The 72,089-nt window shown below is 37.4% G+C and overlaps 1 protein-coding gene across 2 annotated transcripts; it reads left to right on the top strand.

The window, feature by feature from the left end:
* The first annotated feature begins 15,624 nt into the window (after window positions 1–15,624).
* On the top strand, window positions 15,625–54,592 carry HERPUD2 (HERPUD family member 2). Of its 2 annotated transcripts, XM_045564418.1 has the most exons (9): window positions 15,625–15,946; window positions 16,148–16,573; window positions 32,720–32,797; window positions 35,678–35,791; window positions 39,012–39,166; window positions 49,272–49,394; window positions 51,935–52,258; window positions 53,096–53,213; window positions 53,702–54,592. In XM_045564418.1, exons 2-9 carry the CDS (start codon window positions 16,427–16,429, stop codon window positions 53,861–53,863), a joined length of 1,221 nt encoding a protein of 406 aa, XP_045420374.1. In that variant the 5' UTR covers window positions 15,625–15,946; window positions 16,148–16,426; the 3' UTR covers window positions 53,864–54,592. The 2 variants fall into 2 exon arrangements, with proteins under 2 accessions (XP_045420374.1, XP_045420375.1); XM_045564419.1 differs by lacking the exons at window positions 32,720–32,797; window positions 35,678–35,791 and having other exon boundaries at window positions 15,626–15,946.
* Window positions 54,593–72,089: the final 17,497 nt, after the last annotated feature.

Raw genomic sequence — 72,089 nt, 5'->3', positions numbered from 1 at the left:
TAAAAGTGAACTTCAGGTCTGAATGAAAACAAATGAAGATTGATGGTAAATGTAGCAAAATAGATAAACCTTAAAAATACAATATTTAGTAACAAAAAAAGCAAATTATGGAAGACTATATAAAGTATGGTGCTATTTTTATAAAAGGGTAAAGCTTTTTATATATTTTGTTTAGGAATACATACATACGTTGTCAAACTATAAAAACAGGGTAGGGTGATAAATACCAGATTTATGGCAGTGGTACCTCTGAGGAAGAATGATGGAGAGTAGGGTTAGGAGGGAGGGTACGAAGGATTTCATCTGTATATGAAATATTTTAAAGGTTTAAAAAATATTCTACACAAAGAGCTCAGGCAAATATGGAAAATAGTAAGATTTGATTTGGTTGGATGGTGGGTACCTGGAGGTTCATTACATTATTCTTTATGTTTTCCACACTATGGAAACAATTTATGATTAAAATAAAAGGAAAGAAAGAATGGTGGAGTTGGGTTGCAGTAGGAGGGGAGTGCATATTTACAAAAATGCACTAGATGTTTAGAAACGTTTAAGTACATTTTTGATCTAATTTTTTATTGATACAAGTCTATCTCTGGATGAAGAATATCATTGATTTAGTCCCATTCAAGACTTATGTAACCCAAATACAAGCTGGTGTTCCATGGGATCCAGCCACTGTGTAGAATCTCATTCAAAAAAATATGTATGATCCTAGAAGACTCTGGAGATAATGAAGCCTCTGAGGTAGATGTGGCTACTGACATGTGGCTCTCACACTCTAGAAATATCCTTGTTTTTGACAGGAGAGATTGTATAATATATTGGCACATGGGATAGCCAGAAAAGGGATTTGATTGACTCTAAGGCTATATGAGATGACTAGGGCTTTTAGGGTTTTGTGCAGATTTATCTTCTCTTGGTAGCATGTTAGTTGAGATTTACCCTCTCTTCTTGATCACCTATCAGATTCCTTAATCCTCTCCCCTTCTGCAGAGAACTCCGTCAATTACATGATATGAAATTAATCTTAAACTTGGGATCAATGATCCTACATTACTTCTTCCCCCTCATCTATTTGAATATTTAAAACAATGTATTCTCTAACTCATGACTGTATCTTTTTCTGATAAGGTGAATTTGATATTTAAACTCTACTTTCTCCCTTAGAGTTCTGTCATATACACAAAGTTCTGTGTTTAGTTACTCTATTTATGGTTTGTAGAATCAAAAATATGTTCTCTCTATAATTTCACGGCTGTTTGAATTCAAAATTTTTTCATCTGATTGCACCGTTCATTCATTTCCCTAAGCAGATAAGTAAATCAGTTATACAGCTAATTTATTAAATTACAATAAATACTAGCTCAAGTGTTCAATTGTATTCATGCTCAGGATCACCTCAAATCCTGAACTATTTATATTAAATTTCTAGAATTCCTTTCCTCTGATGGAATGATTAAGGGCTAAAGTAGGATTTCTTTTAAAACAATGACTTTCATTCAAAAATTATCTACTCAAACTAGCAAATGAAAAGGGGCAGCAAAGAAAAGATAAAAATAGGGTTGGAAGATGGCAGAAGAAACCAAGAACACAGAAGAAAGTGATAGGTTTAGAGTAGAAAAATTAAACTAAGAGAAGGCAAGATGGAGATAAAAACTTATCCTAAACGCACAAATTGCAAATCAAATGGCATCTAGAAATGTAAATTCAGATTAGGTTTCTAAATTATGATCAGTCCCAAGTTACAGATTTGTGATCCCAAGGAGAGTTAGCCTTAAAGAGCTCTTATCCAGAGCCCAGTTCTGCATCTTTGTGGATGATTCCTGTCTTTTTCTTCCATTCACCAGCCCTGATTAGACTGTGACATTTCTTAGCCAGCAATGTCGTTTTCTACTTTTCCAAAAGGAGAACATACGATATTCCTGTCTAGTGGTAACTTTTTTTGTTTTTACTTGTTATTTTATTGTAGGGCTCTGAAAATGGTAACTGTGAAAATAGCCCAAGATGTTACAAATGAAGAACTTTTGTTTCTGATTTAAAAATTGGAATAGGAAATGATGAGATGTTAAGGAAAAGGTAAGCATTTCCCCTCTTCTCCTCGGCAAATCAAATGCCCAGTTATCAAAGAACACAAGAAAATATTGCCTATATGAGCAGAACTGTTGCTAAAAATGTCTGGCATATAAATGCTGCATCAGTTCCTAATTAAGCATTCTGTAAATAAAGCTTTGCTCTTCATCTCTTGTTTTCATCGGAAACTTCCATCAGAGATAGTGAATGGTGTGAAACAGTGGAGACACCCAGTGGCTAATGTGGCTAACCACACCAACAGCGCATCTCATGCTGCATTTTGTGTTTCCTGTGTTACATGTGTTTATTTCCTCTCGAAAATATGACACTAAGTACCTCTAAATAGAAATATAATAATGTAATAGTAACTATGAAATTTATGGTTTGAATATTACTCGAAAATTAGACCTTAATCTAAAATATGGAAGGATTTGTGAATAACATTTTAAAATGCAATAAAAGAAAAATATCATTCAATCCTGCCTATTTTTAAAAAAATCATAGCTTTTTTTTTTTAAAAACATGAAGGTAGATCCCTTTCTTAAGTACAAATTTTGAGTTAGGAAAGGATTCTATATGGAAATTAACACTTAAAACTTAAAATTTGAAAATGTCTCTCTGATTCTATCCAAATTTTTTTTGTCAACAAATAAAATACATTAACATTTCAAAATGTAAGGGCTGTTAAGAGAATTGGCTGTTCTTGAGAAATGTATATTTTATTGTTTTTTAAAAAGGCTCAAACTGAGAAATAATGCCAAGACTTCCTGCTGAGTGAAGCAATAAATGACCTTAAATTTTTTTTAAATAGCTTTTTCCTTATCAAACTAGTAAAACAAGTTCATATAGAAAAATTACAAAATGTAAACAAAAAGAATTAAAATTCCCACCACAATTTCCTTCTGAATACTTTGGTTTATATATTTCCAGAAATTTTTCTTTATATATAGATTATATAATTTTTTTAAGTAAAAGGGGATTTTACCGAATATAGTTTTAGCAATTTGTTTTTGCCCTATGTATGAACAACCTCTATATCAGTATATATTTATCTGTACATAATTTTTAAAAAGATGTATAGTATTCCATTTTATGGATATGCTATGATTTAACCAAACCCCCACTATTAGATTTTTTGTTTTCAAATTTTGCTATCATAATCAATGCTCTAAAATCATTGCTTACACCCTTTTTAAATGTAAGAAGAACTATTTAAAGTGAATAACAGCATGTACTTTTCAAAATAATTTTCTTTTTTGAGACAGAGTCTTGCTTTGTCGCCCAGACTAGAGTGCTGTGACATCAGCCTAGCTCACAGCAACCTCAAACTCCTGGGCTCAAGTGCTCCTCCTGCCTCAGCCTCCCCAGTAGCTGGGACTAACACCACCATGACCAACTAATTTTTTCTATTTTTAGTAGAGATAGGGTCTCACTCTTGCTCAGGCTGCTCTCCAACTCCTGACCTCAAGCAATCTTCCTGCTTTGGCTTCCCAGAGTGCTAGGATTACAAGTGTGAGCCACTGTGCCTGGCCAAAAAATAATTTTTAAATTATGAAATATAACATAACATAGAAAAGAACATAAAACTTGCATATACAATTTAATAGTTATAAAGTAAACAACAGTGTAGCCATCACCCAGGTCAAGAAATAGAACATTATTGGTCCCCCAGAATATACCCCATCCCTTCTTGATTACAGTCCTCTTTTAAGAGTTTGATATGTACTGTCAAATTGCCCTCCAGAAACATGATATTCCTTTATGCTCCTACAAGCACTACATCTGTTGTCCATCTTAGAGAATGATCATAAAGTAATTGTAATCCATGAAAACCAATAATGAAAAACCAGATCGAGTTATATTGAATGTCACATTGGCAATGCTAACATTGTACCTTTACTCCTAAACAGTATTTGGAAATATAATTTAGTTCTGAATTTCAGTTCACTGTGCCTGTGATATTTAGTACAGTATTAGGCATTTATGGCCTATACTGATCTATAAGGGAAGCTCCACTCACCCAAGTTAAGAGTCTAACACAAGTGGGTCAAGTCTAATGACAACATTTGGGTCTCATTAATAAATGAGTGGGACATAGTTCCCGAAGTGTTTTCCCAGTTGCTTGTCCTTTTCCTTGGGTTGGTCACTTCTCAGTGTCAGATTGATGCAACACTGAACTTTGATGTGGGTTTAAGAAGAGAGATGCCCAAGAGCCAAAGAGCAGAAATTTTATTGGTATGAGAAATGGATCTCCAAACTATATGTATGTCTATAGATATTAATATATGATGTATAAGTATGTACATGTATATATATGATATATATAAATATATATGTCTTATGAACTTGAATTAATTTCCCTTCATCAACTCATATATATAAATTAAAAGGGAAGTTAGTCATTGCTTATAGAAAAAAAGTTTGATTTCTCTGATTAGCTTGATAAGCAAGGATAATCAGAATGCTTAAATGAGATCTGATATATGGAAGCCATAAGTCTTAAAAGTGTAGGCTTACAGTCACCAGTGGCCATTTTTCCTACTATGGAGAAACCTGCCAAGGAATGATATCAATATATCATAGAAGAAGATGAGGAAACAGAACTCTTGGATCCAGCCATACTTCTTTGATAGCTTACTATCACTTGCAATGAAATGAACTAAATGGCATATTTTCAGCAAATTTCAAAGTTTTTTTTTTTTTTTTTTGAGACAGCTCTGTTGCCCAAGCTAGAGTGCAGTGATGTCATTATAGCTCACTGCAACCTCAAACTCCTGGGCTCAAGCTATCCTCCTGTGTTGGCCTCCCAAAGTGCTAGGGTTGCAGGTGTGAGCCACCCACTGCTGGCCTCAAAGTTTTAGAAGAGCACATATTTTATATTAACAACTGGTCTAAAGCAAGTTAAAACAAATCATGTCAAATTCTTATTTTCATTTCAAATTCATTTTCAATTGATTTAAAAATATAATGGCCAATGTATATCAAGAGTGACAAAAAGTTCAGATCCTTTGACTTACTAATCTTCTCCTGGCAATGTATTTCAATGACAAGGGCTCAACATATCAAGATGTTTATAGGAGGGATTATTTTTAATAATGGAAAACTGTGAATCTACATATCTAATGTCTCAGAAATTATTAAATATAATTATGGCATATTGATGTAATATTATATTTTGAAACTCTGGCACTAATAAATATTACTATATAGAAATATAAAAAAATTAAGTAGAAATAAAAAGAATGACCAAAAACAGTTTTAAGTGAAAAAGGAATTTCTAAAATTGTGTATGCCTACTATTATTACAACTTCATAAAACTTTATACATATATACATGAATTCATTATAGATATGTGTACAAATATAATAAAATTTGAAAGACATTATGAAGAAATAAGAATAGTTGCTGACTTAGGGTTGTGAGATTATACAAATTAGATCAAAATTTTTTATAAATTTAAAAAAGGTTTTTAAACAAAAGAAAATCCTATGAAATAGCAATCTAAAAATGGTTTCTGTTAAAACTAATAATAATATTAAGTCAAAATGAGACCACGTATCCAAAATGGAGGTTTCTAAAGGAATTTTTTTTAATTTTTAAAATTTTATTTTTATTAGTTTTCTCTCTCTCTCTCTCCCTTCTCTAAAGGAATTTAGAAAAAACCAGAGAACTAATATATAAATGGTGGGAATCCAAGAATATCATCTTTCACATGAATCTGAGAAAAAGTATCAATTTAACCTGAGATTTCTTGTCTTTCTTTGAGCTTATTTACTACCACAGATTCTTTGGTATCATCACAAATGTAGGAGGTTTATAAGGAGGATGCCCCAAATTTTCCCTTCCTGAAGTATTACACTATGAGCTGCAATTTTGGGTGAGAGTAAATAAAAGATGATTATGTAAATCAAAGAATGACTTTCATAGACACAAGAGAAAAGCTACAAACATATAGTAATTGTGGGAGATTCCAGTAATATGTGCAATAACAATTAATAGATTAAAATGCTGAGTTTGGCAGAGAAGGAGTTAGCAGGAGAATGGCCTGTGGTATAGCCAATCATTAAATGAGAGACCAAAGTGTTTAAGAGATAAGACTCGGGTACAATGCTGAAATTCCTGTGGTTGCTTTTCTCTGTTTTGCTGAGTAGATAACAAGCAAGTTTATAGTTAATGAGGGATGCTGCTTTCAGCTGCATGAGATTCCGAGCAGATGTCTGAAGAATGATGTCCCCCCATTGCTTCTGAACTTTGTCCCTATGACGCTTCTGTGGTCTTTTTGCTTAAAACTCTTTTTTGGTAAATCTCCATATGGCCCAGATTCTCTGAGACACTCTACTGTCTACTGTCACACACAAGATAGAGGACACGAAATGTTTACACAAAAATCCCACAAAACTGCAGCTAGAAATGATGTTAAAGAGAAACGCCTTGAAGAAAATTCCAGGGCTCTTGTAGCAACAGCTCTGTCAATTACTAACTGGGTGACCTCAGCCAAATTACTTCTCTACAGCTCATTTCCCTCCCTGTAAAATAAGTATTATCATTTAGTCCATAATATTTATTATAACTATGCAAAAAGGATTGTGTTGGACAGCAATGATATAAAAATGGTTAAGGCATAATATCTAGCCTCAGGGAGCTCACAGTCTAGTGAGAAAGACAGACTTAGAAATAATTATTATGTAGTAAATGCAATATTACATTTCACATGGAAGCATAGGAAGCAGCTAAGGATATGGCAGGATAAGTTTGAAAGTGGGGACTCAGGGTTTATCTTGAAGGGATTCAAAGAGATCATTATATAACAACACCTAGCACCCTCCACAGTTGTAACAGGTGCTCCACTAATGTTAAGTTTCTTCGTCTTCATTCTGGAGCGATTTTAGTTACACATTCTTGCAACAGAACTGAGCATTTTTGCAGTGGGCAATATCAAAGTTGTGAAACATAAATCCCTTCAGGGAGATAAATTTTTGCATGCTTTAAAAATGACTGTTATAAAGACTATACTCAAGAAGCTGTCCTGGTACTCTCTAAGGATTGAAATTTAGCAAGTTTTCTTAGTCAAAGCTAGCTTGCTTTTTCAAAGACTCAACCTAGTTTACAAACCCTGGGGAGTCACAAAGGGAAATACACAAAGAAACTAAGATGGGAAAAAGAATGTGAACTCAGCCAAGATTTTTCTCAAGAACTTTGCCCTTTTCTCTTGATCAGTTACATAACTATTTAAGAATTGTTATGCATGTTTTTGGGAATCTTTTCAAGACAAGATAAGAACTATAAAAATCTGTAACTTTGGAGTGCTAACTCCTTAGAATGAATGACTGAAATGAGTTTCTGGCAATGGAGCGTTTGAACTACTTGACTTAGATGTCATTCCCCCACTCCTCACACCCTTGTCAGTCAAACTAATCAGTTACTCTGCTCATCCTAGATCTGGCCTTGGAATTTTAACACAATTAATTAGGAAGCCTCCACCAATATAAATTGTTATAGATACTGACAGTGACATGGGAGGAGATGGTGGAGAGTGTGATCAAAAGGATGAAGTTGTCCTCAAGAACGGCACAGTGGGGAAGCAGGCATTAATAAAGGTGAGGTAGACATGTATGCCTAGTCGTGCGGGTCCATCTTATTTCCTGTAGCACAGCTGAGTGTCTTTCCCTAGTGGCCAAACTGAAGAATCTCAGCTAGGCCTGAGGAAAAGCAATGGATGGAATTTTAATGAAGGTATAATCTGGGGGAAATGTGAGGAAAAATTGGAAAAGACTGAGGAAAGGAAGAATCATGTCAGATTTCTGTTTGCATTTTGCAAATGGCCCTGGCCCACTTTGATATAGTAGATCACATCCTTCCCTTACTTTGTTCTTCTGCTTTTGGCTGAGACATACAGTGGTTGAGGGTACCGAAGGGCCTAGGGCACCTCCCGCACTTTGTTTTCTATAGTGACTTGTGTGCTTGCCTTATTTTCTCCTACTAGATTGCAAACTCCTTGTAGGCAAGTATATCTTACTGTTCTTTGTGTCCTCTGTAATAGTGACTGCCACAAATATTAATGGAAATGGTGGCTATTAAATATTCTTGAAGTTGAGCTTAGAATCCACATACCTCTCTGCATATAATGGTCTCCAATTCAAAGTATATACTTTATCCCATAAAACATATCCCCATTCTTCCAGGGTGCTGTCTCCCAAGTGGCACCATAAGTAGGAAGTTCTTCTCGATGGCAGAAACCCCTGCAGATACATCTGGTCTACAAAGAAGAGCCACCACAGAGCTTTACAAGGATGCAGGTGCTCCCCTCGCTAATGTACCTCTCAATGCTTTAGTGAAGAGAGTGCTTTAAGGACATTTTCATGGAACATAGAGGGGGTGGGCATGCTGGTAACACATGATACAGTTTAACATTCCTATCTCCCTAAGCCCTTGGATTGATTTTTTCATATCATACCAGAAAAGCTCTGGCATTTCAGCTGTATTAAATGTAGGCTGCCACTGAGTGCAAGTTTCAGTCAACAAACCAACAAATTTTAAGAGCTACCTTCAGCTGCATGAGCTAACATGTGAAATCTGGAATCTCTAGCAAGTATATCAATTAATTGGCCCTATATTTTACCCTCCTTGGGCTAACCCCCTTAGGATACACTCCCATACATATTCCCCAGACTTCTACTGATACGATATGTATTAGCAAAGACTTGAAATTCTTTTAATGTGTAAGCTAGTCCTTCCTGGGTCATAGCATGTTCCCCTGTCCCTTTGGAGCACACTGAGATTTAACCATAGTTATGGTCTAGTGGCAGGCAATAGGGGGTGGTTTTGATGGCTCTTGAGGAGAAGGAAGAACTCCTTTTAAGGAATCTGCCCCCGGTGAGGTTATCATAGAGTTTTCAAGCAAAGGAAGGCTAGTCTCCAGGGGGATTGCTACTTTCACCAACAGGCAAAACTTAGAGTGACTTGAAGTTTCAAGATTGTCAGCGTTATCTGGGTTCCAGCAGACGTCCCCATTGCAATTTTTAGGATCCCATTTTTCAGCAATCAATGCCCTTTCACATAAAAAATGGGATGTCACTGTGAATTCAACTATTACTATAATTCAACAACCCTTACAATGAATTTAGTGCTTGATTTTCAACAATATCATCCCTATGTCTGCAAGAATGAAAAGGTTCTTTTACAGTTGTCATAGAAGCATTCTGGTCAGAGACTGTGACTTCAGCTGAGAGTTGAAAGACATGACCTTGTCATTTCCTTTCTGTAAATGCTTAAAGACATTCAGAAGAATCTATCCCATACCACTGTCCTTATAGTCATCTTCACTGCCATAATTGGCAAATGCATCAACCACTGGGTCAGCCGCTTGCTTCAGTTGGCATGTCATCACAATTAACCACAGAAGATAGTTTGATCACTTGTTATGCCCTGGTATGCCATGGATTTCTAGCATCTCATTTCCCACTGGGGAAGAGCTCAGCCAAAGGGCATAACCAAAACCAATTTTCAAATTTTATCTTTGTGTGTCCATCTCCTGGGAGCACTCCTGCTACCAATTCTGTATCAGTCAGGGTCTAATCAAGAGACAGAAACCACACAATATTTTTAACATGGAAGGTTAAATATAAAGAATTATTACTTATAACAGGGAATTACAGTAATAACGGGATGTCTAGTAAGGTGCAAAGAGAATTCTAAAGAATATATGAATAGCAGATAGATATAGAGATTAGCCACTGCCCTTAGGGCTGAGACAGACTCTCATTGAAGACGTCCCATGACTGGTTCATTGGATGTCAGAGAAATGTGCTGAGGGTGCAAAGCTATCCAAAGGGTGTGAAGCGAAGCCATTCATGGAGGGTGTTGTACTGGTGGTACTCCACTGCAAAGCCACTTGAGGAGTTCCAGGGAAAACTCTTCATAGGAGTTGCCTGCAAAGTTACCTGAGAGGGTTCTTGGAGAAGATGCTCATGGGAGGTGCTTCACACTGCTGGCCATTAGGCACTGCTGGAACTGAGTGCTACAGAAGCCACAAACATTGTAAGAACCTGCCTAAAGGAGCACACTATATAGACAGAGAAATTTCTCCTTTCTCCAGTGTTCCTCCAATGCCCTCTACGGACAAAGCTTAATTTCATGCCAGTGGGAAAAGGAGACATATTTACAGGATTTATCTCTATTATCACAAAGCAGGCAATGAAAGGTATATTTGCAGCCCTGAGGCAATAATTGGCTCAGTAGTACATTTCCTTTAACTGGAAAAGCTTCACAGTGAGGATCGAATTTCACTGGGGCTCTGAAAGGAATTACAAAATGCCTCTTTGAGGAGCTGATAAAAGCCATGGACTCTCCCTTCAGACAAATGCCCATGTGTACAAAGGCACACAGTCCTATAGACAATTCAGGGGTATATGCATCTCAGATGTCTATCCCTGAACCTAGATTAAGAACCTCTGGGTTAGGCCAATGACTCTTCTCCAGCTTTGTTTCAATTTAGTGACATATTCTTAACTTTATCTGAATGTAGAGTAGCAAATGTAATTTCCCCCAACTCTACTAAACCATATTTGCTTTTTAGTGACAAAGACAAATATTTGCGAAATAGAGCCAATGGTGTTAGATAGTTCTGAATTTGGGCAGGGGGCGGGGGAGGAAATTGGTGAAAGACCTTTGAGAAGAGAGAGGCTGATTGCCAGCAGATGGAAAAGCAATTGTAAAACAACTGCAATACTGGTATTGGGATTTGGGCTTGGACAGTAGGATGTAGAAGGAAAGGGGTATCTATCGTGACCTGCTATGCTTTGGTAAGGTACATTATGGTGGCTGGCCTCCAATATGAGACCAGTGGTCCTTACCTTCTGGTATTCATGCCTGTATTTCCTCTCCTCTCACATTGACTCAGTGCAGCTCTACTTAACCAAGAAGCAATGATGTAGGTGACAGTATGTGATTTCTAAGATTAAGTCTGAAAAAGCACTGCAGCTTCTTGGATCTCTCATTCTGGGGAATCCAGCTGCCATGTTGTCAGGACACTCAAGCAGTTCTGTAGAGAGGCCCACATGGTGAGGTACTGAGATTTCCCACCAATAACCAGTACCAACTTGCCAGCCTTATAAGTGAGCCAGCTGGAAAGTAGATCCTCCAGTCCCAATCAAGTCTTCAGATGACTGAATGCCAGCTGAAATCTGAACTGCAATGTCATGAGAGTCTCAAACCAGAACTGCCAGCTAAGCTGCTCCCAAATTTCTGACCCACAGTTTTGAAGGTAATGTGTTTTGCAGCAATAGACAACTAATACATACATTCAAAATTCTCAAAGGGTGAGCAATATAAGGGATCCCTCCTCCCAAGCCCCCCCGACCCGCCCAGGTCACCTAGAGGAGCATCAGTGAGAGGCTATTTAGCTATAATATTTTCCAAGCATTATCCTAAATAAGTCATTAGATTGAATCTTCAGAAAAATTAGAGGTTTCTGTTTTAGCCAAATGGTCATTCTAAATACTTACTGGACATATAGCTCCTGAAAAGCAGGAAATTCAACTGCTAAACCAGTTTAGGTGGATTTCTATTAATATAGAAACTAGTAGAAATACAGATTCGTCCTTATGAAGACTATTCTAAGAAAATCACATGTCTAAACTACTGTGCTTGTGGTGTTCACCATTAATTTATGAGGGCTATTACAAACTAGCCCAAAAGTGAGCCACTATTCTGAGAGATCTAGAAACTATTCCTAAGGATGGTTGAAAAATCTACGGCTGTTTAGTCTGGAGAAAACATAGAGAGCATTTTCTAGTTGTCTATTTGAAGGCCTGGCATGTGGAATAAGAGTAAACACATCCTGGACTGATCAAAGGGGGAAGAGTAGGCCTAATGACAAATCACAGGAATGTAAATTTCACTTCGCTTATAACAACCATGGCTGTTTAAGAACAGGATATGCTGTAGTGAAAACTATGGCATTCCCTCTCCTTGGAAAGGTTTAAGCCAAGTTGGCTGATCTCACTTCAGAGATGTGATAAGAGTGATTCATTCTGGCAGTACCTGGAAGACTGATCTATAATGGATGACCTCTAAGATGTTGTTCCTGAAAGCCTTTTCCTACTGAAAGTGTCTTGTTACCAATGGTTATCTCTAAATAAGAAATATCAACATAGTGGTAAGAATGTGCATTCTAGTGAAATCAGAACTTTATTTGGAACTTACTAGCTGTGTATCTTTGGGCAAGACATTTACCCTTTCTGAGCTTCAGTATCCTCACTACCTCTCAGGGCTGTTCTGAAAATTCATTAGATGACACAATAGTCAAAACACCCATTTAATGGCACTTAATGCATGTGTGGTTTTCTTTGTTCCATTTTCTATAAGATGATTTATGACCAAACATCTGGGACCAATTAAGATTTTTAAAGTACAGTACTGAAATCAGCTAATTTTCCTAGGCTTCCAGTGTAGGTTTTCATTTTTTTAAAAACAATAAACTTGATTAAGATTTGATTGCATGCTTTGTGACACAGCATCTTTAAAAAACTGACTAGGATGGTGAAAGTGGAAATGGAAGGAATCAAAAGCCAGATGGCCAGTATCATCTTTGAAGTCTGAAACTGCAAGATCATCACTTGACTAACATCTTTCCTTCCAAGAGAGCTATCAAACAAACAAACTATACTATTCAACATGATAAAAATATTTTAGCTGCCTGGAAGATATTCCAAATTTCTGTATGAAAAACTCAGTGACAAGCACTTTATTTTCTTTGAATTTTTAAAAGAAACTGGAATCTCACTGAATGAATCAATACCTATTTTCTAGCTGACCTCCTTTTTACCTCCAAGATTAAAAGAAGTGGAAGTAAATAAACATTAAACAAATACTGGAAATCAATTTTTATTTACAAATAATTTTCTTTAAATTTCTATTTTCTTTGTTAACAAAAACAGCTACCCCACGGGCAGAAATCATCCTGAATTACTAAACTACCTTACATGTACTTAAGAGTTAATATTGTTAAAGTAGGGAAGCATTTATTATTAACAATCACAAATCTTTTATTATCTATTACCATTGCACTCTTAAGAATTCTCAGCCGGGCGCAGTGGCTCACGCCTGTAATCCTAGCACTCTGGGAGGCCTAGGCAGGTGGATCGTTTGAGCTCAGGAGTTCGAGACCAGCCTGACCAAGAGCGAGACCCCATCTCTACTAAAAATAGAGAGAAATTAGCTGGACAACTAAAAATATAAAGAAAAAATTAGCTGGGCATGGTTGTGCACGCCTGTAGTCCCAGCTACTCAGGAGGCTGAGGTACAAAGATTGCCTAAGCCCAGGAGTTTGAGGTTGCTGTGAGCTAGGCTGACGCCATGGCACTCTAGCCTGGGCAACAGAGTGAGACTCTGTCTCCAAAAAAAAAAAAAGAGTTCTCATTAGGGGCTGTCTTTAGTAACAAATGGTAAGTGAGATGTGCAATTGTTCTTTCACATTTCCAATTCTTATCTGCAACATGTACAGTGATTTAAATAGGCAGCTCAATACTCATGGCCACCTCTTACCAACTGCGGTGATCTTGTATCCCCTCAATGGTAATTATTTTTCCTACCACAAAGTCCAAGTCAAATACTATCAATATTATGGGGACCACCCTTTCATACATTGTTCTATACACATACGTGTTTATACATATTTTAAAAACAGGAAGTTTACATACTGTTGTTATTCTGACCAAGTTCAACATCATCAAAAGCATTTTTGGACACTTATTTAATTCAAGTGGCTATAAAGTTTTAAGAAAAACCACCATTTTTGTCTGGCACTGTATCATCTCTATGCCTATGTATTTTGATTTGCTGGATGTTCATTGCAATTTTAAATGTTTTTGTCCATGCCAGCGGACCTTTGATGGACTGTTTTAAATAGTGCTTATCACTGTGAAATGCATATTCTATTTTAATATTGATAATTATTAAGGTACACTTAATAATGTACCTTTCAGAGTGCCACATGAGATGGCCATGTCACCTCTAAAGGATTCCTGGAAGTCTGAGTCACAAACATAAGTGACAAGAGCTGCAGGATCATGTGGTAGTTAAGACTTCCTGGCTTAAACAGGAATTTGACAAAAAACAAGAAGTCTTAGGGCAGACAGCCTAGGGCCTCTACAGTGGCACAATGATGCCATGAAAGACCCCAGCCTCTTTCAATTTTTCTGCTCTGCCATCCTTGGTATGTAGGCCTTTGTTCTGTTGTTTCATGAGCGAACTGTGGGTGCTGTTCTCCAGGAAGGAAGACAGGTGTAGGATGAGGATGAGCTCTGGTTGGCAGAGCTGGACCATTTCTAAACGCTTTCTTAGTAGCCCTGGTAGCAACTTTCATCTCATTGGCTAGAACTGTGTCAAATGGCTGCCCCTAACTGCAAGGGAGTCTGAAACAGTATTTTTAGCTAGAATTAAGGTTCCGTTAGAGTGACTGGGTAGCACAGCCAACCTACATCATAGCAAGCTGTCGTCATTCCACGACTGGAAATAAAGGGACTTCACTCATTTCAGAATGCGCAGTTAACTGAGTACAGCTAAGCCATGGTAGGTGTTCTACCATAAAGAGCAAGGGGAGTGAGGGGAGGGTGTAAGGGATCCTACTTCATTAGCTGTTGAGGGGAAAAAGTTCCCGTTGGTTACTTATCCAGTGGTAGGTAGCTTGGAGTCCTTTCTGATGCCAAGAAGGAAAGAGACCGGCTCCCAAAGCCCCCTATATTATCTGTAGGTGGAAGTCTGGAGCTGTGAAAACGAACTTCTAACAACATGTACCTTAACTATATTGACTGCTAAACCAGTGCAGAAAATCAAGACTAAGGCAACTTTGCGCAGTAGACTTAACCTTACGTTCCAACGTCTAAGCTGTAAAACAGAAAAATAATACTGCTATCCCACTCCATCACACGCAGCAGGTGCTCAGTGAACTCTTGTCAACTTCTGCGAAGATTAAGAGGAACAAGACGTAATCATTTACTCATCAGCGGGCAGTCACGTAGGCATTACCATCCCCATTTAAAGAAGTAAACGCAGGCCCAGAAAGGTTAGCCAGGGTCCCACAAGAAGTAGAGGTGGACTTCAGGTTAACTTAAAACCTGTAATCCTTACGCAGTGCACCCTACGACCTCTTCTCCGCCAAAGCTCCTGGCACCATGCTTTGCAGAGAGACGACTTAAAATTGTGATAAAAAAGTGTGATTCAGCCTCAGGCAGGACGCTAACTTTTGCAGACAACTCTTGGGACGGTGAAACGCTTCCTAAATCTTCAGGGTGTGGTCAAGACAGGGTAAGCTAGCGCCAGCTAAGCTAGCGGCTAGGCCTCCGTGTGGCTGGGGGCCGAGGCCGAGCGAACCAGCCGGCCCGGCAAGCTCCAAAAAGCCCGACCAGCTTCCGGCTAACGCGGAACTCGGCAGCCGCTGACCCGGGCACAGAGGCCGGCGGGCCACGCGCAGGGGCGGGGCGTGCGTGACGCACTTCCGCCCTGCGCCTTTCGGCTTAAAGGGGACGCAGACCTTCCTTACAACAACAACAAAACCACCGCGCTTGCGGCCGGCGCCGCTGCTCCTGTCCCCGCCCTTCTGCCACCTGCCGACGCCTCGGCCGCGCCCGGCTGGTGCCTGCTGTGCGCTACCCAGCCTGTGGGGTCAGGCGGAGAGCCCGGCCGCGCCCTTCGGCCAACTTCTCTCCCTGCCACCCGCGCCGCCTCGCGAGACCCGGGGCTGGGCCGTGCTCGTGGCCGCCGCGCAGCAGGAAGGGAGCGGCTGTCGGGGAGAACGCCCGGCCGGACTGTGCGGCCAGCGGCCCTGCCTGGGCGCGGAAGGCGGCGGTGGCGGGCCCAACTGCCTTCTTTCAGGTACCCGCCCCGGCTGTCAGTCCTGAGCCACCCACCTCTTTCCGTGGCCCGCGCCGCGGGGCGGTCGCCTAGGGGCCTTGTTGCGTTTCAGCTTGGGGGTCGTGGCGGGGGCGGGGCGGTGACCGCGGCGGTCGTGTCCCAACCCTTCGCACTTTCCTTTCTTATCGCTTACTCTCTCCCGCCCCCCATCTCCTTCTACAGTCCGGAGCCCGGCGGAGCCCGGACCTGGCGGGGAGAGCTGCATCCACGGCCCCGCGCCCAGACCCCGCCGCCACCGCCGCCGCCGTCGCTGCCACCGCCTCCGTCCATCCTTGGTAATGGCAATGGCCTTCATATCGCCCAATGCACTTGTGACTGATTTGGACACGGAATACTAAGAACTCACTGCCGTCCTCATCCCATTCGCGCCGGCGGTAACCACCTCGATTCATTTGGGCTTAACTGCTGCTCCTCTTGACTCCGTCCGACTTTGGGGGCACCATGGACCAAAGTGGGATGGAGATTCCTGTGACCCTCATCATTAAAGCACCGAATCAGAAATACAGTGACCAGACTATTAGCTGCTTCTTGAACTGGACCGTGGGGAAACTAAAAATGCATCTATCTAACGTATACCCTAGCAAACCCGTAAGTGTGTAAAAAAGCTGGGTGCAACTGCTCTGACCAGCTTTTCGTGCCATATACCTTACTTCTCCCTGTTTCTCCCCTCCCTTCTTGAATCAAATAGGTCTCTCTTGGTAGATTATGAAGTATTTTGAGTTCTGAGGTTGTGGGTGTCTCCTGAGTGTCCAAACCATCATTAATATCTTCTTGATGAGGTTAAGTTAATTAGGAAGAGTATGCAGAAATATCAAGAGACATAAGAATTGGCAGGCACGGAAAGGACACCATTTCCTTGGACTTAAAGTCATCAACTTAATATGGGAATGACAGATGCCTCCATTTAAAAAAAAAAAGATAAGCACTACAACCCATATTAGAGCTTTTATTGCGTAATAGACTAAAATCCCATTTTACTTTCGACAGTTGGTTCAGAAGTTTGAATGGAAATTGAAAATAAATTGTTTTCTTGGAAATTTAAGTACGCGACCCCTATAAAAATTATACTTTCAAGACTACTGTATAGGCCGTGCGCGGTGGCTCACGCCTGTAATCCTAGCACTCAGGGAGGCCGAGGCGGGAGGATCGCTTGAGGTCAAAAGTTCGAGACCAGCCTGAGCAAGAGCGAGACCCTGTCTCTACTAAAAATAGAAAGAATTTTAAAATTTATATATATGTATATATATGTATATATACACACACACCCCCAAACTACTGTATATGTTTCCAGAAGCAAAGAGTTAAAGATGTGGGTTCACTTTCTTCTGACACTACTCCTTTCACATTTTTCACCTGTAGAGGATACATGGACATTTCTTTAGAAGAGAACAGTCCTTCCATCCCCCACCATTTGGTACATCTTTTTATTCCTTTTATATGGCCATATGTAGATCATTGTGTCAGTGTTTCCCATTCTGAATCATATCTGGATATTGCAAAGATAATAAATAAAATACAGACGGATAGTGCACCTCCATTTGTCCCCAAAGTCAGATTTGAAAGGACATAGTTGGTAACTAAGAAGTCTTGGAATAGTTTAGAAGAGAAGAGTAATGTCTTATAAAGTACTGTGTACAAAAGTGAGGCTTTTACATTCTCCATTGCATACATTTTTTATTCTTTTTTTTCTTTTTTGAGACAGGATCTCTCTCTCTTGCCCAGGCTGGAGTGCAGTGGCATCATTATAACTCACTGCAACCTCAAACTCCTAGGCTCAAGCAATCCTTCTGCTTCAGCCTCCCAAGTATTACAGTTGGGGCTACAGGTGCATGCCACCACACCTGGCTAATTTTTCTATTTTTTATGGAGCAGTAGGGTCTCGCTATGTTGCTCAGGCTGGTCTTGAACTGTTGGCCTCAAGCCTCCTAAAATGCTAGCCACCACACCTGGCTAAATTTTTCTTCTTGAATAAGTAGTGTTCAATTACTAAACCTTTTGTTTAAATAATGAAGAGACTTGGATTTTAGGGTGATAAATATTTTTGGCATCAGGCAAACTTAACCATGGATCCTTTGGAAGGCAACTGTGCTTCTTAGGCTTAACACTTGTTTTATGCACCTAAGTAAGGAAGACATTTGATCTGTATCAAGATATTTGTGAATTAGGACTGTTTTAGTGTTGCAATATTAAGTTTAGATAGGCTTTTAGTCTTCTAGAATAACTACAGAAATAGGGCAGTTATTGCAAAAATGGGAGGTTTAGAAAAACAACTTAGGTGACATTAGCTGTGTTTGTCTGTACTTTGTGATAAATATTTTTAGTAGGGGGAAAAAAGCCCTGAGTATTTAAGTACTTGGAACAAACTAGTTGGAGCTCTCATTTATTCAAACATTTTGTTTGAAAGTTAAAATTTATAGAGAGAGTAACAATTTGAAAATTTCTCCTTTACAAAGGATTTCCTGTTGCATATGATTAGTTTTACACATTTTTGAAGTAGAAAATAGCTTTCAAAGTGGTCAAAATTGAAAGTCATAAATTTCCATAATATCACCCAAATACCATTTGTAACTACTTTCTTGAGCATATATACTTATATGAGATCTTTGTTTATATTATTAAACTAAAAAGGACCCCGTCTGCAGTATGTAGACCAAGAGTCACCACTTTTCTAAAACTTTTTTTTTTTTAAGTTGCCTTATCTGCCCCAGGAGAAGCCTGCTTTTGGCAGGAGTTCTGCCTATGCAGTGCTAATCACTAGTGGAGGACCGTCAGTGCCCTTGTATATTAGTGAGCTACTTGAGGACAAGATCAGTTGCAGAACTTCTCTCCTCCTTGCCAGCCACCTACCTCTTGTAGACACACTGCAGACACTTTTGGAGACTATACCAAATACTATACAGTCTATTAATCACCCAACCTTGTGGCAAACTTTTTCTCTCCTCTGGCAAGTTTTCTGCAAGTGAATTGTCTGAAGTTCTTTTCTAGGTTAATGAGAGTGGGTGGAGCCTAGGCCTGGGAGTTCATGTATTTATTGTCATAGAATTTTGCCAAAAACTTTGTATAGTTATGAGATTTTTTATGTTTACGTTCTGATTTATTTATCCTGTAAGAATTGATTTGAAGCATCACAGTTGCTGAGCAGCTGTTTAACGGTACCCCACGGCCATAGGTAGTCCGCAACATAGGAATTTGAGTCCTAAAAGTTTACTTTGTGAGGTTGTTATTTAGAATTCAGGACAGTTTGCTTTTAGCAACATTACAAAGGAAGAAGTTTAGGTTCTTAGGAGCACCCGTATTGATTACTTAACATCGATACTGTGTGCGTGTTTCAAGTGCTATTTGGTGTTCAGTGGAGATCATTTCTTGTGCCCCTTTCTTGCACATCTGCCTGATGAAGGTGGGTGGGCTTGGAAGCAGAGTAGGGCTCCAGTGCCTTGTAGGAGCAGGAGTCCCTCAGTAAGAAGTAGAAAAGCTGATGGCTCTGGTCAACACTGCTCTAATTGGATCTGACAGGTCATGGGTAGGTGGAGGGCCTTGGTCCCTGTGGGCAGTGGCTCCTAGGAAAATAAATGGGAGCTGCTGGAGGAGGGAAAATGGAGATTTGAGGTTGTCCTTTTAGGATCCCTGCAAGGGTAGGTCACATGTCTACATGCTGTTAATGGAGTTTTAGCTAATCTCTGCAAAGTCTTAAAATCTTAAGATCCTAGCTTTATGGTCAGATATTGATTTGACTTAATCACAGATAGTTACCCTGTGGATATTTAAAATTCAACTTTCCCTCCTCCAATAAACTCACAACAGATGTACCCCTCCCCACCTAAGGCACACTTTCTTGGGCTTCATTTATTTATTTAACTAAGATTTTATTGACCTGACATTTGAATATCACTGGTGAGCATGAGGATGATGTTAAGAGTCCTTTGCTCTTATGAAGCTCAGGTCTAGTGGGGGATGCAGACATGTAAGTAAGTAGCTATAATACTATGTTACTAGTGTTATACAGGAGGGATGTACTGTGTGCTGTAGGAGCACAGGGAATAGTTAACTCTGGACTAGGGGTTAGGGGAATGTGTAGCTGTTTCAAGAAAAGGTTCATAGGGACATTTACATTTTTGTAAAGAGTTGGTAACGATTTTAAGCAGACAAGATGAGCCGGAATCATCATCAGATAGCTTTTTTTTTTTCTTTAGTATTCTTTTAGAGTTAATGTTTGCACTGAGTAAAATAGTACTAAGTAAAAAGATTATAGATCCTTAGTGAGTTATGAAGGGAAAAGTATTTTCTAGTTAGGAGTTTAGACAGTTGCCATATTTATGAAACTGTTCACAAAATGGTCATTAAAAACCTAAGGTATGAAGTTGAGCACTTTTGGAGTATAGTTAACTTTGAATAGTATTGATAATTGGTCTAGGACTTGATTTAGAGACTGAGAAGTGCTCTAGTTCATGCTGATAACTGCATAGTTATGAATCTTATTCTAAGGTGACATTTGTCATCACTTCATGACTTTAGTTTTTCAGATCGTGATATTGGCCTGTAGTGTGAAATAATTCTGAAATTTTGGTAATTGTTATTAGGTGGTAAAGATACCTGACAAGAAGACCACTTTTACTTGCTTTTCAGATGTTGATCTGAGTTTAGACTTAGTTATCAGAGATGTAAATATCAAAATGGTTGAACTTGTTATCTAGTAGAATGGATTATCCTAGGGAAAACTTCAAAAGTATGTATCTAACTCCAAGTAGGGACCTTTTCTCATTATCTCTTCTTACTGTCTGTTCTCACATACAAACAGTAACTGAAATGGATCTGACTCACCCTGAATTCAATTTTGAAGGCAAATCTTTCTGGCCCTTGGCTCCTCATTTTTCAGTCTTGGGGTCAAAATTCCTCTTGCTTGTGTCCCTCAGTTCTGGGTAGATTTCCTCTGTCCCTAAAGTAGTCACTTTCATTACTTTGGTCTTCCTGATCAGCTAGGCAGGTTTGTGCTGCTTTTTCAAATTATTCCTTTATTCTGAGATTCTGTTAGAATTAAAGAAGCAAGAATAGAACCAGTTATATAGGTTCTATTCTGAGAATATAACATTCCTTATCCAAATTGCTAGAAGGAAGTCTTACTTTCATAATCAGTGGAAATAGCTTGTAATAAATCATTTGAAATTTATCTCTCTTTCATTTTTGTAATTCTCTCTTACCTTACTTAGGCATGTCATTTTTAAAACCCGATAGTTTAACAAACTTGGAATTGTTGATTTAAAGGGGCTACAATCCATACAGATAAATTTAAATTTTTGTTTTATAAGACTATTATCTTATAAAATTTTAATAAATTTAAGAGGATTTCATATCACCTAGCAATATAGTTCAAATTTTTAAAACCCTTTTTGAGCAAAGGATACTCTTAAATTAAATGTGAAGGTTGATAAAAAACAGACTAAGTTAAAAGTTTGAGTGACTGACTAAAATTTGTTTTATTAATGTTCTTTGTAGTCTTCTAATGTCTTTATGGAAAATAGTGCTATGAAGGTAATGCTTTGTTTAATTATGCATCAATGCTTTTTAAAATAGGATTTTTTTTTAGAACTTTGTTTCTCTTCTTAATATAAATATTGATTTGATTGTCTAGAATGCTTTTATTCAACTGCTGATTTTATACTAACATTTACTAAGTGGTAGCCTTGTGTACCAGGCAGTTTACTAATCACTTGATAAACTTTATCACATTTGTTACTTGTATACACCTTATGATGTGAGGTTTATTATTAGCTCTTTTTTACAGATGAGGAAACTGAGGCTTGATGACTTTTTTTGCCTAAGGTCATAGAACTCTTAAGTAGTTGAATTGGAATTTGAACCCAGGTTGGTCTGACTTGGAAGCTTAGCCATCATATACAACGTGCATAGTAATGGTTATGTATAATGTGATAAAGAAAGGCATTTAAGGACATGGCCATTTTAGTTATATACTTGTAAACTAAAAAGGAACCAATTGAACTATAAAAAGAGGTGTATATGTTTAGATGGTTTGTTGTCTAAAAGCTAACAATAAATGGATGAATGGATAACATAGCCTTATTACTGTGCTAACACCTATCAGCTTAGTGTGTGGTTATTTCTGCTTATTATGATAAATTATAGGGAAGATATGGGAACATAACATCCTAAGACTGCAAAGCACATTGCTTTGCTCCATCTTTTCACAGTCTACTAGTTTTTATGAAATGTAGCAGTTGTATACTTTGGCATTCTCTATTGCGTATCAGGTGTGTATCTGGCATGTGAACGACCTGTGGACACAGCTAAGTGGGGAATGCCTCTTTGGAATTCCAGAGACTGTTACTCTTTAAGCTTCCATAAGCCAGTTTTGCTTATTGTTGGCTGCAAGGAGATAAAGGGTAGAGGCAGTTTGGATATCTGCTTCCATTTACAGTGTTTCTCAGTTTTGTGGGGGTTTAGATTGGCTGAATTTAATGGGAGATGGGAAGGAGATGTGTACCAGCACAAATCCACAGAATTCATTCCCACAGAAACAATATTTCGTGTACCTCCTGCGATTCAGATCAACTATTTAATACTTGTTGAACACTGGATAAGTACTGAAATGTTAATAGCTACTACTTTCAGAGGGCTTGGGTTACAGTTCTTTGAACTAACCTGTAAGATGAAGATTGTTTTACTGAGCTATTAATATGCTAGATATTTTAAACTTAAAAATCAGTATTTTAAAGTTAGCATATGGAATTTGATTATGCTGAATTTGGATACACTGGGAACATAATTTTTTAAGCCATAATTATGAGAGACCCATTTAGTTCTTGACATAAAAAAATTAACCTTTTGATACTAACGAGGTGACTTTCTTAAAATATAAAAGTGCTGTTGGCTTTGTAAACTCATCTGTCAGATTCTTGTGAATACTTTAAATGTATTAGTGATGTATAGTATTTTGTCTGTTTTTCATATCTGGTTAAACATTAAAGGGTCAAACACTTCAGGTAATGGTATTTAAGTAAACCTTTTAGAAAGAAAAAAAATCGCTTCAGATTTGGGTTTATTTTTGCATATTATACTAGTCAGTGAGCTTTCTTCATCTTGGTTTTTAGCAATGTCTGTTAAGTGAGTAGCAGAGCTTTTCTTGGCCAGCTGGTTAAGCAGTTGTTTATTTGGATAGTTCTGTCTTTGGGCTACTCACAGTACTATCAGGATGTTTCCAAATCGTCCTTCATTTTCATATTTAGCTGACTGTGTTCTGCCATATATGACCAGGCTTTGTCTAGGATGGCACAGTGGAGGTGGTGGAAGGAGTGTACATGCTAGGATTCACTGGCTGTTGGATGTAGGAGTGAGCACCAGGAAGAACAGTGGAGGTGGTAACAGAGACGGTCAATTATATCTTACCAGTAAACCTTTTAATTGATAATTTAATTAGTACTTTTAGATTTGCCAATCCTGAATCTTCTGAATTCTTACATTTAAAGGGTATCATGTAATTTTTTAAAATTGAGAGACAAATCAATTTTTATTGTGTTAAGCTACTGAGATCTTGGAGTTTGTTATAGTGGCTATTGTTACTTACTGTAACTAATAAAGAAATAGATTTTTCAATCAAGGTAAAAGATAGTGTTATTAGCAGGTCTGGATAAATGAGAGTATATCAGTTTTACAAGTTAAATTTAATTTGAATTACGATCTCAAAATCTGTACTTTTCTTAATGCTGTAGCTTACAATACCAAAATAACCACTTGAAAATTCTGGATAAATGAAAGCATATCAATTTTATAAGTTAAATTGAATTTGAATTGTGATTTCAAAATCTGTACTTAATGCTGTATGTTGCTTACAATACCAAAATAACTAGTTGAAAATTCAGTTTATTATTATCATTTGTTATCATGTCTAACATATAGTTTGCCTAATATTTAAATTCACTAATATTTGAAGAGGCAAGTTTTTTTAGAAACATAAAAATTTTCCAAGTCTCACTTGTTACCTAATTTAGGCACCTGAGAAATTTATTTTTCTCTGTTTTTAATCACAGTATAATTAAATAATTCCCTTTCCTTTTAAAACTTCAGATTATCTGAAGGCATTTGAATATTCAATTGAAAATAACGTTATTTTTCTTACTGAGATATAATTCACATACTATAGAATTTGCTCTTTTAAAGTGTACAACTCATTGGTTTGTAGTATTTCAGAGTTGTGCAGTCCATTATCGCTATCTAATAATTCTCGAACATTTTCGTCACCCCAAAAAGAAACCTTGTACCTATTAGCAGTCACTTCTCATTCTTTGTTGCCCCAACTCATGGTAATCACTAATCTACTGTCTGTCTCTAACGACTTGCCTATTCTGGACATTCATATAAATGGAATCATAGTTATATGGCCTTTTGTGTCTGATGTCTTTCACTTAGCTTAATGTTTACAAGGTTCACCTATGTTATAGCATGTGTCAGTACTTCATTCCTTTTTAAAGGCCAAATTATATTCCATTGCATTTATGTATCATATTTTGTTTTTTCATTTATCAGTTGCTAGACATTTGTGTTATTTCCACTTTTTGACTATTATGAATAATGGTATGAACATTCTTGTGTAAGTTTTTGTATGACATATATTTTCAGTTCTCTTTGGTTTATATCTAGGAATGGAATTGAATATATACTGTGTCACAGGGTAACTCTATGTTTAACTCTCTGAGGAACTGCGAAATTGTTTTCCACAGTGGCTGCACCATTTTACATTCCTACCAGCATTGTATGAGGGTTCCAATTTTTATGCATCTTTGTCTACACTTGTTTTTGCGTTATGTATTTTGGGAGATATCATATAATTGTGTTTTATTTTTGTGTTCTGCTTTTCTGAGGATTGATATTTCCTTGCTGTGAAAAGATAAAACAATTTGTTTGAAGTTGACCACTAATTTTGAAGAAAATACTAAAATACTAACACATGATTGCTCCTTCATCATAACCTTATAAGTACCACTCGTAGAAATGAATCAGATGAATTTAACACTAGCAAGTGTTTTAAATTAGTGTTGTGATTCATAGACTGGATATTTTATATTAATTCTTAATGATTACATGTAAAATAACTGATAAACTTTAGATGAGTTGGCGCTTCCAAATCTGTGTAAACCGTTTTGGACTTATTAACACTTTACTTAACAAATTTGCATTTAGCATCTACTTTGTCAGACACAGTGCTGGGCTCTGGGAACACAGTAATGAACGAGATGGACGGGGACTCTGTTCTTGGCACTTACATTCTACTTAGGGGGAAAAAGACTTGTGAACATAATTACAGATTGTGGTTTGTGTTATGAAGTAAGTAAACAGGGTGTGTGAAAGGGAATACTGTACTGTAATTTTGTTAGTCGGGGAAGACCTGGCTGAGGAGGTCATTTTAAAGCTAAGATCTAAAAGATAATTAAGAGCCAGCTATGCAAGAGCTGGGAGAGAATACTGCAGGCAGGGAGTGTCTGAGTTGGGAAAGAGCTTTGGGATCTAAGTGAATGCTAGCTTGGCTAGTGAGTGAGCAGGAAAGAGTATTATCAGAGGAGATTGGAGTGAGACAGAAACCTGGTCTGGCCATGGTAAGGAATTAGAATTAAATCAATGTAGTGTGAATCTATCAGAGAGTGGATTTAAGTTTTTAAAAGATCACTCTAGCTGCTTACTGTAGAACAAAAGCAAGAAAACCAGGTAAGGGACTCTTGTAGAAGCCCAGGCTGGAAATGATGGTTTAGATTAGGGTAATGGCAGTGCAGATAGAAAGAAGTAGACGGATCTGAGAGGGATTTTTGGAAATAGAGTATCTAGGATTTGCTGATGGTTAGATATAGGAGGCAAGATGAGAGAAAGAAAATCGAGGATAATGCCCAGTTTTTTTGGTTTAAATAACTGGTGACAGGTTCTTAGGGGATAAGGAAGAAGTAAGAAGAAAGATTTAGGGAATTGGGAACTGAGATCCATTGTAGATATTTTAACTTTTGAGTTGCCCGATAAGACATCTGAAGGTGTCAGATGTCATAGCATTTGGATACATGGATCTGGGTCTAAGAGGGAGAGAGAGGCCTTGGATAGAGAGACAAATTTGCAACTCATCTGAAGAACCCCAGATTTTAGAATTGGGTAGAAACTTTAGCAAAGGACCTGGAGGGGCAAAGACCAGTGATATGAATGAAATGTGTACATGCCTCCTAATAGTTTTTCTAAGCCTTCAGCCCTCTTTCAGAGGTGCCAATGGTGAAGGCTGTGGTGTCTTTCTTTTTTGCAAATGTCGGAACGTTTTGCTGGGTGCTATTCGATATTTTCCTCATCCTGCTGAGGGACTTGCTTAGCCCAGCCTTTCTGTTCAGTAGGTATGGGCTTTAAAAAGGACTTGAGGTTAAGAGATTACCAGTCTCTCTCTGGGCTACCAGTAATACTACTTTAGTCAGCTATATTTTGGGTTAAATACAGTATGTGTTAACTTTTAAATTTAATAATTGTATGTTTTTCTTAAACTGGGACCCCTAGTTTTAGGACTAAGAGTTCTTAAAATCTTTTATTTTGAGTTTTTGTCTTAAGAATTACCATTATTGATAATCTGAATGATCACTTTCTAGCTGACTGTCATGAAATTTCAGTACCTGTGTTTTTAACTAAATGATCTTCCTAAATATGTTTAACTTGTGTTACAAAGTTTTTCAAGCTTGGGCTTCTGGAGACTGTGGAGTCTCTATTTGACTGACAATGATTATTGTTTCTGTGAAAAATTTGTTTTAAAGCTGCCTATTAACGAATTATGGGAGTAAACTTTTTAAGTTGGATTGCCAGTGAACTCAGTTTATGTATGTTAGTCCCAAATACTGAGTTTTCTAGCTTATTTTTTTTCTATCTGATTAATTCCATTACTATTACAGCTTAATAGGAAAATGGGGATTACCTATGTAGACAGCAGATAATTTATATAGATATATTTAGAAGTAGTTGGCAAACACTACATCCTTTCACTAAAACTCTGAAGTTAAATAACTTATGTTTTGGACATGGATTTCTTTTTACCAACATCAAAATCTTTTTCTCTCTGTAGAGAAGGTAAAATAGTTAAAAGATTTCCTTGTATTATTTCTAAATGTTATTTTAAACCGAGACTTGAAAGTTGTTCTCGTGTGGATGGGGACTTTCTTTTTTAATCATTAAAAGTGATACCCATTGCACCTTTAACCAAATCTATTTTAGCAGCCTCCTAATCATGGTCTTGTACATCATAAACACACAGAATCTGCTGTTAGTCATATAACTTTTCAATATTTGCACATAATCTCATTAGATCTTCATGAAACTACATGATGGTAGGAGTAGTAGTTACTAGAAATTAGCACCTAATATTCATTGAATTCTCATTGGACACTGTGGTCTGTTCTAAGAGGTTTATGTGCATTTCCATTATTATGAAAATTGAACCCTTCGAGATAGACAGTATTATTGCCCTCATTTTACAGGTGAGAAAATTGAGGCACAGAGTGGTGGGATCTTGTGCAAGTTTCTTAACATCTCTTCACCTACCTATATGTGCCATATTCTTGTTTAAGTCCAACTCTTCCACACACAACCCCATCCTTATTAGCTACTCAAGGACATTGCTCTTGAAATTCTGGTTTTTTCTCCTGCACCATCACTTTTTCCTTTCCACTGGATTATTCCTATTGGCATACAAATGTTATTTCTCTCTTCTTAAAAAAAAAAAAAAACTACACACAAAATAAAAAACCAAACCTTTTCTTGACCTCACTTTCCATCTAGCTGTTGTCCTATTTCTTTCCTTCCCTTTAGTGCAAAACTCCTCATCAGTTGTATATATTAACTTTGTCTAACTGTATTCTTCCTTTTCTCTTGAATCCATTCCAGTTTAGTTTTTACCCTGCCACTCCACCAAGATTGCTTTTATCAACATCACTAGTGATCTCCTTATTGTAGGATGTTGTGGGGAATACAGAGATAAATAGAATAATATGAAGGAAGGACACTATGCTTCATAACAAAAGCCTGGAAACATTCAAATATCCATTAATAAACTGTAGTACTTCCATATAATGGAACATTATGCATTTCTCAAAAAGAATGGAGAAGATATCTTTATACTGCTAGGGTATATTAAGTGTGCAAACAAGGTGCAGGAGATATAGTGTACTGCCTTTTATGTAAGAAAAGAAGGAAAATAGGAGTGTGTTATATTGTTAAAAAGAAATGAAAGGGTAATCCAACATTATAGGGAAAGGGAACAGAGACAGAAACTAAATTTCATTGAATTTACCTTGTTCTGTAGTTTTTAGTTTATTGCCATATGTTATATATAATTAAAAAAAACCCCAAAATTAAATAGAGAAAAAAAATCTCCAAATGGAAACACAACAATTTAACAATGTCAGGTTGGTGACGTAGCTGCAGGAATTATTTCAAGTAACTGAAACACAGTATTTTGACTGTGTATCCCTAATGGCATATATGCTAAGGACAGAAAAAAGCCACAAGAAATCTTAAACTTCATTCAATATTGTTAGTAACAATCTTGTTTTTTTGAGATTACATGTAGTAGAATAAAACAAGTAAGTCCGTTTGCTAATGGCATATGTTTATTAATGTCACCAGCAAGCAAGATTTTCAGGGTGAGATAAGATACAAATAAAATGAGTGAAAACTATACAATTTAATGGGAAATGTCAATATGAATTTAGGGTATAAGTTTCTCTTTCTAAAAAATACATATTTTCTAGCTCTGCTCATTGAAGAATCCTAGTAGTAATGATAAGCAAAGCACTCGCAGCTCCCAGATTTTGGTGTTCAGATACCATTTCCCATTAAAAAGAAAAAAAATCAAGGCTCCTGGAGCAATGGCTATTCCAGGTCTGGTGCAGGAAATGTGGGAAATGAACCTGGGGCGTTTTGTGCCTGAAAGCAAGGAAGCTATTAGAGATTGACAAGTCAAATCTAAAAGACATAGGAACCAAGTGAAGGAACTCCTACTGCTCAAAGATGGCACGATTTGAGGATTTAAAAAAATGATGGCAGTACATTGAAAAAAAAATTCCACAAGCTCATAATGACACTTAAAACCCAAAACTCATCGTCACATCTGGAGGTTGCTTGGGCAGTCTCTCTGAAAACTCATAAAGGGAAACACTGTGCATCTTTGCTACCTTATATAGACTAACCAAATAGTTGATGAGGAAAAGTTCTTTTAGAAGAATCATAGCTAATAAATACAAGATAGAGCTGGAACCCATTCTACTAAGTGAAGTATCCCAAGAATGGAAAAATAAGCATCACGTGTACTCACCATCAAATTGGTATTAACTGATGATCACCTAGGAGCACATTTAAGAATAACATTAATCAGGTGTTGGGCACATGTGGGGGGGAGGGGATGGGTATATACATACATAATGAGTGCGATGTGCACCGTCCAGGTGATGGACACGCTTGAAGCTCTGATTCGGGGGGTGGGGGAGGGCAAGGACAATATACGTAACCTAAACTTTTGTACCCCCATAATATGCTGAAATAAAAAAAAAGAAAAAAAATAATAAATACAAAAGGAATTATAGAATTAGAAAAATAATAGTTTTCTACTTCTTACGAAATCCTGGATTTAGACAGTTGAACCTTAGGCAATTATTAATAATAAGGTTGATGGGAACTTTATAAGGGATAGATCAGGCTGACAACATCTGAACTTACTCATCAGTCTGAACATCACTAAAAGTAGATCAGCCAATCCACATGTCGTACTCTTGTCAAACAACAAGGAATCTGAATCTAATCGACCCTCTAGAATCTTACTACATTGTACAGGAACTACAGGAACATGCTGTGCAATACCAGGAGGATACAGTCAGCTAAAACAGACTGGGAAATTCTACAACAAATAACATGATTTCTTCAACAAATAAATAGCATGGGAAAAAATCAAAAGGAAGTGGAAACTGTTAAAAGATTAAAAGAGATACAACAACCCAATCTTGTGTGTGAAACTTGTTTGGCTTCTGATTCAAACCATTGCTACAAAACACTTTGGAGCAAGTGGGAAAAGTTGAGCTGCACTGGATATTACATAATAAGGAATTATTTATTTTGTTGAATGTGGTAACATTATGGTTGTTTAAAAAAACCTTACAGATAATACTAAATTTTTATAGGTGAAAAGAAATGATGTGTGATATTTTCTTTAAAATATAGTACTTTCTTCTAAAAAAAGAAAGGAAATAGATGTAAAAAGAACAGCAGAATGTTGGTAATTATTGAAGCTGGGTACTTGGAGTTTTTGAAGATGGGGGTTCATTTTATTCCTTCCACTTTGTGTGTGCCTGAGAGTTTTTATAAAGTAAAAAAAAATTCATAAAAAGAGACTAATGTCTTTTATGTAGTGTGATGACGTGATATAGAAGCACCTATTAATTAAATATTTGGTCTGGTGAAAAAGTGATATTAGTAGATTATGATGGCTGTAATACTTATTAAACTTCTTTAGGTTCCAGTTGAAGTAATAAGTACATTATAGAAATTTATAGAGCATTAGATAATTCATTTTGGCCAGGGGTTAAATCATTCACTATCTACTTAGCATTCATCTTATGTTTATGTAATTTACCATTCAGTGCCTGTAAGAATAAAGGAAAAAACAAATTCAATTTCTCCTATTATACTCTCACAATACTCAATACCGAATACTTCTGTGACCTTTGTTCACCAAAATGTATGGGGATTTCTCTCCTCCAACAAGCAGGCAATTCTGCAGATACCTCTCTAGAGTATACCGTCTGGATGTCCTCTAATTCAGTTCATTTCTGACACTGTCTACCTAGAGGTAGCATCAGATCCTACAGGTTGAGGGCTCAGTCCCACAAGACTGCCCCCCAGTTTAGATACCAGTTGCAAGCAGAGGTTGTGGCCTGTGCTTTTGATCAGCTGGTTATAAATCAGGGTTTCCATGACCCCTTCCTTGGGTTCAATTAATTTGCTAGTGCAGCTCACAGAACTCAGGGAAACACTTTACTTACATTTACCTATTTATTATAAAGGATATTACAAAGGACACAGATGAACAGCCAGATGGAAGAGATCCATAGGAGGAAAGTATGGCAGAAGGGGTGTTGAGCTTCCATGCCCTCTCTGGGAGCACCATTCCCTGGGAACCTGCACCTGTCCACTATCCTGGAGCTCTCAGAACTCAGTTCTGTCAGGTTTTTATGGAAGCTTCTGTAGGTAGGCATGATTGATTATATCATTTGCCATTGGTTTATCAGCTGAACCTTCCAGGCCCTTCTCCCTCCCTGGAGGTTGGGCAGTGGGACTGAAAGGTCCAGTTCTCCCTTGGTTTCCCTGGCAACCACCCCCCCATCCTGAGGCAATCTAGCCCCCACATCCACCAGTTATCTTAGTGTACAAAAGATAGTCATCAATCCAGAGAATCCAGGGCTTTTAGGAGCCTTATGGCAGGAAACATAATGAAGACCAAACATATATTGCAAAATACCATAGTGCTTCCATATTTATATATATTTATTGAAGTTTCATGACTTGTGATATGTATTTTTTAAAAGCTCCTATGTTTGGTTATTTATATATAGGAATTTGCACATGTACATTTTAAGTATAGCACACTCCAAAATGCTTCCAGGAGAAACTAAGATTATTCCTAATAGTTAAGTATTTTGGAAAGATAGCTATATCATTCCCTTGGTTGGTTTTTGGTGCGTTTAGAACTTCTGAACCACAGATTTTACTCAGTATGACAATTTTTATTATGGCTTTTTTTCATATAAGACCCTTTTGTAGTAGCCATGTTGAATATATATTCTGCTTAAAAATTGTTATAGTTGTGGCTTGGATTTAACAGTTCCTGGTACAGTTAATATTTGTTTTAATAGAATTCAAGGACCAGTTATCTATTTCTCAGTTATGAAATAGGCCTTATGGGCATTATACAAAATGCTTTAATTTTAAATAATGTTAGGAATGTGAATATTTAGCAGATTTACTATAAGTATAAAATATGGCAGAGATAACCAAAGCATATTTTGTATTCTGGGTTTCATATAGAGATGACAACTGAATCTCTGTGCACTTATGTTGATTTCTCTTTACTCTTATGTTTTTGAAAAATGTACAAAGGTATTTCTGAGAGTGACAGGAATAATAAAAACTAGAATAGTTATGTAAAGTAACTAAATCCAAATGGCTCTTGAATTAAAACCAATAAATTGTTCTGCATGATGTTAGTAAAGTAGAAAATAAATCTTAATTATACATTTTTGATTAAAATACTAAGAAAATAATGTAAAATAACTCTGGTGACCTTGAAATTTTATCCTAGTGTTGACTATTCATATAAAGCCAATCACTTTCTCATTTTTATAGTCTTGAAGGTTTTTAATGATAGTCATAAGTGCATTGCATTATAACTGAAAAGACAAACTTCCGATTTACCTTATTTCCTCAAGATGTTTTTTAATATGGTAATTATCTGTATTTTATTATAGCTACAGTAGATTTGCTACCATTTACTGAGATCTTAAATTTCTTAAGTGAAATTAGGAAAAACAAAAATTCTTAAATTATGTCAATTTCTGCTTATTTGTGCCTAATGGGAATTTTATTTTGCCTATATTTAGGCATGCTATTCCCAACCTTCAATTTGTCTAGCTGGAAAAGTTGAATTCTTTTCTTTGTCCCATTTTTTAGTTGACGAAGGATCAGAGATTGGTGTATTCGGGCAGACTGCTTCCCGATCATCTGCAGCTGAAAGACATTCTCAGAAAAGTAAGCTTTTCTACCACTATTTGATACCAGATACATTCAGAGTGTGAGAGAAGATATTCTCTGAAGTTTTATCCAACCAGTTCAGTTTTTAGATACTTAAAATCAGCCCCTTAGGGTAGCATAACAGGTAAAGATAAATTAGAAAGCAAAGACCATGACACATTCTGATTAGTTTAGGTAACAGTGTTGTATGTATCCATCTGACAGCTAAATCTGAAGTAGTAGTATATATTTGTGTTCAGGTACTTGTCATCTTTTGTAAGAAAACACTGTTGACTTATCAATAGTGCAGGAGTGGAATGTTCAGTAGTGGGGAAGGATTTTCATTGATAATCTTTCCTCTGGATCCCTTTTTAACTAAACTGTATGACATTTTAGTACAAACTGCTTGGGTTGGAAATTTAATTTCAGGACAGGAAATAGAGTGAAGCCCACTTGGTCCTTCACTTAGGCAATTTGAATGCTGATGCTCAGAGCTAAAATATACTTCCATATAGTGTTTTGACAAAATCAGCTTGAATGCTGGTTATTTTCATGGCAGCTTTTAGCTTATGTTCATTTGTGGAATTTGTACTTTTACAGCTTTTTAGTGTTTGAAATGCTGCTTTTTGTTTGTGAATATAGCAGAATTGAGTAACTTTTATGTTTTGTCTTAGATCTTTGACTTAATGCTTAATGTTGTTCTAGTTATTCCTGATCTGATTTAGAAGATCTATGTCCTCTCCAGTATGTTTATGATCACCTGTGGGAAACTTAAAAAAAAAAATCTTAGTATATTCCTTCTGGTTAGCTAGTTGATATTTTAGCTTTGCCAGTGTGGCTTCTTGCTATCATTTCATTTTAATTATGTATTTTCAAATTGCTAAAATGGCTTAATACCTACCCCCTCTAAAATAGTGGACCTCACGGCAGATTTTTTTTCTTTCACTCTCAGTAGACTTTATTTTTTAGAGCTGTTTGAGGTTTATAGCAAAATTGAGCAAGAAAGTACAGAGAGTTCTCATGTATTCACTGCCCTCACACACACACAGCTTGCCACACTGTCACCATCTCTTACCAGAATGGTACATTTGTTACAATCAACGAACCTACATTGACATATCATTATCACCCAAGGGTTATAGTTTATGTTAGGGGTCACTCTTAGTGTTGAACATACTATGGGTTTTGACAAGTGTTTCCTGACATATCTTCACTATTATAGTATCATAGTAATAGCCCTAAAAACCTCTGTGTTATGCCTATTCATTTTTTCCCTGTTTTTATGCCTAAACACCTTTCTGCTATCTGCTTTTCAAAATACAGGTGTATTTATTATTTTAACCCAAGGATAGCTTGAATCTGCACATGAATACCTTTAAAAAGACTTTTGCTGCCAAAAATGGTTTCAGACCAGATGACTTAAAATAATAACTGCTCCAAAGAACTGTTGTGTCCCTTATATAAAACATTTTGAATAATATGTTTACATTTTTAATAGATCTTTGAACAATTTTTGTTAAAGTCAGTGTACCCCTCTACATTTTTCAGTTAATTGCTACATTAGATTTCCCTGTTTAGTTATATTAATAAAATGTTTTACAGAAACATTCCCCAAAGGGGAATAGATACTGTGAGTTGTGATTTATATGACCTTTTGAAGATAGGTTTCTAAGGATAAACACCTTATACTTGGATGCTTTCATATATTCCATATTCAGAAACTGAGGGGACATTGTAAATCACGAGTGTCTTCACTAGGCATACATCATGTAAAGCTCTCTCTGCCGTCTTTTCTTAGCATTTTAACCCCTGTAAACTTCTTTCTCTAAACTTCTAAAGCAGTTTGTGCTTCTCAGTTTCATGCAAAAGACTGTTTTATATGTTTCTTTATTGTACTCTGATGCACTAGTCTGATCTCTTAATGATATCATGAGCCACTTTAAGGAAGGGACTGACTCTTATCCTTTCTTGGATTCACCTCAGAATTAAGCACAATTCAAGGTTTATGGTAGGCAGTTGGTAAATTTGTAGTTTCTAGTAGCTTTGTTTCCCTTTCTCACCACTGGACATCTTTCTTTTCTTCCTTCCCCCTTTTCTCTAGCATCCTATTTTTTTCTTTTCTCTTTTTAAATTGCTGACTCATGATTCTTTTCTGTCCTCCTTTATTTTCTCTTTCCTTTCTCCATCATTTACGAGCTTAATGTCTAAGTATAAACATCCTCATGATCTCACTAAGCTAAAATGCCAACTATAATCATTATTTAGAATATTTTCTTTCAGTCATAGTTATAGGTTTGTGGAAATACATGAAATATTTACAGAATATAGTTCAAATATATGCTTTATATCTGTGTATAAATGTTATAGGTAAAAACAGTTTTTGACTACAAAACAGTAAAAAACTATATATCACCTTGCTAAAATTAAGGCAAATGAGATTATGATGAAGTTATTTGAGTTTCCTTTATAGTTGCTAAGTCTCAAGTAATAGAAATATTTTCATTATTCAAAGTTTGTGGGCCTAAACTTCAAGGTGACTCTTAGGGTTCTGATATTAAGGTGCTAGCTAGATGTTTTTATATTGAAATAATTGGGTTGACACAACTTTACAGCATTGATTGCTTCAAGGCTACTTGGTATGCAAATAATAATTTTTTAATATAACAATTGCTGAGTATTTAGACCATTTTCTAAGCATGGAAAAAATATTGAATTCGGAAGGGCCCCAAATACTTAAATGGAAAACATGCCTTCATATGATAACATTTTATTACTTATACAATCTCTAGGCTGTAAAGGAACTTAAGTTTTGAGTTAAGTGTTTCAGCTTAGCTACTGGCTTTTTGAACTGTACATTTTCCAGTACTACCGTTTAAATGTAATCTTCTTCAATTTTAGCAAGATGAGTATCATATGGTTCATCTAGTATGTACTTCTCGGACTCCTCCTGGTTCTCCAAAATCCAGCACCAATAGAGAAAGTCGTGAAGCGTTGGCATCTAGCAGCAATTCTGTGAGTTGTTTTGGGAGGAGTAAATACTGAAGTTTTCTGATTATCCTTTTTTGCCTCTAAAAACTAAATGAAAAACAGAAGAATTAGAACTTACGGGTTTTGAAATACTGGAGTTTAGGCTTTTAAAATTTGTTTTTAGAAAACCTAACACATGGTTATCCCTTGAAACCTATTTACCATAAGTTATAGTTTGTGATATGGCAAGTCAGTAATAAGTTCAATCTTCAGGAGTTTAATTACTGGCATACTTAGAAAACCAAATTATGATAGAATTATATAATGTAAATGCTCAGGCCAGTGAAGTTTCAGAAATATTTAAGGTGTCTAATATAGAATATTTTATTCAAGGTAGATTAAATTATTTACATTTTAAGTACCCTACATCTTCTTGATGTAGATTACTTGGTCAAAGATTTTGTTTTAAACAGTGAGTAGATTTGTGCATACATTCCAATTGCAGGGGGAAGAAATACTTAATGTACTCATCTCTTTCAGACTTGGGTATTCATCTCTCCCTTCTTATTTTTCCATCTGCCTAAAACTGTTTTGGAAATATTTTATAATAGTTGAACTTCTGAACTTAGACATTTTTATATAAATTTTAAAGACATTATCACCAATCCTTTTATATTAAATTACTTTTGATTTCCCATAAAAGCTTTATATGATACCTTTGGGGGTAGAGGATTGGGATTAGTAGAAACTTGCTTTAAACTTCTTGAGCAGGCAGGGAACTTTTATACTGCTAAGTATGCTGTCCTTCTTATCAAGAATCTAGGCTGGGCGCTGTAGCTCACACCTGTAATCCCAGCATTTTGGGAGGCCAAGGCAGGAGGATCACTTGAGTCCAGGAGTTCTAGACCAGTGGGGGCAACACAGTGAGACTCCATTTCTACAAATTTTTTTTTTTTTTTATAAAATTTTTTTTTTTTTTTTGAGAGAGAGTCTCACTCTGTTGCCCGGGCTAGAGTGCCATGGTGTCAGCCTAGCTCACAGCAACCTCAAACTCCTGGGCTTAAGCAATCCTTCTGCCTCAGCCTCCCAAGTAGCTGGGACTACAGGCATGTACCAGCATGCCCGGCTACTTTTTCTATATATATTTTTAGCTGTCCATATAATTTCTTTCTGTTTTTAGTAGAGACGGGGTCTCGCTCTTGGTCAGGCTGGTCTCGAACTCCTGAGCTCAAACAATCTGCCCACCTCGGCCTCCCAGAGTGCTAGGATTACAGGTGTGAGCCACCGCGCCCGGCCTCTACAAAAAATTAAAAAAAAAATTAACTGGTCCTGGTGGCATGGACCTATGGTCCTAGCTATTTGGGAGGCTGACACAAGATGATCTCCTTTGGGCCCAGGAGTTTGAGATTCAGTGAACTGTGATAATGCCGTTGCAGTCTGTGTGACAGAGTGAGGTCCTGTCTCTAAAAAAAGAAAAAAAAAAAAAGAATTTAGCCAAAACTTAAAGAGAAGGGACAAGTGTTGAGTGGCCGGGGTGATAACTGTTGAAAGATCTTCCAATAGATACTAGCTAACTGCTTCTTTAAGAAACTGTATCCTCCAATTGCTATATTTAATTAGTATGGTCTCAATGGTAAGTATTTTCTGGTAACAGCCACGGAAATTTAGCTTACATTAAACTGAGATTTTCTTTGTCAGAACACCCAAGGATCTTTGTGTGGTTCCTATATTGGCATGAGAAGGGAAAACACTGGATTGGCATAGAGTTTTGTTTGTAATCTTTGGACATAGTTTCATTGCTCCAGTTTTTGTTGGGAAATAACCCTCTGATTTAATTGACTTGGGTTGCTCAGCCATGATTTTGTCATTAGTGTGCATACTTGGTTTTTTCAGTATGTGAAAAATATCCTATTGACAGGATTATTTATGAAAATCTAAAAAGTATCAAAGGAAAGTTAAATTGAACTCCTCTTAATTTTTCATGGCTCATAAATTTCAGAGGGATTTGAAAATGTCTTTAAAATATAATCATGAAAAATTATCTAATAAGATCAGAAATCATTAGTTCTAGAGACTTTAAATTGTGCTGCCAAATGACTAGTTAAGGCCTTTCTTCTATTAATCATGTTAATGAGCACCATATTATGATGGCCCATTTAAGAGAAATCTTGCCAAAAAAGAAGCCATTTCCAGTTTATGTCCCTAAGAATCAAACTGCTTAGTAAGATATTTCTTATCTATTTTGCGTGAAGTAACATCTTAAAGAAAGTTTTCACTAGTTTTGCAAAAGACCAGTGTGCTTGGGACCTGGCACATGGCAGGACTTAGGATGGTAGACATGCGAAAAGACATCCTGTCAATAGGAGGGCAGTACAAGTAAAATGCAAGTTTAGCAAACTTGGAAGGATGTTAAAACAATATCATACTGAGCTTTTTAAAGTGAAAGAACTATTAATTTATATAACATAATTGTGTATTAAATTTAGATAAAACACTTGACAAACTATTAATATTTTCAAAAAGCAACAAATTGGGATGGTCTTCAAGAAGTTACGTTGTTTAAAGTTATTGAATCTGTTAGTTACTGACATCATTTGATCATGAGAATATAAAAATCCTGATTGGTATCTTGTTCATTTTGTAGAAAAACAATATTTGTTGATGGCATCTATAAATCAGTTGAATTTTAGAATTGAATGGAATCTTGAAAATCTAGTTTAATTTTGTTTTACTCCTTGTTAATGTCAGGGGTAACACTAGATTGTAGATCTTTTGTTACCCAGCCTGTTCTTCATTATTTTAAACCAGTGTGTTACTGATAGTGTGTTATACAGTATTTGGCACATAGGAACTATTTAAATAATTCAGTAGTTAGTACCATTTATTGAGCACTTTCTGTGTGTTAGGCATAATGAAAGCAGCTCTGCATGCATTAACTGAATTGTGTAAAAGGAGCTTTTATGCATTAATTTAATCCTCAGAATTTAATATGCTATTTTGTGTAGTATTCCTCTGCTTCTCAGCCTTTTCTAGTTGAGAAATGGAATACTGTTTGTTAATTAAGCAGTTTTGACTTTCTGAACTCTTTAGTCTTAGCAAAATTAAAATATCTACCTATTATACTGGACATAAGATTTAAATCAATAAATTTCTAAAATTCAGTTATTTTGCAGAGAAATTTCATGCATTTTGAGTAATATGTCTGTAATTTCACAATTATAATTAATTAAATCTCCTTAAAAATTATTACATTTTTTGTTTGTAGAGTTCAGATCATTCAGGATCAACAACTCCATCGTCCAGTCAAGAAACCTTGTCTTTAGCTGCTAGTTCTTCCTCGGAAGGCTTGAGGCAGCGAACCCCTTCACAAGCACAAACCAACCCCGCACAGAGTCATCAGTTTCCATATGTAATGCAAGGGTAAGTGAAACTGTGGTAGCTGTGGATCATCATTGGGGCCTCCTAAAAATGAATTTCTTTTGATTTTTCACTGTAACCCCTTTGCAGTGATTAAAGTACATTTGAAGTTTATTCATGTACCTGATTTTATATTTTGGAAACTAGAGGGTTAAGGAGAGCAGTGCTTTTGGAAGCTGGTTGTACATCAGAATCATGTAGGGCAGTGCTTTTGAATCTTTCATGTTTCTACTAATCACCTGGGGACCTTGCTAAGATGCAGGTTCTGATTCAGTAGGTCTGATGGGGCCTGAAATTTTCTGCATTTCTAACAAGCTCCCAGGTGATACTGATGCTTCTGATGCTTGGACCACACTTTGATAGCAAGGATCTAGGTAACTAAATTTTTTTTTTAACTGAGTTTCACTATAAATCTACTCAATTTAGTCTTCAGGGGAGTGGGTGGTACTTAGAAAAATATAGGGCCCAGCAATCTGTTTTTAAAAAGTTTTACAGGTGTTTCTGATCAGTTTCACAGGTGTTTCTGATCAACTGAGGTAGGTAAAACCACGGTGTATTACAAGAATATGCTAACCATTTCATGTTATCCAGAATCCTTGTCGTATTGAGAGTTCTGTGTAGGAGTTTTCTCAAGAAGCTTGCTATGGCCACTCTATATAGCAATTACAGCAGCCTCCTTGGGTTATGTAATTCCAAAGGAAATTCAGCCAACAGCTATAGGTAAAGCACATCTTTCAGACAGCTCAGAGAAGGATCTTGAAGAATCCTAGGGTTTGGACCTGGATTGTGTTTGAAAGCAGAGTATTTTACTGGGATAGTATTATTTGTTAGTTTTGAAAGAAAAGAAACTTGCGTAACAGGTTATTGATAATTTTTCTGTGCTGTATATCAAATCATGGGGCTCCAGTGTGTGGAACTAGTCTGGATCCACCATGATGGGACTGGAAATGAGAAAATGGTTGGGACTCCATTATTGTACTGTAGGTGATGTGACCAAGGAGTAGCCATTGATTGCTATGCTAAACAGGATAACATAAACATTCAGGTACTTTTTATTTAGAGCTTTTAACTTAATTCAGTTCTTAATATAGAAAAACAAAGCTGAATATATAGCAAAATATAAGAAAATTCATTTGTCTCATATTTCTTGAATGTGATATCTTTTCTTTCAAAATAGTGTTTAGATGAGGTTTGTTGTAGACTTTTTTTTTTTTTTTTTTTTGAGACAGAGTCTTGCTCTGTTGCCTGGGCTAGAGTGAGTGCCGTGGCGTCAGCCTAGCTCACAGCAACCTCAAACTCCTGGGCTCAAGCGATCCTTCTGCCTCAGCCTCCCAAGTAGCTGGGACTACAGGCATGCGCCACCATGCCCGGCTAATTTTTTCTATATATATTTTTAGTTGGCCAGATAATTTCTTTCTATTTTTAGTAGAGACGGGGTCTCGCTCTTGCTCAGGCTGGTCTCGAACTCCTGACCTCGAGCGATCCACCCGCCTCGGCCTCCCAGAGAACTAGGATTACAGGCATGAGCCACCGCGCCCGGCCTGTTGTAGACTTTTATAAGTACTTATAAAGTACCTGTGAAACTGCTTTTGTTTTCAGAAAATGATTACTATAAAGGAAAACTTATTTATAAAAAAGCAATGTTCTCAGGGTTTACATTATGGAATATTAGCTCAAAATATTTTCTATCTTATGACAGTGATTCATTTCCTTTCTTTTTTGCAGAGTAAGACATTTCAGTTCTTCCCAGTTTATACAGAGTGATTTTACTTATTTGGTGACAGTGGTGGAAGGTGGGAGTATTATAAATAAGCCTGAGAGAATATGTAATGACATGTTAACAGTGGTTATCTCTGGATGATAAGATTTTTAACTCCTTCTCATACTTATAGTAAATATATTTCGTAATAAACTAAACAAAGCATGTAAGGTTGCAGGTCTTCAGAATAAAACCATAGATATTTTGGGAAAAGATTAATAATTTCTCTAAACTAGGCTGTTGAGGAAATCAATAAACATGAAAGACAAAGGCATCCAACTCTTAGAAGTATATTAAACTGATTAGAAATCTGAAATAGTGTTTATCTTGCCAGAAGTGAGTGTTAAAGTGGTGAGCAAGAAAACTTTTCAAAGATATTTAGCTTCACTTAGGGAATCTATTACTGGATTAAAAATACTTGATTAAAAATACTTGATTTTAAATCAAGAGGGCAGTGTATTTTAGTGATTGCACAGATTCTGAGCCAGCCTGCCTGGGTTTGAACCCTGGCTCAGGTCTATTTACTGACTGGCTTGGTCTCTTCCCTCCTGTGCTTCAGTTTGCTCATTATCTGGGGGGTAATAATATTTATCTTACACAATTTCTATGTAGATTAAAAGAGTGTATATGTAAAGTGATTAAAACAGTAACTGGCATGTGGTGATGTATTAGTAATTACTTATAAATACATCTGTACTTATAAGTGAATGTTGTACATTCATTTAGCAAACAAATTTACAGACATCTGTGTGTCTCATACACTGAAACATTCAAATGAATGAATGCCAGTGTTAGGAAAATAAGTCTTTATATTTGGAGAAAGAACTATGTGGTTTATAAAACAGTTGATGTGAAATTCAGTAAATAGGTTTTTACTTCAGCAGTGAACATGATTTAACTTAATCTCATAGTTGTCTTTTCTTATTAATGAAAACTTTGTCTTTAAGTAAACTTTATTTAACATAGTCTTAGCCTTAAATGTGTTAAGAGCAGTAATTTAGTGATCTTGAAGAACTCACCATCAAAATAAAAGAAGCTCTGCTCTCCTTTTTCAAACTTAGAACAGTTTATATTTAACTAGTCTGCATGTGTTTTCTACCATATAGGTTAGTATTCTCAATTTTTAGTGAGCTTGTTAAAACTGCTAATTTCTGGTCCCTACTCCCTAAGGTTTTGAATCACCAGTATTGGAGTGGTGCTCAGGAATCTGCCAACCTAACAATGCCTGGGAAACTCACATTGAGAAATCCTAATGCAAGTGATTATTTGCCTACCTAGCTCTTGAGAACACATGAGAGGAACAGAGCAATACATGTACTGCACCACATTGGCTGTCCATTTACAAAGTCACATTTGTAAGTCCTGACTATTTTTGGGCTCAGTTGTGCTGTCACATTTATTTACTTTAACTCCAAAAATTGGTTGGTTTATGGAATACTCAGTTTTGTACCATTAGTTTTTCCCTCTGAAATAGCAACAGCCTTATTTTATAATAAAACTGATAACCTACTCATTGTACCCTTCTCTACTGTCTGATTTTTTTTAAGTAAAAATTGCTTGTAGCCTTTCTATGTGTACTTTTAAAATAAAAATATCGTACTGTTCTATTTTTTTAAACCTTTTTGTAAAACATAGCTTGGATATATTTCCAGAGCAAATGTGTATCCATAACATGTAAGGTCTTTGTGAGTTTTCATTAGGTAGATGCACTAATTTGTTCATACTTCTGTTGATGGAGAATGTATTAGTTGGTTTTGCTTCATAATAACCTCAAAATCTCAGTGGTTTACAGTAGCACACTTTATTTTTCTTGCTCACAGGTTTGTTAGTTACCTGGGACAGCTCTGCTTTCAGGCTATAGGTTGGGTTCAGGTGTGTTTCATGTTTCTCATTCTCTGTGGATCAGTAATTCCCTAACATCTGTTCTCATGGCAAATGACAGGAACACAAGAGGGCAGGCTAACCACTGAGCACATTTAAAGCCTTGTACATGTCACATTTACTAATATTGCATTGGTCAAAGCAGGCCACATGGCTACTCTGAACAACATAGGGCTAGGGAGGTATTACAATGTTATAACTAGTGCTGTATTGGTAAATTCTTAACAGCTGACATTTCTGGGAAAAAATAAATAAAACCCTGGATTTGTAGCATTTCCTGATTTCTGTGGTGTAAGTACTCCCACCGTGGCTCAGCAATCTGCTCTGGTAAGCAACAGGAACCTGTTGGCCACCGTGTGGCAGAGAATGTGTACATATCTTGTTACAGAAGAGTAAAGAATTAGAGCAATCTTCTACCATAACTTTTGCGTTAATTTTTTTCACCACTGAACATCACCACAATCAACATTCTTAAATGTGCTTATGTATTAGCAGTTATTATTTTAGGATAAATTGTGAGAAGGGGAATTTCTGAGTCAAAGTTTTCTTAAGACTTTTTGAGGCCCTTAAAGACTATTGCAAAATTGCAGTAAAGAAAAGTTGTACTAGATTACTCTCTCAAAGTTTTTAAAGAGCCTGATTTCCCATAACTGTACACATATGAACTTGCCAGTGTGATAAATTGGAATGTCCTTGCTTTAATTTGAGACTTGATTAAGAGGCATTTTTTTTGTTTTTTGAGTTGCTTATTTGTTGGTGTGTTGGTATCTTTAAAAATTCATTTGTGATAATTCTTTATCTAAAAGGATATTGATAATACTTATTAAGCATTAGCACAAGCTAGGCATTGTATTAAGCACTTATACATGTCTTACTTCATTAAATTTTACATCAACTTTGATCTAGGTACTATTTTCTCTTATGGATGAAGAGAATGAGGCTTAAAGGTTATGTAGCTTGCTGAAGTAAAATTCAAATCCATATCTAACTTGGAAGTCTGTATTCTTAACAGCATTGCTGAAGTGACTCTATTTTTGTCTATCATTTGTTTGTTTCTTTTTTTTTGAGACAGAGTCTCACTCTGTTGCCGTGGCTAGAGTACAGTGGCATCATCATAGCTCACAGCAACCTCAAACTCCTGGACTCAAGTGATCCTCCTACCTCAGCCTCCTGGGTAGCTGGGACTATAGGCATGCGCCACCACGCCTGGCTAATTTTTTTTCTATTTTTAGTAGAGATGGGGTCTTGCTCTTGCTCAAGCTGGTCTAGATCTCCTTACTTCAAGCAGTCCTCCTGCCTCGGCCTCCCAGAGTGTTAGGATTACAGGCATGAGCCACCACTCCCAGCCAAACACTTTTACGCTCATTTATTCTCAGAGCCCAATGTGATCCAGTTGGAACCCAGAGAGGGAAAGAAACTGGTCTAAGATCACAGAGCTGGGATGTGGCCGAGCCAGGATTAGAACCTGGGCCTAGACACTCCTGGGCCTGGCTGCTTAGCCGCTAAGCCACAGCGTCACTTCCTCATTTGTTTCAATATTTTTTCCTAGGTTATCATTTGTATTTTGACTTCATTTATAATGGTCGTCCCCACCCCTTAACCCTCATTCAAAACTTTTTTCTAGTCATATCTAATGGTCAGATTTTAAGTATTGGTGACAGTGTGAACACATCTGTTTGTATGAATCCCCTATCTCTTCATTCAGTAGCATTCGGTAAATGTTTACTTTAGAATCTGTTTTGTGCTAGGCACTGAATATAGGAAAATGAATCCTGTACTTACCCTTACTGGAGGTCAGATAGGCAAATGAATTACCAAATTTGCTGATACGCTATCATGGTCTTGAAAGTGTTGCGGTAGCCTGGAGGAGGGAGTGACTTTCTGCTTGGACAACTGGGGAATATCTTTTTCTTTGAAAATGGTTTTCTTTAATATAGTTGTAATTTTTACTGTGTTGTTAGCCTTACATGTTTTCATTTAATGTTGAAAAATGAAATGAAATTTACAAGTTATTAGATTAGTTGCTTATAATTAGTACTTTACTTTCAGAGTTTTCTTGATGTTCATATGAAGTTGTTCAATATATACTTATTTGCTAGATGCTAGAGATATAATGATGGATAAAGCCCATTTCCTGTTTTGGGGAGCACAGAATCTGGTCAGAGCGCCAGGAGGGTAGGCAGGCGGTTTCTTTTTTTAGTTATTTTCTAAGAGGTAATACATGTGCATGGTACCATTTTCAAAATGAACAATAAGCATACAGGAGTTTCATTCTTGTGTTTTCTAGCTACCCAGTTGCCTTCCTCCGAGGCAACGATTATTATCTGTTTACCCAGTGTTATTGCAGAGGTAAAAAGTTGCTTCGACAAGTGTGTGTGTCCATTTGTGTTTATATGTGTGTATATTTTAACACAAATAATAACATACTTTCTGTACACACTAGTCTGTATCTTGTTTTTTTGTACTAACTGCATTAACAGTTGTCCCATGTTAATATACAAGTACTATCCCATTCTTTATTAATTACATACTGTTCCATTATATAGATTACTGTAGTTTAATGAATCAGTCCCTGTTCATGTATATTTAGGTTAAATAGTCAATATTTTTATTGATTGCTTTTTTAATTTTTAAAAACTTTATTATACTTTTTAAGCATTTCACAAAGTACAGAAAATGTTATTGTGAAACCCAGTGTATCTGACACCCAGATTCAACAACTATTAACAGATTACCATTTTTCATTTAACCCTCCTTACTTCTTTTTTTCTTCCTTGGGCTGGAGTTTAAAGCAAAATTTAGACATACCATTTTATCTGTAAATACCTTACTGTGTATCTATAACAGATATGACAGATATGGACTTGAAAAAATCTTAATCACAATACCATTAGAAAACTCAAAAAAAATTAAAAATTTTTTAATATTATCTAATGCCCCAGTTTGTGTTCAGTTTTCACTGATTGTCTTCAATGTCTTTTTATAGCTGTTTTGATGAATCAGTTTTCAAAGAAATTGACATACCGCATTTGGCCAACATTTCTTAAGGTGCTTCTAGTTCCCCTCTTCTCCCTTCTCTTTTTACTTCATACCTTTTCTGTTGTTATTAATATTCTATGTTTTTTTCCCACAGTGGTCTAGATTTGGCTGATTATGTCCTTGTGGTGTTTAGCATTTTCCTCTATCCCCATGTTGCCTATAAACTGGTAGATCTAGGGCTTGATTAAATTCAGTTAAGGTTTGACTTCTTTTTTTAAGGAATTCTCCATATTTGGTGCTATATCCCTGTATCAAATCAGTGGACACATAAAGTTTGACTATTTCACCTCTGATCATGCTAAGATTGCTCAGTGGGTTCAGGTGTTACTAGCCTGATCCATTCATCATAAAGTTCTTTGTCAACCTTTTAGTAGACATTAATGATCACTGACTAGACCCATTATTTCATTTGTTGTTGCAAAATGATGATTTCCTAACTATCATTCCTCCTCCATTTGTTAACTGCTTCTTGTGTAAAAAATCTTTTCTCATCATTTTATTATCCTGAAATACAGTCCACTCAAGAAAGGCCTGATAAATACTGGATTTTTTACCTTCATCAATTTTCAGAGTAATAAGTTGGTACCCTGGTAATCCCAAAGGTGATGAGTGAGGTTTTTTTGTTTTTGGGATATTAGTGTAAACTTATGGTTTCTAATATATTTGTATTTCTTTCTATGGAATGTCTACTGAATGAATGTAGTCATTCTTCCTGATATTCATATTGTTTTATCTTTTGCCTGTGGAAGCAATTCAGTTTGTCTGTGGTATCCTTTTGACATGATTTTAGTAATTTTTGATAATGTCCTAGACTTATACACAACAAGTTGACAGTATCCCCAGGGAACCCTGATGTGAAATAGTATTTAGAGACCACAATCTGGGTGCCAAGAGTACTCATTGCTACTCAGTTGTCATGCTTCTAAGAAGTCTTTTCAGTTGTGAGATATAAGAAATATGTGTCTTTTAGAAAAAATGAAAAAATCATGAGTTCATACTGATATTTCAAATTTAGTTTAAAGATTAAAGGGTTTTTATAGATCTTCTTTGATTTGTGTATTTATATATCTTGTATATCTTTTATGCTGAAAATCTTGGTTTTTAGTAAATTAGCATAATTACTTATTTGCTTTATATGTGGTATATATATATATATTTTCAAGTAGTTTTAAAATGGCAATTCTATTTCCATTTTTATAAGATCACTGAATGTGGTTTAAAATTTTTGTGGTTCTTTTTTTCTAGGGATATCCAGTAAAAATACTGTGTTTTGAAGTCAGTAGAATAATTCTATGTGTGCTTGGTTATACTATCAAACTTGGTAACAAGTTTACAAGTTTATTTGTTTCAGCGTTTTTTTGTTTTTTTTTTTTGAGACAAGGTCTCATTCTGGAGTGCAGTGGCATAATCATAGCTCCTTGTAGCCTCAAACTTCTGGCTCAAGTGATACTTCTCCTTCAGCCTCTCGAGTATCTGGGACTATAGGCACATGCCATCACAACCGGCTAATTTTTAAAATTTTTTTTTTTGTAGAAATGGGGTCTGCTGTTTTGCCCAGGCTGGTTTCAAACTCCTGGTTTCAAGGGATCTTCCTTCCTTGACCTCCCAAAGTGCTGGGATTACAGGAGAGAACCACTGTGCCTGATCCATGTTTTCAATAATCATCTTATGTTCTCTTTATGTTCTGGGCTGCCTGCAGTAGTGAAAAGTTATAGAAATTTTTAAAAGTGATTATTACTGGCCTTTTCTTCCCTTACCATTTAAAAATAGTGACAAGATTCAGCCTTCCCATTTTATAGTTGAAGTAACAGACTTGTTTGAGGTTGTATTTCTTATTAATGATAGAGATTGGTGGAGCTTTACTTTTAGAGGAATGGGTTTTTTTCCTAACTGGGAAGACTAATAAAATTTAAAACATACACCTAGGAATAGCCTCATTTTACTGGCAATATTCGATTCAGGTAATTTTCAGATTGGCTCAGAGATGCATCAGCCCCCTGGTGCAGTTGCTGGGAGAAACTCTAATGGATTCTCTGCTTTTTTTTCTTAATTGAATTATGAGGGAAAACTTGAGAATCATGGGGGAGGGCTGGTATTCAGAAGGATGAAAGATGTTTTGAGGATGGGAGCCACCATATGGCTCCCATTACTCCTCCAAGGATAAGGCAAGTTTAGGTAATATGTAGGGGAGTGGATACCTTTACTTAGCACCACATTTCCGCAAGTACAGTCTATTGATAAGCCTTAGCTACCTCCTCCCCAAGCTCTACTAATTAGGTTTCTATAATCAATTATCACCAATTGTATGTGTGAACAGTCTTCATAATATAAAATTATAGTTAATGAATTTATTAATTATTCTTGTTTCACTCTGGATAGACGAACCTAATACCAGCTAAATATAAAATTCAAGTAATAAGAAAAGGAGAGTTAGGAAATTTATAAATGATTCTGCACTTATACGTTTATCTCTGTAATTGTCTTGATTTCTACTAATTTCTACAAATCTCATATTACGCACTTTGGAATCATGTTCAGAATTAGGGGTCGCAGAGAGTAAAAATAAAACTAGCTAACATCTACTGAATACAGAATAACAATCCTATGATGAAGGTTCTATTATTTCCTCCATTTTAGAAATGAGGATACTGAGGAATAGAGAAGTTAAATGTGACCTTCCACAGGTTTCACTGAATAGAATTATAACCTACTTTAAGAATGTATGCATGTTCTGCTACTCTTGGCTCCTTAAAGAATATTTTACAGTATTTTTTGTAAATGTTTTTATAATGTTTGTTTTGTATTTTACAGCTAATAGCTGCTATATATATGTATATACACACATGCATATGCACACACACATATTTTTTTTGAGAAGGGGTCTCACTATGTTGCCCAGGCTGGTCTCAAACTCCTTGGCTCGAGGGATCTTCCTGCCTTAGTCTCCCGAATAGCTGGGACTACAGGCTTGCACTACCATGCCTAAATTTAAAAAAATTATATTTTATTACTAATGTAAAATATCATTTGGCTAGTTCCCCATTTCTCAAAATATTTTATCATAAAGTTTATTTTAGAGCTTTGGTTCTTAAGGAGAATGTCCTTAAAATGAAAGTATTTTTGGTCTTATGTGTTGAAATGAGAAGATAAATGTTCAGGCTTCCTACACATTTTGTGGATAACTTGCTTTGTTTTGCCATTAAACTGGGCTGAAATATTAGTTATTTTATATATTTGGGCCCACTGTCAGCTTATATAAGACATAATTGTTTTACTTGAAGAATGTTGAAAATAAGTATTTTTCTTTTCAGTAAGATTTAAATACATTCTGTCAATGGTTGACTTGTAGTTCAGAAATGAAAATTTAGAGAAATGCTTTTAACTTTCTAAAGCATTAAAAGAATTCATTTCTTTATTTCTTTATTGCAGAAATGTAGACAACCAGTTTCCTGAGCAAGCTATTCCACCTGGATTTCCCGCGTATCCTGCCTTTAGCCCACTGCAGATGCTGTGGTGGCAACAGATGTATGCTCATCAGTATTACATGCAATAGTAAGTTCATCTAAGTGCATTCCTTTTAGTTTCTAACTGTGTTATTTGCTTTATTTTTTTAATCCTAAGTAAGTTGATTTGCTGTTTCATTTGATGATATATTTAATTGATTATTTGAAATTATTATGAGAAGGAATCCACAAACATCTCTTTATTTTAAATTATTTGGCCAAAGGAAAAAGGGTTCACCTCCATTTCCCATCAACTGAATATGCTCTTGGCTCCTCCCTCTCTCCCTGATTATGTTTAGCAGTATTCAGAGGCTGTCTTTAACATATCATTTTATAAATTCAAGAGGGTAAAACTTAGGAAGGTTTCACTGGAAGGCAGCAAATCTACACAAAGAGATAGGAAGTCAACTGAAAAAGGGAATAGACAGAACCATGTCAGGGAGGCCAATCTTAAGTAGAGCTCAGATGTGGCTAAATATGCTTACTGGACTCTAAGGATTTTAGTAAGTCTTGATTCTGGTCAGTGTGGAACAGTCTTAGCTCTGAGTACAGTTTCTCAGCTTTCACTTTTCTGAACTTCCTATGCATTCATTTAGTGTTGGCCAGTTCTCTTTACTGTTCTCTCCATGTTTCTGTGATTCTTTTATCTTCCTCATCTTTTTTGTCTCTCTGATCATTCTTTTTTGTGCCTTTTGCCTTCTTCTAAATAGTATTATAACATTCCTTGCTCAGTTCAACATATATTTGTGTACTTACCATGTGCCTTTTGGCACTCCTAGTTGATAAAGAAGATAGGATTCAGTCCTTAGGCAGTTCCTTTGGATTTCTTTCTTCCATGGCCTTAGTTGTTAGCTCTTTGTGGATGACTCCCAGTTCTTAATCTTCTGTGCTTTATCCTGCATCTCTGTTTAACTGTTGGAAGGTTTCCATAGGGAAATTAACTTTTACCCCAAATTTAGTACATCTAAAATTTGACTCCTCCATTCCCTTAAGTACCTTTACCTTCCTTACTTCTTTGTCAGTGATACTTTCTTCTTAATTATCTTCTAAGCTCTTAATCTTAATCAGCTTTGATTCTAACTTCTGCTATCCCCAAACCCAGTAACTTATGAAGATGAGTTAATAGAGCTGTCCTTCCCCTATATGCTACTTCCAATATTTTTCTCAGATCTGTTCTCATTTTAAACCCACTTTACTCCAATAGCTCTTTTTTTAGGCTCTTTACTACATTTCCTCATATTACTGCCAGGTTAAATTCCTTAACACATAATTGAGTCATTCATTCCCCATCACCTAGAATATTTGCTGGCTCTTTTGCCTGTAGTGTGTGATCTATATCTTTATCCTTCCTCCAGACCTTTCCCCATAAATCTAACCTGCTTTATGAACCTCATATCCTAATACTCTCTTTCATAAGCTCTTGGCTCCAGGCAGGGTTTGTATATGTTGCCATGGTAATGGTTATCATTTGCTGACTTCCTTGTGCTCAGTACTCTGCTGGATGCTGTATACCCCTTGTCTCATTTGTAAACCTCATGAGAACCATGTAAGATAAGTGGAGCTTTACCGTAGCTTGCTACTAAATCATACATCTTATGTATATCGTCTAACTTCTGAGCCTCAAATTCTCACCTTTAAAATAAAATGACTCACCTGTGTATCAGAATATCCATAAAGTAGAAAGTATTTTGTAAACTAAAAAGCCTTATATAGATACAAGTTATTAGTTTACTGGCTTGAAGAGCATTTTGTCGCCTGGGAAACATTTATTTAATTTTTCTTTGCTGTCCTGTTTAACTTTTTATTGTAAAAAAATTTAAACCTATAATGAAATAGAATAGTAAAATGAATTCCTGTGTACCTACCATGCAGCTTCAAAATTTATTAATTCATGTCAATATTATTCTACAACTTTTTCCTTCCACTGGATAATTTAAAGCAAATCCAAGACATATTATCATTTTACTTGGAAATGTATTCTGACTTCTAAGCAATCACATTATAAACAAACTTCAGGACTACAGTCCTTTGTAAGTTGATAAGGACTGGTGGTCCCTAGTTGGAATTCCCAAAATTCAGGATTGGGATTGACGGTTGTTATCTGAAATGTATTAATACAAATAATTTATCACTGACAATAGATACAAAGGGTAATATATATTTTTAGATAAATTTTTCAAAATGTGGATCAGAGGGAGAGGTGGTGGGCTTGGGAGTATTCAGCCCATGTAGAATAAAAAAAGAAGCCATTAGTGAAAAGGTTTGGACATACTTGTCCTTAGCGTATAAGGTAATTTAGTGAAAGAGAGAAAAGAGTGATTAGCGTCACTGCTCTTGTCCATTCCACCTCTCCCCTCCCATCTTAGACCACCAGGCAGGCCAAGAGAGCATCCTTTCCGGAGCCTCTTCTACCGTCAGTCTTGGGGCTGCTTTTCTAATGGAATTTGTGCTTATCTAAAAAATATGGTACAGGAGTTGTGATATTCCATACTAGGTTTATGAAAAATATATTTGGCTCCCCAGGAAGTATTAACAAATATAGTATGATAATTTTTTTCTTTTTAATATTTATTTTGGTGAATATTTCAGTCAAGCTGCAGTTTCAGCTCAGGCCACATCAAATGCCAACTCGGCCCAGCCTACTGCTTCACAGCCTCTAAATTTGGCACATGTTCCTGGAGAAGAACCCCCACCAGCTCCAAACCTAGTGGCCCAAGAAAATCGACCCATGAATGAAAATGTTCAAATGAATGCACAGGGAGGTCCAGTGCTAAATGACGAAGACTTCAATCGAGACTGGCTAGACTGGATGTACACATTCTCACGAGCTGCGATTCTCCTTAGCATTGTGTACTTCTATTCTTCTTTTAGTCGGTTTGTCATGGTAATGGGAGCCATGCTACTGGTTTATTTGTGAGTGATGTTCATTAACATTTTGTGGTTTCTTTTAACTACTTTATGAAACTGTTAGCACAGAATGTGGCATAGGGTAGTCTGTTGTGAATGTTGAGTGAAGGAATATGAGTGCTAGGCTTCTAGGCTTCAGATATCTGGCATGTTTCTGGTACCAAAAGCTAGGGCAGGTTATGTTGAATAAGAATACTTATCAGAATTGTTTAGAAGCAGATTTTTTTGTTTACTATATTTTATAAAAATTGTTAATGAGACATGCTCTATCAATTATTTAGAACTTGAAGAAACATGCAATGAATGTACTCCTGCATAAGGACATCCCTTTAAATTACAATTACCAGTAGTATTTCATATAGGTATAGGTCAGATTTTTTCATAAGTAGACTAATTTTCTCTTGCTCCCTTCTCCCTAAGGGCAAACAAATACCTTGTATTTTGTTTTTGAAAAATACCAAAAAATATTTTAGGACTCCAGTTATGTGTTAATATCAACATAGAGAGAGTCAAACCTGTGATAGACTTGTAGATTTGAATTGGTTTTTGTTTTGCTGTCATTGCTTTTTTTTTTTTTTTGAGAGACAAGGTCTCACTCTGTCACCCAGGCTGGAGTAGAGTGGTGTGATCACAGCTCGCTGCAGCCTCCAGCTCCTCCTGGGCTCTATCATGGCTTTGAAAAAGGGTAGTTTCCTGGCCTGAAGTGAGAATTTGTTTTTTTTTTTTTTTTTTTTTTTAATTATAGTTGTAATCATTTTTCTCTTGTAGGACACTGATGTTTTATAGTGTTACAAATAAAAACAATTGTGACTTGTTTTCTTTACTCTTTATTTTACCGAACAGGCACCAAGCTGGATGGTTTCCTTTTAGGCAAGAAGGAGGTCAGCAACAGGCTCCCAACAATAATGCCAGAGTTAACAATGATGGGCAGAATGCACACAATCTAGAACTTGAAGAAATGGTATGTTATTGAGGCTTTTGTATACTTTAAATATATTAATAGATATTTCCTCAGCACCATATGGGACCAACATGATAAAAGAATCTTGGATATTCCATAAATATTTGTGAAATGGCACATGAAGAAAAGCTAACATATGAACTGTGGTGGTTTCATCTGGTAGAATTTAGAATATAATACTGAATCAGTCATATATTAGAATCAAGTGCGAAGAATTAACATTTTTCCTGAAAATAGCCTCGAAAGAAAATTATGCACATGGTGAGAGTCTTGTATTACATTGGCAGTTGTCCCCTTTAAACTTGAACACCAAGGAATTTATCAACTTTGGACTTAAAGATTTCTAATGACCACATATGTACCACTTCCTTATTACATGCTCATATTCCTTTGTTCTAGAGTGAAGAACTTAACTGTCTTCTTTGCTATTCTGAGTTAATACTAGTAGTTGAAATCACTCAGGAGTGTGTTTCTTGTTTTGTTTCAAGGGGCATCTTATGGATGATGGGCTTGAAGATGAGAGCGGAGAAGATGCAAGTGAAGACGCCGGTGCAATTCAAAGGCCTGGATTGATGGCTTCAGCTTGGTCTTTCATCACCACCTTCTTCACTTCGCTGATACCAGAGGGGCCTCCCCAGGTTGCCAATTAGACCTGAAAAACTGTGCCACCTATAAAGAAGGGCCTGACTTTAGGAAAGTGGTTTTAAATAACAGTGCAATTTCAAAAAAATTTATAACTTTCTTTTGATCATCATGTACAGAGGTGTTTTTTTCTTTAAGCTTCTCATGCATATGAATATTTTAAGCACAAATGGACTACTAAATGTGTGATTTTTTTTTTTTTTTTTTTTTTTTTAAGATCCTAACAGAACATAGCGTAACAATATTGGTCTTCCAGGTGTTATTCACTTCAATTATGTATGGTAAACCAAGAGCGACCTTTTTGTGCGTATTATTTCTTTAAAGAGCTGCTTCATATATAAAATGTCTATAGTTAGTAGCCTAGCCCTTCAATGTGTAATTTGAATAAATATATCTATTTTCTGTGAATTATCCTAAAAGTTTTAAACAGAATGAACTCATAGTTTTTAATAAAGAATATTATTTACCTAAAATATGCTAGTAGCATCTTGCCCAGCCATAAAGCAATAAACTTCTCAGTAATCTTAATTTTGACATTTGAAAAAATAATGGAAACTTTCTATTTTAAGGGCATGTATCCCATCAATTGGAATTAGTACCTTAAAGAAAAAAGGCAGCTCTTCAATGGAATTAATAGTGTTATAAAATGTTTGATACAGGCAGTACTTTTATAAAATAAGATATGCCGGAAATTGCTCCCTGTAATTTTTTAAATAAAAAGTCAATTATGGTAAACAGTCTTATGGGATATTTGTTCAAACTTGTCAGTAATGTACCCGTTACATACAAAAATCTATGTAGATTTCAATAGTTATTTAGAAGGGTTGCTGAAATCTTAAAGGTCATTTTTGCCTCTTTGCATTTCAAATGGATATCTCCTAGTTATTAAATAGTGTGAAACCTCAGTAATTTATTGAAAAATCCTTGGAAAGCCAATTTAATATTTTATAAGAATGGAGTAGGTTTCTTACAGGATAGCTAACTAAAATCAAACAGATGTGGATGGGAGAACTTTATCTCACATGAAATGAATGATAAAATTATGAGTATGGTACTGGCACAGAAATACATGATTAGATAACATACTAGAATATCCATGAATTATTCTCTACCTTGTTTACTTATAATGATAAAGGTGACAGTTCCAGGGATAACTAGTTAACCCTTTGAAAAGTAAAGTCAGGTTTTTATTTATAGATGTCAGTTAAGACACTGAATGTGAGCAATCAAACCAGGGAAATACTAAGAAAAAACATAGGTGAATACCTCTATAATATTGGGGTGAGAAAAATACCTTTATGGCAAAATCTCTAAAAGAAAAGATTGCTATATATATATTGTCTTGACATACATAATTTAAAAGCAAACAATTAGGAAAAAAAAAGTATAAATGAAGTCTTAGCGTCAGTCCAGTGGGGAAAAAAAAAGGAATAAATACTCCAATAGGAAATGGGCAATAAACATGGGGAAAAAAGTAGTATGTAGTAGTTAAAACTTTCAGATTGGTAAGATGATGCTTATAGTGTTGCTGAAGCTGTAGGGGAATGTAAAATAGTTTATAGCCTTTCCAGCAAGTATCAAAATTTTTAAATGTGCACAGAATCATTCAGTGTCATCCTGTTGTTCTAGAATAAAGATCAAACTAATTGAACATGGCTTACGAAGTCCTGAAAGGTCGGGCATAGGCCTCCTGTCAGTCTGAGCTCCCCCTTAATACCTCTGTTTTAGGTAGGCTGCTCTTCTAATTCCCTCACTCTCTTCTTCCATCCCTAGGACTTTTTAAATTGCCATTCTTTTTGCTAGGAACACCAACAGTGCTTTTCTTCTTTGCCTCATTAACACTAATCATTCGTATCTCAGCATAATTGCCAGTTCCTTAGGGGAGCTTTTCCCTGGAAGCAGAATTTACTTTGCATTTTATACTGCTGCAGTTTATATTTATTTACCTATTTGTCTCACCCACAATATATAAGAGCTATGAGGATGGGGAATGCCTGATATTTAGTTCAGTTCTGAATGAGCACATACCCTTTCAACCAGCAAAAGTTTGAATAGATACCGTCATGTGTGGGATTTAGCTTTCAACATGTACATTGCATTGTTTATAATGGGAAAATAATAAGAACTGGCAGATGTTCAACAGAGTGAGCTATGGTACATTTGAACACTGTTTGGGGCCATGATTAGGGATGGCTGGTTTCAGGGATGGTGCAAGCATTGCATCCAGATGGAGGGTCTGGGTTTTAACCTGGGAGCTAAATAAATAAACTGTCAAAGCGGGCGGAATTGCTTCATGGGCCAGGTCCTAAAGCAGGGGAAGGGTGGGGAGAGAAGAATGCAGAGATGATTGTGAGATTGATCAGTCTTAGCCTTATTTCTGTCGAGGAGTGGAGAGAGGAAAATTGGAGCTGTAGAATTCATAGAGAGGGGCAGCATTGTGGGGGACAACCCTCTGGAGGAAATGAGCAGGTCTCTGCTTCTTAGCTGTAGGCTGAGGCTAAGGAGAAAGATACCTCCTACTATACTGGATGGATAAACCCCGGAGGCCCTAGTCTAGGGTACCAGTTTCATGAGTCTTCTTGCCAAAGCTTACTTCCTTGATCCTACTGCTAAATTCTCAGTCTCTTTCTCCAATTGATCTGCTTTCCAAAATGAGCATACCAAGAGCTGCACAAACTATTTCATATGGTGCAGTAAGCTGTTTCACCCAGTATTCCAAAGCCATACAATGAACAAGTGGGAAAAATTAAGACTTGTGTACAGTCACCAGTTACCACCCCTCACAGGGTGCTTAGGAGTAAAGCTGTTGTTGCGCCTTTCTTTCCAATTGCACAATGATACAAAATTACTAATTATGCTTTAGAAATTATTACTAATATTTGAACATTTGCTATATTCCTGGCACTGTGCTAAATGCAATACCTGCATTTTAAAGACTCCTTAAAACAACTCAAGGTAAGTACCACTTGTTACTTGTTTTCCAGTTGAGGACACCAAGATTTAAAGAGGTTAAATAGCTGGCGTAAAGTCACACAGTTAGTAAGTAACAAAATGGAGATTTGGACCCATGTCTATTCTAATGCAGACCTTGAACTCTTTAAAATTAATTAATTATACAAATAAGGCATGCAAGGAGTTCAGCCTTGAACAAAGGATGATGAGCTTGTTTTGCACATCTGCTGAGGAAACTAGAAAAGCCAAAATACACGTATCTATTAAGGCATCAGAAAGTTATCCAGAAAACAAGGGCTAATATTCCAGAGAGGGGAAACCTGCATTTGGTACAATTTTTTCCCCTCAAGGGATGTGCTAATTCAAGGGCAGTGGCTGAGAAGCTAGGCAGAATTTTTTAGAAGATTCATTGGGAACAAAAATTAGAGTTCAGGATCCAAGTAGAAGTGGCCCTGGGAAGCACCCAGGCTTTCCACTGGGACCCAGAAGGGCTACTCTTTGAGTAAAAGAGAACTAGATACGGGCCTGCCCGAACAAGGACTGAAGCCCAGCCTCAATTGTAGTAGATGGCCAGGAGCAAAAACAAATCCCCTCTGAAGGAGGAGAACATCATCCAATTTCTCAAATTTTCTCTATGATATTATTCAAAATCTGTTAAAAACTAGGAATGCAAAAAATCCCACAAAATTCGACTAAAAATGAGAAAGTAAGAAAACGATTTCCAGGAAATTGAAATATTTAGCATTATTTGACAGGGACCTGGCAATAACTATAAATTAAAATGTTCAAGGAATAAATGACCAGATGGAGAAATTTCAGCAGAGAACTGGTAACTATATAAAAAAGGAAATTTTAGAATTTAAAAATAATATGACTGAGTTTTTAAATATGTGGCTTTGATAGACGTGGCTTAGAGAGAGTTAGTGAACTGAAAGATCAGAGAACACCCAGACTGCTGCTGGGGTGAATAGGGCAGACATAATATTTGAACAGTTAATGGCTAAGGATTTTCCCAAATTGATGAAAGACATCAAGCCACCTATGTAAGAAGTGATACTGACCTCTAAACAGGATAAATTACAAAGAAAATCACACCTAGTGTGCTGTTACTTCATGGTAAAATTGCTGAAAAACAAAGACAACTTTTTAAAGTGGCCAGAGAAAATGCAGATTATTTTCAAAGGAGGAACAGTGAGCCTAGGGGATTTCTCAGCAAAAGTAATGACAGAAGTCAATGGATGACATTTTCAAAGGGCTTAAAGAAAACAATAGCTAATCTGAAGACTACATGAGGCAAAAATATCCCTCAAAAGACACTTTCATACAATTGAAAACAGGATTTGCCGCTACTGAAAAATGCTAAAGGAAAATACTTAAAGGATGTTCTTAAGTAGAAGGAAATGATCATTGATCACAGCTTAGAGGTGTAGAAAGGAGTGTATAAAACTAAATGAATCTGGACTGTATAAAACAATTTTATACTTTATGGAGTCTTAAATATATAAAGAACTGAAATACATGACAAAAAATTATATAAGTCTGGAGGGAGGCAAATGGAATTAAAATATCCTGAAGTCCTTGAATTGTCTTGGAAGTTGTAAATGGTGATTTACATTTACTGATTTACATGAAAAGTTAATAAAGCACCAGTGTATGTTTCTGTGGTATTTTCTAAAAGAATCAAAAACTCTTAAGATAATAAAAGGGGAATATGAAATAATAAAATAATCCAAAAGAAGGCAAGAAAGGAGAAAAAGCATAGAACCGATGAGAACAAACAGAAAAAAAACAAATGCATCAATATCTACATCAAGCATACATGGGCTAAATATTCCAATTTAAAGATAATATTGTCAACCTGAATAAAGAACAAAACCTAATTCTCTAAGACTTAAAAACAACATATCTTAAATATAAGGGTACAGAAAGGTTGAAAGTTGAAAAAGATGGAAAAGACCTATCATGCAAGTAATAAACCAAAAAGAAGCTTGTGTATTTAGCACACAAAACAGACTTTCAGGTAAGAAGCATTACCAGAGTAAGAGGGATATTTCATAGTGATAAAGGTTTTACTTTACCAAGAATATGAAGCTTGCTGAAGTATTTGAGCTGTCTATGAATCTCAGACAGCTTGCCCATGGCCCTACCTCACCTTGGTGATGGCCCAGGAAGCTAACTCAGGGTTGGAGCAGGTTGAAGAGGAGTCTAAGTATATGAAGATGTATATGATGTACATGAAGGTGTGTATGTGTGTGTGTGTGTGTGTGTGTGTGTGTGTGTGTGTGTAAAACATGAGGGGTGGAATGTATGTACTATTCAAAAGGACAAGAAATGTAACATTTTCTTTGATAAATCAAATAAACCTGGCTCTGAGCCTCCCCCCTGTCCCTGTTATTTTTGAGTCAAGATCACTAAGAAATGTTATTAATGATAGCTCATGCTTGTCAAATGCATACTGTTTGTTCTAAGTGCTTTGCAGGTATCAACTTATTTAATCCTCACACTAGCCCTATGAGGTAGGTATCATTATTACCATTTCTATTTTATAGATAAAAAGGGCAACAACTGTCAGAGATGCTTTTCAAAATAGGGCAATCTGGTGCCAGAGCCCCTGCTCCAAGCACAGAGCCAGCTCTGGATGTTAAAGTTTGTCCAACTTTTTAGATAAACATAATACCTGTCATAAACTGTCTCTTCAATTTTTTTCTTTTGGTAGATAGGGTCTTACTCTGTTGCCCAGGCTGGAATGTAGTTACATCATCATAGCTCACAGCAACTTCAAATTCCTGGGCTCAAGTGATCCTCCCGCCTCATCCTCCCGAGTAGCTGGTACTACAGGCATATGCCACCACATTGGGCTAATTTTTGAAATTTTTTTGTAGAGATGGGGTCTCACTATGTTGCCCAGGCTGGTTTCAAACTCCTGGCCTCAAGTGATCCTCCCACCTCAGATTATAGGCGTAAGTCACTGCGCCAGCCTGTCCCTTCAATTTTAATGGCTCCAGGTTGTCATGGAAATTCTCTGTATACAAAAGCAAGGTAGAGAGAAGGACGAGAAACAATACATGTTTACTGGGGCCCAGTATGAACCCAGTACTCATCTAGGTACATTATAACAACCTTAAATTTAGATATTGCTAACCCCATTTTAAATATGAGGAAGATAGGATAGGTTTCAGGGACTGTCAGAGACTCAACAAAGCACAGTGGTAAGAGCAGAGCAGGGATTCATCTGACTCCAATGCCTCTTCCCAATAAGTTACACTGGCTTGTCACATCATGAAATGAGGGTGAACTTATTACCTCTTGGCATATTGCTTCTTCAAGGTGTCAACCTCCACTAAATGATTAGTCACCCACGCTGTCGCTATGGCTGGAGAGGCAGGGACAGTAGGGCTGCACTTTACTACTTTTAGCACCAGATGGCGCGGCAACACCACATATCTGCCCTGCCGCGGCCCTTGGAGGGAGGATACGTCAGCGCTTGGGGCACTGGAGGGAGACGCTGTCTTACCAGAGCATGGAAAAAGCATGCAAGAGAGGAAATCTTGGCCCTGATATTCTGGTCCCTGATGCTAAGCTTTGGGACGGCCGGAGGCCGTAGCCTCCAGGCGGCTCCAGGACGTGCGGTGCTGGCGGCCCGGGCTTCGCTCAGACAAGCGGGGCTCGAGCGCTGGCTTCCACCAAGCCCGCCTGACTCGGAGGCTCCTGGCGCCTGGGAGCCGGGCACCCTGGCAGATGCTCAAGAGATTGTGGGCTTAAATACTCGTTTTGTGTGTCATCCCAGAGGGTGCAGTCCTGGCCCGGCTGAGCCGCTCTCCCACTCGCCTCCTGCGGCGCCCGAGGTGGCAGAGTCTTCTGGAAGGAGGACCCATGCCAATACTGTTCCCTGACAGCCTAGCAGCGAACTGCAGAGCTGCCTTTGACAAAACTGTTTTGAGGAGACTGTCATAAACTCCATGGGTTCAAAACTGTGACTCTTCAAGAGTGTCAAGGTCATGAAAGACAAAGAAATACCGCCCCAGATTGGAGGGGACCAGGAGACGTGGCAACTAAATGCACGGTGGGATTGAGGTCCAGAAAAAGGAGCTTAGTGGGATAATCGGTGACATTTGAATAGAGTCTGTAGATGAGTTAATAGTATTGCCTCAATGTTAATTTCTTGGTTTTGATACTTATACTATGGCTACGAAAAAGGATAACATTTGGGAAGGTGGGTGAAGGGTGTTTGGGAATTCTTTGTACTATTTTTGCAACTTTTTTGTCAAGTCTGAAATTTGCAACAATTTTCAAAATTGAAAGTTAAATAAGAAAAAATTTATAAAAATGTCACCTTAACATTATTATGGAATATTCCAAACATGCAGAAAAATATAGAGAATAAGGCCAACCACAGGTACAGATGACTTGAGGGTGCTGTTGGGGGCCAAAGAAATGAAGGGGCTCCTGCAGGAATTAAGCATTAAGCACTGTTGTTGTCACACTGTCTTTCCAGGTGCAGAGTTGGCTCTTGGTGGTTCAAACATAGCATTATTATTCAGGCAAGGGCCATTTAAATTTTTGACAGCCTCCTCTTTAGAACAAATTAGCAGAAAATCTACCCCTAAGGCCACAGTATTTGCTTAATGAGATAGCACCTTATGGCCTGTGCCCTACTTAGCATTTCTCTTGGGAGATTTTTTTTTTTTTCGGTTCTCGTCTTTATTAAAGAGATTTAATCATTACTGTCTAAAATGAAAACATATATACATATAAAGATGGCTCCAATTGCTTAATGTTTGTTTTGACATTTTTCTTTAACTTTAAAAAATGAACTTCTTATTGTAGAACAGTTTTAGAGCTTCAGAGAAATTGCAAAGGTAGAACAAAGTTCCCATATACTCGGAACCCAGTTTCCCCTATTATTGTCAGTTTACATTAGTGTGCTCCATTTGTTGCAATTAATGAACCAATAATGATACATTATTATTAATTAAAGTCCACACTTCATTCAGATTTCCCTAGTCTTTATCTGATGTCCCTTTTGTGTTCTAGAATCCCCTCCAAGATACCACATTAAATTTAATTGTCAAGTCTGCTTAGGCTATTCTAGGCTGTGACAGTTTCTCAGACTTTTGTTTTTGATGACCTTGGCAGTTTTAAGGACTACTGATCGGGTATTTCACGTCTCTCCATTCGGAATTTGTCTGATTTGTTTCTCATGTTTCACCTGGGGTCATGTGTTTATAGGAGGAAGACCACAGGGTAAAGTGCCATTTTCATCACATCCTGTCAAGAGCATGTACTATTGACGTGACTTACGACTCTGGATGTTGACCTTAATCACCTGGCTGAAGTCATGTTTGTCAGGTTTCTCCACAGCAAAGGTATTTCCGCGTTGCCTTCCACACTGTCTGTGCACACTCTTTGGAAGGAAGTCACTATGTTCAGCTCACAGTCAAGGAGTAGGGAGTTATGCTCCACCACTTTGAGGACAGAGTATCTACATACATTTGAAATGCTTCTTCATGGGAGATGCGTCTCTTGTCTCCCATTTATTTATTTAGTCAATGATTTATGTGTGTTAGTATGGACTCATGGATATTTATTTTATATTTTAGGCTTTAGTCCAATACTATTTTATTTTTCTGCTTACATTGTTCCATCTTTGGCCATTGTGAACTCTTTCAATTATCTCCTGTGTCCCTTTTTAAAAATAGCTATATAATATTTGTACATATTATGGGGTTCATGTGATATTTTGATACATGCAAACAATATGTAATGATCAAATCAGGGTAATTGAGATATCTATCACTTCAAACATTTATCATTTCTTTGTGTTAGGAACATCCCAAACTTATCTTCTTGCTATTTTGAAACATACAATAAATTCTTAACTATAGTTACCTTACTGTACTATTATTGAACACTGGAACTTATTCCTTTTATCTAACTATATTTTTCTTTTTTTACCCATTAACCAATCTTTCTTCATACCCTCCTCTCCCCTACCCTCCCCAGACTGGTAACCACCAATCTACACTCTGTCTTCATGAGATCCATTTCTCAGGTTTCACATAAGAGTGAGAACACGTAATATTTGTCCTTTTATTCCTGGCTTATTACTTAACATAATGGCCTCTGGTTCCATCCATATTGCTGCAAATGACAGAATTTCATTCTTTTTTATGGCTGAATAGTATTCTCTCTCTCTCTCTCTTTCTAAATATATATATGTGTGTATATATATGAACTTATATACCACATTTTCTTTATGCATTCATCAGTTAATGGACATTTAGGTTGATCCCATGTCTTGGCTATTGTGAATAGTGCTGCAGTAAACACGGGAGTGCAGATACTTTTTTGAAATACTGATTTCCTGTCTTGTGGATATACACCCACGGTGGGATTGCAGGATCACACATATGGTAGTTCTATTTTTAGTGTTTTGAGGAACCTCCATACTGTTTGTCACAGTTGCTGTACGAATCTACATTCCCACCAGCAGTACACGAGCTTTCCCTTTCTGTGCATCCTCTCTGGCAACTGTTATTTTCTGTCTTTTTGATAACAGCCGTTCTAACTGTGGGAGATGATATCTCCTTGTGGTTTTGATTTGCATTTCCCTGATGAGTAGTGATGTCACATCCCTTTGACATGCCCCCATCACTGTGATTATTTTTGAGCACTTCCTTGCATAGTAAGGTGTTCCAGGCTCATCTTGTATATTTCTGCTTCGGTGCTAGAATCAGCCATTTCTCACATAAGCTTTTGGGAGATGTTCGCTTCCTTGATTACAGTTAGGATTTTCTGACAAAGGAAGTTTGTTGATGGACTGATAGCAAAGGGTCAAGACTATGTGATGTCATGAAAATTAACTGCATCTTTCCTTCTAGATTTTGCACATAGAAGGTAGTAATTTGAAAAACCATGAAAGAAGGAATATATCTGAGAATGCAATCAATAAATAGACTTTATCTAGCATGAATATGATTTTTGCTCGTGCAAAGATATCCTCTTCGGTTTTACTTTGAAGGGTTTCATTTTATGTAGGAAAGCATAAAATAAGAGAGGAAGGGGCGGGCCATTGGTGACTCATGCGTGGGAATAGCCGGGCTCCTGTGCTGCCCTCGTGGCCTAGGGCTTCTGGAATAGCGTCACTGCTCTCTGTGCGTCTGTTCCCCCATCTTCTCACCGCAGACTTTCTTAGCCTTTCCCTCTCCTTGGTTGTTTTTTCTCTACTCATAGTTTCCTAGTAACCTCTGCCTGCTGCAACCCGCACCATCCGTGTCTGTCTCACGGCTTGGCTCTGTGCATCTTTTTAGTTTCCGCCCTGTTGTTGGCTGCTGAATTCTTCTTCTGTTTCCCAGTTCAGATTCCCCAAAGAAGGAACCTGTTTAGCGCAACACAAAGTTTCTTGCCAGACAATATCACATGTCAAAAGCCAGCGTATAAATTGGCTGCCTTGGGTTAGTGCCAACCGGGTTCCACCACCCACTGCCTGAGCGTGAGGGAGAGCCAGGTGAAGGGCTCACTTAGTCCTGCCCTTTGGCAGAGGCTCCAACATCAGTCGTCCTTAGAAGGGGCTGCAGGAACCAAGGCCTTCCTTCTGCTTTGCGGCACGACGTGGAGAATCAGGAGAGCCAGAGCCAGAGTAGTGAGAGATCTCTGAGCAAGGTCAGGACTGCCCAGTACCTTGGAGCAGTGAAGCCAATATTTCCACAGTGCTCTGAAGTTTGCTAAGCTCTATATAATCATGATCTCATTCTGTGCATGTCCCAGAAGCACTTGTTATACTATATTCCAGTTGTCTTCTTTCTTGTGTTTTTCACAGGCAGACCACAGGCACCAGAAGGCAGGGACCATGTCCCATCATTGTGATATCCTTAGTGCTGACCTGGCCCCGATTCTTCTCAGCACTTGCCTTGTCTTGACTATGTACTGTGAAATCTCCCCTTTGATGCTTGGATTAGCTTTGAACTACTCCTGAAAGCTGACAAATCATTGCGAATTTAGAAGAAAATACAGAGCAGTCTCTTCCCTCTGAAGCCATTTCTAATGGACACCCAGCAGGCGATCCAAATTATGGCTCTGTCAGATGCCCCAACAGTACTGACTCCTACGATTTCCAGGCCTCACTAGTGACTTTCCCCACTGGCATTGTCAGAAAGGGCAAATTCTCAGGGAAGTTGAAGCCAGATTGTCACTCAGACACTTTGGCATCTTACCTTCTTTCAGGAGCCGTTGTATAATAGTGTCAATATTATCCTTCTCTCACACAGATTTGTGCTTCATTTTTTTAAACTACAAAGAAAAGCAAGGGAGTGGTTAACACAGAAGGTAGGAATGGGTTATCTCTTGGAGAAAAGGGCACTGTGGCACAGGCCATGTGTTCTGGGCATTGCTGTTTGGGTATAAAGGAGGTTTGCCAACCTCCTTTCTGGTTAAGCTGAGGCCATGTGGCAGGTCTCACCAAAGAAGGCAGAGATGTGTCACTTCTTGAGAAAGGCAATTAAAAGCAGATGCAGGTTCTCTGTGCCCTCTCTTATTTGTTCTACTTAACTAGAAGCAAAAAACTGCACGGTGGTGCAGCTGTAAGACAGCTGCAACCCAGAGTCTTACATTACTGTCGGGGGTGACAAGCAGAGCGCCTCAGCCTGCATGGGCTGCAATGTGAGTGAGATATCAGTGCACGTGTGTGTGTCTATGTGTGTGTGTTTTAAACTAATGAGATTTTGAGATCTGTCTGTAGCTGCTACAATATACTAACACAGGCACACAGGTGGCTTCTTAGGTACCCATAATATTCTTAAGCTGGGTGATGGGTACATGGATGTTCATTTTATTGTTAGTCTTTAAACTGCATATATTTTATATACTTTTCTGTATATACTATACATTTCACAATACACATTTAAAGTCACTGTCTCATGTACATTATGACCACCTAAAATAATTGACCTTTTCCACCTTGGTTTAGCTCACAGGCTATGTGGAAGCATAAATTGGAACAGTGTTTTGGGAGAGCTATTTCACGATATACCTCAAGAACCTAAATATTATCCTTTGATCTAGTAATTCCACTTTAAAGAGCTGAACCTAAGGAAATGATCCTAAATGGTAGAAAAGTTTTATGCAGAAATGTGCTCATTGCAGCATTATTAATAACAGTGAACAATGGAAAGAAAAGAGCTTGCTTTGTTAGAGTGTATCCACTCAATGGACTGCCAGGCAGCTTTTCTAAATGATGGTTGTAGGGATGATGCTGTGATCTAAAAAATGCATATGACGGCTGGATGAAAAACAGCAAGACCTGTCTCTTGGGTGATTATAGCTGTGTACCAAATTTATGAAACAAAAAGCTCTATGCCTGACATCTGCCAAGTCCATCCTATGCTTAATGTTCTTCAGACCATTGCTTTGAAAAAATAACAATAATTTAGGCATAATTTAATGTAGAGACCCTATGTTTAGGAGGAAAAATTCAAGCATGTGTTTCAAGTTACACATGAGATCCTTCTCTTCTTATGGATCAGTTTTTAAAGTTTAAACATGCATTTAATAAATCTGGTTTGATTCAGCCACACAGTTGGAAGAATTGAACACATTCATGTGTGAGGATGGAGGAAGAATTAAAAGGAGGGATTGAGAAGGGCACAGGGTCAAAGTTCTTTATGATCCAGTGGCTAGAACTATGACAGATGGCAGTGACCACCAATTTGTCCAATGAGAAGGAAATGACCTTTAAAGTTTCTTCATTGCATCTATGACTCTGCATTTCATCATCTGAAAAGAACTCACAAGGTGTTCTGTTGTCATGACGTTCCTTTCTTCCCAGGGCTTTCTGGTCACCACAGTTTTCTCAGGAAGACAGAAGACGGTGGATGAAGTCAGTTTCTAAGAAGGTAGCGAGGCCGATCTTTCCTGGACTCACTCCTTTCCCAGTGAAAGACCAAACCACCCTCCCTTACAATGGCAGGTTCAAGCCTTCCCTGTCCATGGTTACTTTCTTCAGTTAAGCTGCCATGTTTTAAAGCAGAAAAACATCTTACCAACTTCTCAAAGGTCTTTAATTGTCTTACAAATATTTCTCTTTGGAAGGCTGCCAGGGTGATGGAATCTCAGATCACAGACACAGGTAAGATGGACAAAGAAAGAAAGCTACAAGAAGGATGTAAAAATGTCCATAATGAACTCACGTATCTTGAGGAAGCCTCTAATCTAATGAGAATGGATTTTGTTGAGAAGATTGTACACCAACAATTAATTATTCATGGAAGATACATCATTAAGATTTCATTTTGTTTAAAGGCCTCTAAGTGACTTGGGAAATTGGGTTAAGCTGGAGAAGACTCTCAAGAAACAGACAAGGGAAAGCTTTTCGTTATATTGACTTTTTCTAATATTTTCAAGATAGGTATTATGACTTCACATAAATTATACACCAACTAAAAACCTCCAGTGGTTTTCCTGGGCGAGACTCTCCACGTGGGTGGACTATAGACCAGTGTGGTCAGATGAAAGCAGATTGACCGGCTTAGGAGGTTTATTTCAGAATTCTGTAATAATTCAGTTTGGCCTCTTCATTAGGAGTATGAGGAATCTCCTTAAAATAACAGGATTTGTGCAACCCATGCATTTTGTACTCAATGATCCTTTTCCCAAGCGCCCTATGGGATGTGAGCACCTGTTCGCCTATAGTAAGTATAAGGTTAGACACTTTCAATAAAAAATCTAGAAACCTGGAGTTTTATAGGTCCTGTTGCCTGCTTATCTTAAAGGCAAACATCAGAAATTAAAGTCAGGTTGAGATTTCAGTATGGGATTGACTTAAACCATAGAGATCTAAAGTGAATTTTTAGAAGGCCATTGCATATAGGATCAATTTCCACAGGCAATTAAGGTTTGGTTTGTGTTTATATCCCAGGCACCCAGAACAGTGCCTGGTACATAGTTGCTCAGTAAGTATTAGCTGTTAAGAAGTTTTCAGGTTAAAATAGTAAATCAGGGTTTGCCTGCGTGGAGAATATCACACCAATCAGGACAATAAGAGAGGAGGGCTGAAAAAGGGAGAATCTCTTTCCTGTTTGGGAACTAAAGAGTCCTGTAACACCTAGGTTGATAAAGTATTAGGATTGGCACCCAAGGCCTGCAGGGCTGGAGTGGGAGAGAAGAGAGTGGCAAATGTGGGGTCAGGAAGACCTGGGGTTGAGTTTTTAGCTGCATCCTGGGCTGACAACCTTGCAGCAGCGACATTCTCCATACGCAATGGTCTGCACATTGAAGTAGGTGGGAAAGAGTCAATAAGCAATAAATGCAACAAATAAGTAAATTGTCTATTATGGTAGAAGGTGATAATTGTCAGAAAAAATAGAGGTATGCCTAGTATGATTTTATTTATAAAAATCTGCTTTAACAGTTTTCAGAAAACTGTCTCATGGAAAAACAAGATAGTTTTTCATCTTTATACATTTCCAGGGACAACATTTTAGAACCACTGCTTCACTGACGATGATTTACCCGGCTTTTATACATGGTATCTCTGATTTTCAGCAGCAGAGACATTCTCCCAGTGGTTTCCTTATTTTCCTGTCACAGCTAACAACATATTTATGTGTTTGTGTATCTCAGCCTCTCTGTACCTCTGTGTTACACAGGGACGAGATGACACGTTGTTTTCTTAGTCTGACACATACCACAGCCAGAATTCTAGGACACAGTTTACACATTTTACAGCTAAATGTTTAGTCCGCAAGAACAGGAATCAAATACTTTGCTTTCAACACCGCTTCCTTCATGTGGGGTGAGGAGAAGTCCCGCCTCTGTGGCTGGCTCCAGAGCCCTGGCCCCGACAAAACACAGGCCCTGGGACAAAGCAGGGGCCGGGACAGAAGGAAATGTTTCTTCTGTTAGCTTAGCTTGCTGTCAAATAGGCAGAATTTGTTTTCATGCCAGACAGGCGGTTCTTTCTCTGGCGTGGGAAAGGAGACTGGTGTTTGTGACTGAGTCTCACGATGGTTCCATCCCGACTTGGTTTCTCTCAGCTAATTAGTAAATTGTGGCTTCTTGCCTCTTAAGTCCTAAGAATTTTAGGGCTCTGGCACCCAGTAATGGTTTACAATGAAGATTTGGACTTCTGTTTTTTGTTCTTTCCCTGGAAATGACAGGACTTGCCGAGATGCCTTTCTTCCTTCAACACCCAGCCCTTCCCGCCTCCCTCACCCCTGCTCAGATGGGGTCTTATTTCTGCTGGCCACACAGCTGGGGACTGTAACTGGTCCCCAGGGCTGCACGGAGGGTCTCAGCAATCCCTTAATGGAATTCCCTGACTCTACCAGGAAAGAATTGCTCTGGAATATTCAGGATGCAAGAAAGGTTCCAATTCTTTATTAAAGAATTAACAAATGGTGGAGATTACATCAGTCGTAAAACTCCAAAAACCCTGAAGTCAATCTTGAATCTTGCCTTTATCTCTCTCCTCTTAATACCTGTTGAAGTACACGCCAGCTTTAACCTCAGAATATTAATATATCTAGAATCTGCCCCCTTCTCAACAACTCTGCTGCCAGCACCCTGGGCTAAGTCCCTGTTCTCTCTTCCCCTGGGCTACTCCAGCAACTTCCTACCTGATGTTCCTGCATCTACTAAACCACTAGTGCTTTTCCTCGTCCTATCGTATCGTGGGCCATTTAAAATGCAGTTCAGATCCGGCCCATCCTCTGCTCCACAGTTGGCAGTGGCTCCCATTCCACTCAGGGTAAAGGCCAAAGGCCCCCCAGCACCTCCCTGACATCCTCTCTGGTGCCCTTCCCCTCGCCCTCCTCTCCAGCTGCCCTGGTCCTCGTGCTGTTTCCTGAACACCTCTGGCAGGCTCCCACCTCAAGTTGGGACCTGCCCTGATCCCATGAGCTTCCCTCCCCACACGCTCCACCCCTACATTTCTCTCTTTCCCCCCAGGGCCCCATCTCCATCTAGCAGACTATGTATTTTACCTATCGATTACCTTTAGTGCTTAACTGTGGCTCCTGCTGCCAGTCTGTAGCAGGGATCATTGTTTTATTTGCAGAAGTGTCTCCAGTGTTTAGGACAGTGCCTGGTACATAGTAGATGCTCAATGAATACTTGCTGAGTGAATGAATGATTTTCTTGTGGCTCCATTGGATTAATAGAGGACCTGGGATCTTGTGAGCTCAAGAAAGTGGCAGGGAGAGGCCTGGGGTCATTAGACTTTCTGGGCACCATCTCCCCCACGGCCCCTCAGGGTGGGGCCCAGGTACTGGGCCCATGTTTTGGCACTGTTGCCTGAGGCAGCTCCCCGCAGGGTAATTGTAGGGACATTCCCTGTCGACTGCTGGCCTGGCTGCAGGACTCGTGGTTGCTGCTCTCAGGGGAAGGGGCTTAGGTTCCAGTCTCCTTAGGCTCCATGCAGCTATGTCTGTCTGTGGTCTGGCTACCTCTGGGGGCTCCTGTCAGAAACCTGCAATGTGGAGGAGCCCCCTTCCCCTGGGGGTGGAGGAGCACCCAGGCCTGTCCCTCGCAGCCTGGCTGCTGTGAGAATCCCCGGAGGACTTTAAAAACACCTTGTCTGGGACCCACCCCAGACCAAATGGAATAGAAATCTCTGGGGACAGAGCCTGGGTGATGGGTGTATTTTAAGACTTTCTAGATGATTCTAAATGCAGCCAGGGCTAATAGCCAGTGCTCTAGCACAAAGACCTGACAATACCCTTCTGGGGAAAAAAGGAAAAACATGTCTTACCCCTCCTCCCAGAGTAATCTAGAGCAGCCAGAAAGGACAAACAAACAAATGGGCAAACAAGACACGAGTTTCTTAGTGTTTTAACGTCTCAGTCTATTGTCCAAAAAATACAGAAACCAGCATTTTGCTTACCTCTTTAATTAAATCCTTAGGCTAACATTTTATTTATTTATTTATTTTTAATAATTTTTGTTAATTTCAATGTATTTAAGGGGTACAAGTGATTTTTTGTTACATGGATGAATTGTAGAGTGGAGAAGTTGAATTGTAGAGTGGAAAGTTGGGGATTTAAGTGTACCTGTCACCCAAATAGTCTATATTGCACACAACAGCTAGGTTTTGATCCCTCACCCCCTTCCCAACCTCCTCCCTTCTGAGTCTCCCAAGTCCATTATACTCTTTGCAGCCCTGCACACCCATTGTTCAGCTCCCACTTGAAAGTGAGAACATGTGGCATTTGTTTTTCCATTCCTGAGACACTTCACTTAGGATTATGGCTTCCACTTCCATCCAAGTTGCTGTGAAAGACATTATTTCATTCTTCTTTATGGCTGAGTAGTACTCCATGTGTATGTATATATGCACACAACATTTTCTTTATCCACTCATCAGCTGATGGGCAGTTCCGTTGATTCCATATCTTTGCATTTGTGAATTGTGTTGCAATATATATATGAGTGTCTTTTTGATATAATGGCTTCTTTTCCTTTGACTAGATACTGAGAAGTGAGATTCTGGATTGGTAGGTCTACTTGTGATTCTTTAAGGAATCTCCTCCATACTGTTTTCCATAGAGGTTGTACTAATTTACATTCCCACCAACAGTACCTGTTTCATCACATCTGTGCCAACATCTATTGTTTTCTGACTTTTTAACAATGGACATTCTGGCAGGGGTAAGGTGGTATCTTACTGTTGTTTTAATTTGCATTTCCCTGATGATTGCTGATGTTGGTATTTTTTTAGTATTTTCTTGCCATTTGTGCATCTTCTTTTGAAAAATGTCTGTGTCTTTTGCCTACATTTTAATGGGATTATTTTTTAAAAAATATTTTACTTTAAATTATTATGGGCACATAATAGGTGTATAGGGTTATTTGATTTTTACTTGCTGATTCATTTGAGTCCTTGTAGATTTTGGGTATTATTAGTCCTTTGTCAGATGTATAGCTTGTGAATATTTTCTCCCAATCTGAAAGTTCTCTGTATACTTTGTTGGTTATTTCTTTTGCTGTGCAGAAACTTTTTAGCTTAATTAAGTACCATTTATTTATTTTTGTTTTTGTTGTATTTACTTTTGGGATCTTAGTCATGAACTCTTTGCCTAGGCCAATGGCCAGGAGAGTTTTACCTAAGTTTTCTTCTAGAATTTCTATGGTGCCTGGTATTACATTTAAGTCTTTCATAGCTCTTGAGTTAATTTTTTGTGTATGGAGAGAGAGAGGGATCCAGTTTCATTCTTCTGCATTTGGCTCTCCAGTTTTCTCAGCACCGTTTTTTGAATAGGGTGTCCATTTCCCAGTATATATTTTTGTCTG

The sequence above is a fragment of the Lemur catta genome, chromosome 11 (genome assembly GCF_020740605.2).
Source record: "Lemur catta isolate mLemCat1 chromosome 11, mLemCat1.pri, whole genome shotgun sequence".
NCBI classification, from domain to species: Eukaryota; Metazoa; Chordata; class Mammalia; order Primates; family Lemuridae; genus Lemur; species Lemur catta.
The sequence above is the reverse complement of the archived record's forward strand: the minus strand, read 5'-3'. Positions and strand labels throughout refer to the sequence as shown.

What these genes read in the sequence shown, in the direction of transcription:
- HERPUD2 (XM_045564418.1), top strand. Translation starts at nt 16,427, where the DNA reads ATGGACCAAAGTGGGATGGAGATTCCTGTGACCCTCATCATTAAAGCA. An exon ending in ACGTATACCCTAGCAAACCC is followed by an intron (nt 16,574 to 32,719) that starts GTAAGTGTGTAA and finishes CCCATTTTTTAG; the next exon opens with TTGACGAAGGATCAGAGATT. An exon ending in CATCAGTATTACATGCAATA is followed by an intron (nt 49,395 to 51,934) that starts GTAAGTTCATCT and finishes TGAATATTTCAG; the next exon opens with TCAAGCTGCAGTTTCAGCTC.